We start from the raw sequence: 69,977 nt of genomic DNA, 5'->3' as shown, positions 1-69,977 counted from the left end.
TGGAACTTTGTTGTCTAACTTGTAAACATTTGAGGTTTTCCAAATATTAGGGACTAAATGTTTATGTCCACCCAAAGTTCATATGTTGAAGCTCTAACCCCCAGTATAACTATATTTGAAGATGGGGGCTCTAAGGAAGTAATTAAGGTTAAATAAGGTACCAAGAGTGAGGCCCTGATCCAATAAGATTAATGTCCTTATAAGAAGAGACACCAGAGATCTCTCTTTTTTTTGCTCCCTCACTCTTGCTCTCCTCATGCACCCAGTGAGGAAAGACCACATGAGAACAGAGGAGAAAGATGGCTCTCTGCAAACCAGGAATAAAATACTCAACAGAAACCAAAGGTGCTACTGGCACCTTAATCTTAAACTTCCAGCCTCCAGAACTTGGAGAAAATACATTTCTGTTGTTTAATCCACCTAGTCTGTGATATTTTGTTGTAGCAGCCAGAGTAGCCTAATACACGAAGATATTCTGTTTGTGATTTCTATCTTAGTTCTGTTGTAGTCAAATAACATGTGTATTTTTTTATTAGATGTTTTCTAATGAGTCAACATCTTTGAGTCAACATTAACTTGAAAAGAAATTTGAAAATTTGAATGATGCAATTAAAGAGAACAACTCTGCAATTGTTAGGTGTAGTGCTCTGCCAATATCAGATACAGGTAGTTTAGTTCATATCAACTATAGTGACAAATACTTTTAAGAGGTTTCTAATATTTTTAGATAATGGCAACTAGTATTTGATTTTGTGCCAGCTACTTCATTTCTACATTGTTAGAACTCACTTAATCAGTTTCATATCGATTGGTGATTGTTTGGTTTACATTTTAGACTGAATCCAAGTCATGGACATTAGAAAATCAGGTCCTCTCTCACATCACATGTCTGAGCCCATTTTCTCCTCCTAGACAAGCATTTAGAAATTCATGTGCTAGCCTTTCTTTCTGCTGACACTGCAAATATAGGTTTTGTCTGAGATCAACTTAAAGTAAACATGAATAATGGCAATATTTAAGAACATAAAATTTAAATAGAAGTTATGCTATAGCAATAAAATGACAGGAGCTAGGGTTCTTATTTTCGGGAAAAACACTTTCACAGCACTTCCTATTACCTATTTTAAGGGTCAATACTGACAGCGCCTGGGTAGAAAATTAAGACAATTGTTTGGATAATTTAGTTCTTTCTCCATCCACTTTCCTACCGATCCCATAGTTTCCAAAAGGAAGCAAACAAAATTTAAAAAAAAGAGCAACCAATTTAGTCATAGTTATTTGGGTAGTTCAGACCAAAGGGGGTCATTTGGTTTGAATTATATGGTTTGCTTTCCCCAGTTAATCATTCTACCTTGCCTATGTATAGATACTGCCTTAAGGTTGCTGGCACGGAAAAGCAAATGAATACATTTTCCAGAAGGTAAGATGACTCATCTTACTCATTTAAACTCACCCTGGACTTTAACTGAAGTCGCATTTAAAGCCGTGTTTATATAAAAAAAAAAAAAAAACACCGAAGGGCACAAAAGTGTTAACAGTATCTGTGATCTAGAGTTGGCTTTGGGTATTTATTTGCTTTTGTTTGCAGATTATGGTTTACATGTTCCAGCAATGCTTTAGATATTATCAGAAGACAGAATCCCTGATATACTCTTCCTCTTTCACATCTCCAGCAAGTCCCTTAATCTACATTTGAGTAAATTCTCTAATTTTTTTAATGAAATTCTTTCATTTTAGTAACCAAACATTATTATTTTTACATTTGCCTATTGGTTTGAAATTCAGAAACAGTAAGAAGTATAATTTCTAAAAAGGTTTAGGATCTAAAATTATTTCCTGATATTTCAAAATATATGCTAATGTTAAAACAAACAAACAAACAAACAAACAAACAAACAAACATGTGCTTAATTATTAGAACTCCAAGTAGAAATCCTTGAATAATGATAGCTGGCACTTACAGGATATTTACCAAAGGTATTCTACATGTATTAGTTCACTGAAAATTCAGAAGAATTCTAAGAAGTGTGCCCTATTATTATATCCACTTCACAACTGAGGAGACCAAGTCACAGAGAAATTAATTAATTCACCCACAAAGTCCAATGTAGCAAGTGGTCGCATCAGAATTTAAACTCTGACAGTCATGCTCTGACTCCATAGTTTTTTCTATTATATGCTATGTGCCTTCTTTTGCCATGACTCTACAATGCTATAACTTATATTTTGACCTTCTCATCTATAAATACTTTTTAAATAGGTCAGAATCAAATTCTTAATATTATATTTGAGAAACAATAGAATTGGCATTTTTTGAGAAAGCTCACAAGGTATAAAGAATATTAATTTGAAAAATATTATTCAATATTTCTGCTTTAGTTTGAAGAGTCACTGGCACATGTTCTAAAATGATATGAACATAAGGCTTATTAGAATAAACCAGAATAGACTTATAAAATGCATCATGGGCCTACCATTCATGTATTTTTGAGCAATCACATCAATTTCTTGATCAAATTTCCATCTGAGCAATATTATGCACCACGAAACTAACTCTAACCTTCCAAACTACACAGTAGGCCAGAATGTAAATTATGGGACGTGATCTTTGTATTAGTTACTACAAAAGTAAAATGAGAGATCATCACTGATACCACTAAATTCACTGGCCTTACAAAAACATTTGATACCTTGAATTTGACAGCCAAGTTTGAGATCCAAAAATTTCAAGAACATTTTAAAGTTTTTACATTGTTATATTTGGTCCCACAAAATGTGGAGAACTTTGAAAAATACAGTATTGAAATATAAAGTAATGTTTTTTATCATCATCCGTACCTACAGACTTCGCTATTCTTCCACAGCAATGGATTGAAATCTGAGAGTATATAATTCTCCTTTCATCTACGAAAGTGCCCTTCCAGAAAGGAAAGGAGACTCTTATTCTTCGCAGTCTCCTTGCATGCATCTGTGCATGATCTCAACCACTCCGCTGACTGCAGTAACCACTGCTTGCAGTGGCATTGCCAGTTCCTCCTCTCTCCTTCTGGGGAACTCAGCCCTCCTATCATATATTTCCCTCTTCCCTCTCCATGCATTCATTGGCTCTGTTCCTGTCACCCATGCCCCAATCCCTCACTCAGAGCAATGCATCCACAAGTGATCCTTTATGGAGGTATCCTACCCATATCCAGGACATGACATGTACACACAGGATATGATTTTCATCCTACTTCTGAATGTCAGAGAGCACTTCCTGGGATGATTCTCTGAAAATTGATAACAGGTTTTCTTCCAGAAAATTGCAGGGCAAGTTGAGCTCAATCTATTTTAAGAAAAACTTAAAATTTCAATTTTCAGAAAGCTGAAAGGCTACCTTTCTGGCTCTGCAAGCTATTCATATCCTAAAATTATGTCCTTGAGAACATAACATGGGATATTTTATACTACTTATGCTTGGAAATATACATCAGAAATATGAATGAGATCAGGTACAACTTTGCAGTCAGTTTAGAGCTGTGAGGAACATCATTCCAAAGAAGACTTCGGTTCTATATTAAACTATACTAGCTAAAGATTTTAAATGGATTGTAGAATTGTACAATGTGGCCTAATTTTTCATCAAGTTCTGGGTTTCACATTGACCAAAGGGCAAAAGAGGACTTAAACTCTAATACGCAAAATTTAAGTAAAAGCTACAATATTCTAGCCAAGTGGTAGCCTAGCCTCTGTTTGGTTACCTTTGATGATCAGATACCAAAGCAAAGATAATCTATCTACACATTGGGTTGAGCTGAATCATGCCCCCTCACACCTTCAACCTTTTGTCTGAGTTTTGCTTTCCAGAGCAATACATAATAAGAATGATACCTCCTTTTACGTATTTGAAGAAGCTCACTAGCTATTGTGTGCCCTTATAATCTACTCTTCTCTGGTCTAAAAATATACATCCTCTTTTGCAGTTTTTGTTTTATATGATTTTAAGTTCCCTCTCCATTTCCCCTCACTTCTCTGAAAATACTTTCATTTGTCTGTGTTCCTCTAAAAATGCAGTGCTTAGAATTGAACACAGTGTTCCAGATGTGATCTGACCAGTACGAAGTACAATGCAACTATTATCTTCCATCATCTGAAGAGTATATTTTTTTAAGGTCACTTAACAAATAGAAATTTTAAAAAAAGGAAAAACAAGTTTTACAATAACTGCCATGTATGTAGCAGGCACTCCAAAAGTATGCCTGGATGTTATTAAATGAAAAGCCAGCATGTTTTGTTTGTTTAGGTGTGTGTATGTGTGTGTGAGCACACATGCACGCGTGTACCCACACATGTGTATTTTTAAGACAACTTGCCGAATACACCATTAAAGGCTTATGGGACATTTAATTTTGTATCCATATTCTCAATGTATTTGATATTTAGGCTTATCTTGGGTATTCCACCCTTTTAAGGAATAATTGCATTAGCCTCAGCAACCACTTTCATTTAACTCAATTTTAAAGCAGTCTATCGGCAGCTCAGAAGTGATTCTTGCCTGAAAAGAATTCCACCAGAAAGGACTTATTCAGAGCATGAATTTAGCATAGACCTTGGCCAGCTATTGTTATAGGGGGGCAGCCCTAATCGATATCATGATTCTTCTCCAAGGGAGAAGGGGGGTGTTATTTGTGGAAGCATCCCAAACAGGAAGCTGACATTATCTATTTTCTAATGTAAATATGAGTCACATATTTATTTTTTGAGCACAGTAGATGTTTCTGTGAAATGAAGAAATGTTTTATGTACTATTGATAGTGATCAAGTAAAAGACTGACTTTTCAAAATGCTCTTGGGCTGAGATCAGAGTTAGGAATCACCATTTTGTCCAAGCAGGTGATTGCTGAGAACAGGATATATATTTATTTGTTCACCATCATCTCCTCAGCAGTTGATACAATGCTTGGCAAATAGCAGACCCTCAAAAAACTTGGAAAATAAATCGAGAAAGGAGGAAGGGAGGAAAAATTGGAGGAAAACCATTTCATCATTACTTTAAAATCAAGAACGCCAATCTTAGGAAAATTTTCAGTTAAACAGATTTCTTCGCTGCAAGACTTTATAGGACTTTTAACATACTAATATGAGTTTTGAATCTACAAAAGGCAAATTGGTTTTCAGACTTTGCTGAACTTATTTGACCGTTGTTAAATTTATTAAACAAGGAGCCATCAGATGGGGCTCAAATGCTGTGGGGGCCTACTAAGCAAACCAAATCTAAGGTTGTAAATGCCTCAAAGTTAAGAAATCAAAACCAATTACAAACAGCTACCTAGGCTTTATGCTATTGCCAATTAAATAATTTCCTTTCTTTGCTTGCACACTTTCTCTATGTAAGTTTTTCCCCTGGCTGCTGATTGCTGAGCATTCTTAACCACTTCTGGTGCTTCCCTGTTCCAATCAATTTCTGCTCAAGTAAACTATTCAACATTTCAATATGTTTCAATTATCTTTTAACGCCGTAAACCTTCTACATTTTCTTAAGATTTAAAGGACTTATTTTTCCAAAGAATACACTTGGGGACAATGTCTTTTAAACTTATTTTTGCCGTGACTTCAGTTAGGGATAGATTTCTTATCAGAAATCAGTACACACACACATGTAAATGTAAAACCGAAATAAATGTTTCATAAAACAATGCTTATCTTTTCTATATGTGCTGTACATATTTTCAAGTCTACTTTCTTTTCTTTCTAATGTATGCTAGATTTTTAAATCCACTGAATTGACTGCACAATCTATCCATGTGTCACAACCTGCAGTTAAAAAACACTGCTTAGCAAATACTGGTGTATGATTTAGCAGTTTCTCCTCCTCTGTATCCCTTTAGTCTTCCTTTTACTTGTGAACTGTTCAATATTATTGACTGAACCTAAGTTCTACCTAGGATGAACTCAAATAATAGAGTGGGGTTAAACAATCCTCAGCTATTTCATTGCAGTTATATTGGAGCATACCTTAAAGGAAACGTAGTTCAGAAAGCCTGGAAACAGAGTGATTACAGTAATCAAAGAGATCTCAGTATCCTGGCAAGACATCTTTTGACTCACGAAGTGGAATTGGGGAACTACAACTACATTATATTCTAATGTATTAGTTATGCTGTTATCAAGAATGAAGTATTAATTTGTGGCAATCTATAAGATCTATTGTTCAATGAATAAATGAAGGTGTACAATGTTGTATAAGTATGCTCCCACTTGTGTACAAAATGGGGATTACATATACATTTATATGCTTGGTATGGGTAGAGTATCTCTGGATAAATTGGCCACAGTGGTGTGTCATTGGGTGGGGCTACTATGGGAGGGACACTTAGTTTTCATTGTGTATCTTTTTATATTATTTTATTTTTTCACCATAAACATATATTACTATTTCAAAAATATTATACTACTGGATCGATAAATAAGCATATTTTATGAGAGGTGAGAAATCTGAAAAACCAAGAGACTTCCAACATTTGGTTTTGTAAGTCACGGCTAGCGATGAAATGTGCAAGACATAACAGGAAGCTCTAGATTGAAATCTCGAAGACATATATATATGTGCCATAGTGATTGTTAAACATTCTTTTTCTTTCATTGGACTTGACCATATTAACCAAAATTGTCTCCACCTAAAGTATGTGTTCTCAGTTTTACCTCTTCCTTAATCTATGGCTTTATAAAAAAAAATACAAGAAGAGGGCTTCAATATGCTTTCATTTCTCAGCATGATGCAGATTTTCCATTTTACCTGCAACAGAGTAGAAGAATCAGTGGCAGAGAAAAAAAGGAGAAACCGAACAAGAAGAATAACCCCAAAGGGGCAGGGCTTCAAAAGGAGAAAGCAAAAGGAAAGATGGGCCACCAGTACTTTAGGTGATTCAAGAGGGATAGCAGCAGTGGTTTTCAAACTTAAATATCCCCAAGATCACCAGTGGCGCTGTTTAAAAATTTAGCCTCCTGGGCCCTGCCCCCAGAGATTCTGATGCAATGGATCTTAAGAGTCTTAGAATAGATACATTTTCTTTTCTTAAACTTCTGGGATTAGGCTCAAGTAAAGTGTTTCTCAATCCTCTTGAGAAACACACACACAAATAAAGACAAAACAAAACAAAAGATCATTTCTGCTATGCATATCATTGACACAGGATTGTTTATATAAGAAAAAAGGTCTGTTCTTCTTAAGTTTTCACCTCTAAAGCAGATTTTCTTGAGTTAATACATGTAAAGAACAATACCTCACACAGAATATGGGTTTAGTAAATGTAAACTATTATTGCAAAATTTTTTTAGGATATATACAAGAACAGTTGTTAAATAGATAAACAGACTGTAAATGATACAGGAATGGGTTGCAACGTCTCATATATGAGAAATATTTCTTATAACTCAGAGTTCTGGGTCGGAGAATACTAGTTTTCCAGACAATGAGCCAAGTAAATGCTTGAGAAGCTATACAGTATCCAAACAGTTTTTAGAATTAATGATACAATCCTGTTTAAAGCACTTGCGAAGAAAATGTCCAATTGATTTCAAATTGGCGTCTAAATTGTCATCAATAGCACATTACAAGAAACATTATTAAAAATACATCTTCGTAAACATCTAAATATACCTATGGCTCTTTTCCATACTTCCTCACACCAGGTTGTTTTCAATTTTACTTTGTTTTCATTTGCAAAGTTGTACCAGTTTGGGTTTAAACTTTGTTCTAAATGCTTGAATAATGTCCCAGATTCTGTCTCTTTTTTAAAGCAACAGCGTTTCAGCCTAAAGTGAATTACTCCTCAAACAGATGTGAGTTTCTAAATTGGCAAAACTTGCAGACCCAATTATCAGTCTTAGGGTTAAGTACCTCCTTGAGAGTTTCCAAACCTGGGTAACTGCACAAGTAACAAACTGTTTTATCAAGTTCCCTCCACTCCCAAGAGAAAGAAGTTAATTCAATAAATATTCCATACTCAATATGTTAGAGGACAGCAAAAAGGGAGATCTTTAAAAGATTCAGTTGGGGTCAGACTGCCCCAGCATCTTTCAGGGCGCCCCCCTTCATTGCATGTAGACCTTATGCCATTTAAGAAGTACACAGGTATCTCCATCTTTATAGCACCCCTTTGAAGAGGTTGTCTAGCTTTGGCTTTGTTTAAAGCCAGTGAAGAATTCACTACCTGTCAAGGCAGCTCATTCCATATTTAGGAAACTTAGTAATTTGAAAGCTTTTGCTTCTGTTTCTTCTAAATGTGCCCATTGGTGCTTATCCAGACTCATGTGCCCCTTTGAAGAAAAGCAGAATGAGTGCATCTCTCATGAAGGTGGCAGCTTTTCAGCTTTCTGAAGACAGCGGTGATACTTTATACTACTCTCTTTGTCTTTTCACTGGCTCCTGAAAGAGGTGGGAGGGAATTATGCATTGGGATTTACTACAACTGTGAATCTAGTTGTATTTAAGCTACTTTATTACAAATTGGCGACTCAATGACCAAATAATCTTTAAAAGACACAGAGAATTAGAATGCACTTACAAGCTATTGAGACATTTTCCTTGAAGACACATGTATAATTTATTCTTTTACGGTAGGTATACTTGGGTGGTGGGTCACACTTTTTGTGTGATTCTTCTGCTTTTCTAATACTGTGTGTGTGTGTGTAATTTTTAAATAAAATAAAAACAATGTGTGGGGCTGAAATTTTGACTAAATGGGGGCAGATAACAAGTTCTGTGGAATACATAGTTCTTTCTTGAGTGCCCACCAGGTTTTGAGTTTCTTGAAGGCCAGGATTATGTCGTATTCTTCTTAGTATCATCAGTACAATGCCACTTACAGAGTTGGCCTCAATAAATGCTTGTCGAACTGAATTTACCTGGATTTCCAGAATTAGAGAGATCACCAAAGAGAGATACAGACCAGGAAAAGGGAATTCAACTGACTTCAAGGAATGCTTTTTAACTGGATACGTCTAATCTTGTCCTCATACTTTACAGAAATACCTTTAAGGAGATGAAATTATATTGATAGCCTTTTAGAAAATGATGTCTGTGGACACACACACTCCCACACCCACCTTAAAAGTTCTGCCTTTTGGAGTACCAGTATTCTGATAACTTGAAGCAATGGCATCCTAGGTGTCATTATTGGTATTCTTTCCCTTCAAGTCAATATGCATTTTTGACATGGCCTTGTAGGGAAAGTGCTTTTAATGAAAGGAGAAATTGTAATGATAGACAGAGATGTCTTGGGAAGTATTTTAGCATGAAGTGGTGCCTCGGACTAGGAGTTGGAGGAGCCCATGTCCATGACTTGGCAGAGGGATCAAGAGACTCCCCAGGAGAAAAGCTAAGGTGAGAAGAAAGCTGTTTGGGGTCACAGCCAAGGTGACAATGTGGTTTACTGGAACTCTGAAAAGCATTCTGACCCAATGACCTACTTTGCTGAGGGCTGGGAGTACTATAGATTACAACACAAATGAAATTGGCAAAGTCCTGTAAGTGCAAAGCACCCTGTATTCATGTTCTCTTTTTTGAGGACTGCTTGTACTTTAACCAGATAATTGGCATAACAACAGCGCTTGCCTTACCTCAGGAAGCTGGACTATATTCTCAGAGTAAAATAGGCACTAGTCTTGGAACTTGGCCAAACTCACTCCCCTCAGAAGAGGGTAGCAGTCTCTCTCAGCTGACAACAGAAGTTCAGCCAGGAGGGCAAAGGACAGTGTCCTCAGGTAAGGGAATCAGTATCCAGGAGATTTGTTGCTTGGTGGTGACCTCCACTCACCAACCAGCCTAGGATTCACAGACAGGCTCTTAGTCCTCAAGGAGAGGACAGACAAATGCAAGGCAAAGCTCTGGTACCAGGAGAAGTATCAATAGTTAGCCTGGAACAATACTGTGTGATCCCGGTTGTCTTGACATAAGTATAAATAGCATTCCCTTTCATTCTCAACAGAGTCCTGCTTAGGACAACAAAATTATGTCATTTTGGGTATGGAATACTTGGGAGGATATGAGGAAAAGAACTTTTGCAACAGGAAGTAAGGCAGAAGCCATCTTTATAAATTGGGGCAAGAGGGGCTTAAAATGGGAACTGAGGCCCAGGACCACCTGGAGGGGCTAAGCAAGCTTTCATTACAGTTACTGGGAATCTCAGAGTCAGTACTAGCCACATACACATCAGAATAGCAATAAGGAAGTGTCTGTGTTCTTATTCACAATAACCTCTGCAGTCCTTCGATATGCAGGGGAGATATAGTCTTTTACATGTATTCATATTGTGAGCCTCATAGTTAAGAATGACTGTTATTTATTTAGCATATTAAAGTAGTGTTAACCATGCCTGAAGAAGAGGAAGTTCTGCACTAGATATTCTTTCCAAATATATGGGCAAGACACTGAGCTACATATGCAGAGTGCAAGTTGCTTACAACTTAATTAGAAAGTTAGTTGTGTGTTTTAAATAGTCTAAGAAAGCAACAGAAGAGTCATCACAACATTGTGCCTAGTTAATAAACCAATTGTGTTAATGATTTCAATGACAGTTCAGAGAAAGAGTAACCATTTCAGGTTGGAAAAGTGAAAAAAAAAATTTATGAAGGAAGTGGGACCTGAAGCACTTTCCACTGAGGAAGTACTTATTACTTGTCAGGCCTTTTCACATATGGTTCACAGAACAACCCTAACAAAATAGGTGTTAGCATGCACAGTCTACAGAGAAGGAAACTGGGGTTCAGAGGGTTTAAGCAAAGAAATAACAGAGAGGGCTTGAACCAGGAAATAACAGAGAGGGCTCAAACCCACCAGGAAATAACAGAGAGGGCTCGAACCCACCACACGTACCTGTAAAGTAAAAAACCACACTCCTCCTTGTGTGTTTCCTCTACTCTCAGTGCTCTGTGACAATACTATCTCATTTCTCCTACCAGATGTGTGGTTCTTCCTCATACCAAGCAATTCTGAGGCACTGGCTGGGTGTCCTACACTTTTACCCAATTCTGATACTCTCTATGTGGAGATACCATCAGAACCTACAGGTTAAGAGCTGTCAAATAACGAAAATAAAACAATTTAGTGATGAATTTGATGTCATTTATTCACGAGAAAACAATCCATGAGTGGGGAGTACAGTGCCCCATGAAGAGTGAAGCACTTCCCAAGGGCAGTTTGGGCAACAGGCGAGTTTTATAGAATGTCAGAAAAGGCAACACAGAAAAACAGTATGACTGGCTAAGAAGTCGAGATTTCCTCATAAGGCCAGCTGGTCAACCAGGAAATAAAGAAAATGTTTTTGGCTTAACCTGATTGACAAGATTGCATATCTCACCTCATTTGGAACAAGGAAATCATTGCAGAGTCTTAGCAGTTGGGAATTGGCTGGATGGATGTACTGTGATTCTGGTCAAGTGGAGCATTTATAGGGACCAGAAAGTTATCTAAGTTTGCTGATCGGCATCCAGGCAGGAGCAGCTCCATCTCGTGCCTAAGACTCAGTCCCACGAAACTGCCCCCTCCCCATACACACACATACACTTCCTATGCCAATTGCAAGTCCAGTTGTCACCTGTGCTTCTGACTGACCACCTATAAATTTGAGGTTCCCACAACTCCCTCCTCAGATTCAACTAATTTGCCAGAGCAGGTCACAGAACTCAGGAAAACAGTTTACTTACTAGATCACCAGTTTATTATAAAAGGATATATAACTCAGGAATAGCCAGATGAAAGAAATGCATAAAGCAAAGTATGGGGAAAGTTTCCATGCCCTCTCTGGGAACACCACTGTCCAGAACTGGTACATATTAAGCAACCCGGAATCTCTCTAAATTCCATCCTTTTGGGGTTTTATGGAGACTTCATTACCTAGACATGATTGGTTAAATCATTGGCCATTGGTAATTGATTCAACTTCCAGCCTCTCTCCCCTTCCTGGAGGTTTAGGGGGGAGGGTCCTGAAAGATCTAGCTCTCTAATTATGGTTGGTTGCCATGGAAACCAGTCCCCATCCTTAGGGGCTTTCTAAAAGTCACCTCAGTAACATAAACTCAGGTGTGGTTGAAAGGGCCTTGTTATGAATAACAAGATGTTCTTTTCACCTTTATGGCTCTGAAGCTATTTCAGGAACCAAGGATAAAAGACCCAACACTATAACAAAAAAAATGTTCCCAGTGCTCTTATCACTTAAAAAATTCCAAGAGTTTTAAGAGCTCTGTGAAACAGAAACTGGAATGAAGACCAAATGTACATTTCTTATTATAAATCATGGTATCACAGTATCTTACTTCAAAGGTTCTGTTTTGCCACTGGGAGGATCACACAATCCATTCAGAGGCCTCCAGTCAGGTTGAATAGTATGAACAGTGCAAGGAGATCTCATAATGGAAAGTATGTTTGGCGTTCTGCAAGCAGCTGGATTTGACAGGAGTGGAGATTTCAGAAAAGTAGAAGAGTGGCATTCCACCAAAGAAGTTAAGTAAGAAGTACTTAAAAGGCCCTTTAAAAGTAAGGACTTTTTTTTAAAGGCCTTAGTAGCCCAAAAAACAGTGGTGAATTACTTATGTTTGGGCCTGGCCCTCCATGTCAGGAGCCCAACATGGGACATGGAGCTCAGGATCTTGGGATGCCCACTCAGGCTGCAAGGGCCAAGGCAAGGTATTGGCTATCAAAAGAGAATACAGCCTAAAACTAGGAAAGACAGATCAATTGCAAATTAGAAAAGTAAACAAGAGACACTAGAGTCATGTAGTACAGGAACAAGGGCTTTAGAATCAATTGTGTTTAAATCTTGGCTCCCCCACTTATATGCATGACTTTGGCTGGTCAATTAACATCTCTCAGATTCAGTTTCCACATTTGTAAAGTGTACCTACTTTACTACAGACTTTGTGGTTTACTCTCCCAAATTCTTTTCACCTCAGCTATTCCATCTAAGCCAATCACAAGAATCCTATTCTCCTTGCTAATGACTGGGCCAGGGGTGGCTAAGGAGATATGAAAAAGGATACTATGGATGGAATTGGGTCCCCACAAAATTCATATGTTGAAGCCTTAATCCTTAATGTTATGGTATTTATATTTAGAGATGGGGCCTATGGAAGGTAATTAGGATATGAAGTCATGAGGGTGGGGGTCTCATGATGAAATTAGTGTTCTTAATAGAAAAAATACCAGAGAGCTTCTGAACTTCTGTCTCTCTCTCTCTGCCTCTCTTCCCTCTCTCTCTCTCTCCTCCCTCCCCCCTCTCCCATGTGAGGACACAGAGAAGATAGGAGTCTACAAGCCAGAGAGAACTCATCAGAACCTGACTACGCTGGCACTTTGATATTGGACTTCCAGCCTCCAGACTGTGAGAAAATACATTTCTTTTGTTTAAGCCACCCAGTTTATGGTATTTATTTATGGCAGCCTGGGCTGACTAATATAAAGGACTTAATGGAGCTCCTGAGAAAGTTTATCCTTGCTCTGCTAGAGAAGCCACAGGACTTTTTCTCACTCCATACATCAAAAAGCACATAAGCAGCCCCAACTGCCTCCAGCACCCATTCCACACCACCAGGGAAATCAGCTTTAGAATAGCTAACATATAGAATAGAACAGCATTGCAGGGAAATGGAGCCAGAATCCTGATCAAATTATGCCTGAAGCTAATACTACTTTTGAACTTCCTGTTATATGAGCCAGTACTATTTCTTATTGTTTAAACAGACTTGAGTCAGGATTCTGTTACTTGCAGATTATAGCAACGTAGGGCTATTGTGTGGATAAAATCAAGTAATGAAAATAATGGCCTTACTTCTGTGCGTGGTATATACAAATGATAGTTATTGTTATATTAGGCAGGCAACTAATTTGTAAGTCACTCAGTACAGTGGTCGTGACTAGGAGATTTATCTGGATATAGAGAAATTTTCTATCAGTGAGTAAGGGTTATGGTGAGCAGAACCAGGCTCTGAAAAACAAAGAATACTGAAATAAGCTGTAGAGAATTGACCTGGGATCTGCCCCTGACAAACCAGATTTAGATTCTGGTGGACAGCAAAGAAACCAGCAGAAGAAACAAAACAGAACTGACATAAATGTTGAGAACAGCAGCCTCCTTCCTAAATTGTTTTTCAGCTGGGAGTTTTTCTATGGTCCTCGCAAATCAAACAGCCAGCTTTGCTCTAGAAACTTCCTTAAGTCTTTTCTTCACTCTCATTAGAGTTCCCATTATTAGTTTCTCTGGAATGTGCTCTTATATAAACCCTACTTCTCTTGTTTAAAATGTTTATACTACTTAACAGGTAAAAAATAGTAAAATTAAAGGAGCTCATTTAGTTCTTATTCATTGTACTTTTATTTAGATTCGGATGAATTAATCACATATTTAAAGCAAAGCAATAAAAACATTTGAAAATTATTCCAAAACCACATTGTTTACTTGATGGTGAGCAGTTTCTAAACAAAACCGGTGTAGCCAGGAAGATTGTCCCTCTAGGCCACGGAACAGCTCTTCCTTGAATTGTTGCAGCTGGTAATTAAGCTGGTATACATGGTATGATTGTTAGTGTTTTCTATTTTTATCTGTCGCTCTTCCAAATTCTAAAAACTATTCAGCCCTTGAACCACTTATGAAATCATTTCCTCGTTTTTAAGAAGCATGTAAAATATTAACTTAGTTTTTAATGATCTTAAAGCAAAAATTAAGGAATGTGTAAGATTTTGCAGCATTATGTTTAATAGCAAAAAACAACCACAAAACCACATAAACCCAGTTAAAATTCAAGAGTTTTATATTAAAAAAGGGATGGTGTCGCGAGCAAGAAAGGTGCTACCTTAGTAACACCCTTGGACTCGTTGGTGTCTTTCCACAATGCCAGGTTTATTGAGTGGAACCTTCTCAGATAAACCAATCAGGTAACCTTGCAGGTTAACACACAACACAGAGAGGGGAAGGAAACAGAGGCTTATGCAACAGAGTGAAAGTCCATGTTTCTGAAGCGAGCTCTTGAACTGGCGGAGCACTCTCGGTCTCAAGCCAGTGGTTACGTCAGATAGAAGGTTCGAGGGGCAGAAGGTTGAGGTCTTCCGCTCTCGCAATACCCGCATGTTGTTTTCTGGTCAGGCTTAAGCATTGTCTGTCTCAACTACTCAGCTTGTATAGCCCTCAATGGGCAGAGTTCTTCAGTTATCAGTCGTGGCAGCTGTGTGGCCCTTTCCCGCCATTCTGCGGTGATGTTTCTGTGGTTTGGGGCATTCCCATCACGTGACTTGGTTGTTTGCCAGTGGGCGTTATTGTCATGGCTCCCATGGAGTCCATTATGTGAAGTCCAAAAAGTCCTCAATTCTTTACGCTCTATGCAGATGGGTACAGATCAGAAAACAACTAGGAATCTATACTTTAATCCACCCCTGAGGCAACTCTTAAAAAAAAAAAAAATAAAGGAAAAAAGAACCAAATGTCCAATAATAGGGAATAGGTTGAATCAATTATGGTATAATGTATAAAATGCCATTAAAATACATAATAAATTTATATAAATGTGTACTGATTTGTACAAAAAAATAACAATGACCCCCCAAATTTTTCTTTAATTATATTTATTAATATGGAAAGATACTCTTATCAGTGGTAGTAACGAACAGAGACAGTGACGCCTGTCAAAATTGTAGAGATACAGGGCAAAAATCTCTGTGTTAGGCAAAGAATGGAGGCAGCTCTGCCAGGGTATGCAGCAGCACCCAGCAAAGTGTGATGGGATCCGATGAAGGAGTTACTGTGAAGCAGTGATAGTGCCCAATGGGAATAGACTTTTGCAAGCGTATGTTAGACACCTCATGATAATCCCCAGAAATGGTCAAACTAAAAGAAAGTTGAAGTCCTGCATCAGTGACTATAGGGCTGAGAATCAGTGAAATTTAAATGACGATTGTTAATATGTTTTCATGTGTTCTATAAACAGATAAAGGTTTGGAAAATTGGCTCATTTTTACTTTTCCATAAACATTTTTCACTACATAAATACAGATGCATATTTATACATCTTAAGCAAATTTTTTTTTTACCAATTTGTATTTCCACCATCAGTTTATGAGAGTATTAGTTATTCCATGTAAGCAAATTTTTTACTACTTTCTAAAAATTTAAAAGACTTTATTTGCTTATAAAATTATGTTAACATTAATATTAATAATTCAATTTCTCAAGAACTCTCTATATTCCTACATTTTACACTAGGCATGTAGATAGATGAGAGAAGTAAAAATTTCATTCCAAGCAGAGTTCATTTAAAAATTACCATGAAATATGAAATAACTTTGAGTGACTAGTTACAAGGAATTTCCTCTTGCCATTTAATGAATTTTCATTATGTTCCTACCACATTTAAGACTTTATGCTAGATGCAAGATCTATAAGGTTCAATGAGATCAAGTCCCTAACTGGGGAGACAGACAAGACAATCAATTACTGCATTTTTAGTTAACCCTTGACATTAGTGATTTCAAAACCAGAACATCTAATGTAAAATAAATAAAATAAAATAAGCCACTATTATAATAGCAATACAAGTAAGGCCAAATAAATTAATTTGCTAATTGTTCTTCTCTGCTGCTGACACAATCCTCTGTTAGGCCTTTATCTCAACTATATTCTAGAACAGATCATCTTCTTTAAGCAGTTCTGTGAGCTGAAAGTACAGTTCAGGATTCTTGAGTGTGATTGGTGGAGGTTAGCCTGAAAATTTTTCAAAATTCATTAGTGCTTTATATATCTTTCTTGTTCAACCAGTTGATCCAGTTGCATTACTAATGGGGCAATGTATGGATCACTATGCAGGATCAATTACTTTATTTTCCATTGCATAGTAGTCAAATGGTTGAGAAACGATTGTTACTTCAAGATCCCAGGCCTAAACTATTTAGACCATTCTTATTTTGAGAACGAATGTGACAATCCAATCTAATAAGAGAAGCTTCTTAAGGATTTTTTGGACATGTCCTCACTTTGAACATCTTATGACTATTCAATCCCCAAGTAATCCCATTACCTGGAAAGCATATCTTTCAGGAAATAGGTTGCTGAATAGATGTAACCTTTAAGAGGAGATTCTGTACTGATGTTCTCATTCCAGATACAGCCATTGAGGACACTGGATAAAAGAAGTCATCCCAGAAGTCAGAACTAGGGCTTAGTTAAGGCAATAAAAGGGTGATCCTCTCAGGGTCACAGCATCAGACACGGCCAACATAGTTGAGCAAGGACCTCTCCCCTCTGCGTGGCAGAGAGCTCTTGCTATTCCTGTCCAACAGGACATGATATGTGTTTGGAACTGTATGTTGTTGCCTGGCCTCCTATTTTCCAACATTTTAATCAGTTATCTAGCTCTTTATATATATTAGGGTGTTGGGGTGATTTCTCATTCAGACATAGCCCCCCGGGAGGAACTATAGCTAGAATTGATAAAGATGAAACACAATGCCCAGATTGCTGAACTTGGTACTGATACCACAATTGGGTATCTTGGGATTGACTCCTGGGTGGATGCAGCTCATATTAGAGGAGTTGTGCATGAAGATATAGGTAGTGGATGCTGCACCACTCAGGTCTCCACTTCATTGCCAAGGCATTCATTCCCACCAGTTGCCAGGAGTGATGTCTGCTAGTGGCTCATGGCTAGATCCCACCCTACAAATTGTCCTACCTCCGAATTACACCTGTCCTCAGGAAAAGCTTGCACCCAAAATTACAGGGAGGCAGGGATATGAAGTACTACACAATAACTTTCCTACACATAAATTCCTAGCTCAGAGACTATTTCCTGGGAATTCAACCTAAGGTAATAAATGATAATGATAATAGTCAAGAAATACTTAGAGAGGTCTTACTATGTACCACCCACTCTTTAAAGTGCTTCACCTATATTAACTCACTTAATTCTCACAACCCTATGTGGTAGGTGCCACTAACCGTGTTTTACAGATGATGCCAATGAAGCACAGAGAGGTTAAGTAAGCTATGCAAGTTCACACAGCTGGTAAGTTCCAAAGCTGGGATCGAAGCCTAGGCATTCTGTTTTGAGAGTTTTGTGCTCTTAATTGTGCTGCCTCTCAACAACTTGTGTAGTACTTACTATGTGGCAATGATCTCTATAACAAGTACTGCTGAGAAATTCGGAGCCAAGAAAAATATCAAGTTGCTATAAGAAGCAGATGCAGCCCAGATAAAGTTTAGCAGTGGGCTCAGCTTGCCCATGGCCAAGAGGATCACCCATTCTAGGAGTTCCCTGGCTTATTCCTGGCCTCCTTGGCTGTCTCAGAAGGGGCAGTCATCAGCCCTATTGAGGTCACTGAGGAGCAAAGGCTCCTCAGTACAAAGACTTTAGTGCCTTCTTTAAGCAAAGAATGTGACAGGGCAGCTGCTGCTGAGGGCAATAAGACTCAGAGGAAAGCCAAGAATCTGAAAATGTTAAAGCTGGTGGAGTATAAATTGTAGATAGAGAAATAAATATTGGGCCACTCAAAAAAAAAAAAAAAATCTCAGGCAGTCTGGCTCCACAGCCAGTGCTGTTCATCTTATGCCCATTGCTTCTTAGCAAGGAGGAAGATGCTACCAAGTTCAAAGCAGGAAATAGAGCAGACTCCAGCATCTGTTCCACCCCTGCCTTAGAGTAGCAACCATGTTCTTCAGGAGAGTGACCTTGGTGAATCTCCATCCTGCTTTCTAGACGTTAGTTTAGGAACTCAGGCGTCACCTCAGCAAGCACCTGACATTTCCCTGACCACAGAATTGTAGAAAGAATTAAGGGCTGTGAAAATATTTTAGGGACACTAAGAAAGTTTCTTTGAACTCAGAGAAAGCAGTTATCTCACCTCTTGCCTAAGAAAGAGATGGGCATGGAGGAGGCAAGATAAAAGGTACTGGTGCTGGCACCCCTGAATGAAGTCAGTCCAAAGTCTGTACTTCTTCTGGATTAATAGCTACATGAGCCAGTAAGTCTCCTTACTGGTTAGGTTAAATTCATGTGAGTTAGATTGTCCTTGCTCACAGCTGATAGCAGGGGCATGTCCAGACTTCACTCACATAGTCTCCCTTCTTATCGGCATTCTTGTGAGACAGACATTATTTTATTTTTATAAAGACTCTTTTGGTTACAAGTGACAAGAGCCAACTTTAGCTATCTTAATTTTGGAAAATCAGGACATTTCATAGAATCCAAGGACAGAGTCCCAGCTGGGCCTCAAGAATAAACCAAAGCCTGAAGCACTGTAGAGAATCCAAGGTCTTCCTCATCTTCCACCTCTCTCCAGTGTTTCTGTCTTTTTCTTACTGCAAACGGCTTTCTCTGATCTGCAGTCTACAATAAAGAACAAGACTATGCATAGGTTCTGAATTTTACATGTTACTACTAATGAAGAGAGAAACTGATTCATTTTCTCTCCCTCCTTCCCTTTCTCCCTCCTTCCCTATCTTTTGAAATCTCTCTGCCTGAATTTCAAAATTCCTAAAAACGGACTTCTCAACCTAGCTTTGGTCCATTGGCTACCCTTGAACTAATAAACAGTGGCTGGTGGCTGGGGGAGGGGTACTGGGTTCAAAGTCACTTCCAGGAGAGTGATTACTCTTGCTGAACTGAAAGAATAGAGTGGGTGAGGAGAACAATAAACAGAAAAGAAGTTCCCAGCAATATTCCTGTGAACAACAGTGAAGAGGAATACTGGAAAACAGAAGCGGTTTTGCCAGGTTTAGGGGGTTATCTACAGTTATTCTTTCCAATTTTGTAATTTTAGAATAGAATACAGAGTGCAGCCATTAGAAACTGAAACTTTGGTGTCATACAGACCTGTCGCTACATTCCATCTCTACCATTTGGAAGCTGCATGGCCTAGTGCCAGTTATTTAACTTCAAAGGGGGGATAATAATGCCAGTCCCAGAGTTAAGGATAAATGAGTTAACATGTAATGCACTTCACACTTTACTAGCACATAGTAAGTGCCCTGTTAAGTAGTAGCTAATGTTATTTTTGAATTTTCTTTAACTGGCTAAAATACCATTTCGACACAAATAAAAAGTGGAAAAGGAGGGGAAATTTCTGCCGCTTTGCCTGAATCAAGTCATAAATCATTAGTACTGTGAGACATGGTCTTTGCTGGGGCCTGTGGGTGAGACTGAGCCGAGTGGCTTTCTCTATTATGGAGGTCAATGGTTCATGAGATATGCTGCATAAGTCTGCAGCATTGCATTGCTGTATTGATTAACTGTGAAGAAATTTCTTCCACAGGAGATTTGACAATAGCAGAACCATTAGCAGTGTCTCTTGGAGAGCCATCTGGCATTGATTTTTCCACTGTTTCCTGAAGGAGAACTCTCCAGAGCTTTAAAGTAAAGGAAGCAATGATTCTTCCCTTACCTCTGCAACTGCTGACCTAGAATTACCTGATTTTTCTATATTCACTTGAATACAGAGACAAGCTAGAAAGAGGGCACCAGTATGTCGTGTAAAAGGCCATTATTTACAAGTCAGGGCTTTTATGTGCCGGGAGCACAGTGGTTCTATTTAAAATTTTTGTTTAGTTTATATTACTGTAAATTTTATGTTTGGGGTAGAATTAACTGATAATCAATGTTAATTTTATATTCCTCTAACATAAAATTATTCAATTTAAAGTTCACTTGTCCTTTATATTACTGCTATTTACAGATCACTATTAATAACATCAGTTTTTGACCAACCTTTTGGCTTTTCATTCTTATTTGGCAATGGAATTCTAGATAATTCTCTGAAACAAATTTAATAAAGTAGTATTGTCATTAAATCTTTTGAGTTTGTTAGTTTGTGTATTAGGGTTAGGAATTATAAATATAAAGAAATCGTTATAATTGTAAATATAAGGAATATTTACAAATATATAATATTTAATTATAAATATAAGAAAATAAAAATAGCAATTGTAAAAAAACAAAGGTTAAATATAAGCTAACTTAGAACCACTTATTTTTCAAATGGAATCATTTATGTTAAAAAAATTAATAACTTTCAAAAAATTAATAATTTCAAATTTGACGAACTGATTTACTGATTTCTAATCACAAAGTTGCTCACCACACCCACATTGGCATGTTAACAGCAACCACTATAACATATTGGAAGGGAAGTTAGTTTTCTATTGGTAGCAATAGAAGAAGAAAATAGACCAACAACTCATTAGAGCTATATACACATACTAAAAAAACAATGTGTTATATTCTTAACATGCTAGAGCCAATTGCCCAGGGCTTTGAAGAAGGATTTATGAATTTAAGTTAATTCTCTTTGTATGATCTTTTATATATCCTTGGATAGTGTGCTTTTAATAAACTTTTATTGCTAGAGATGATATATTGTTTTGGTATACTGCACTGTAGTTGGAGAAATACTATACTTTTAATAATCTCAGTTGAAGTCTTAAAATTAATAAACTTAATTCCACTGTTCACTGATCCATAACATCTCTTCCTTCAACATCTGTTGCCAATTGTAAAGGGTCAGAGAGTGACTCCATCTAGCCATCGCCCTATTTAACCTAGCCAGGTACCAGTTGTGAGAAGGCTTTATATGTCTAGCATGGCATCTGCGGTGTTGCCACATAGCATGTCATCATCCCATCTGGCCCATGAGTGTGCATCTTCTTTTGTCTGTGACCCCTAATTCCTACATGGACCATGTCTTTCCACCCTGTCTCAATTTTTCTATTGCTTATACACAGGACCAAAAGACCAAATATAAATGGGGGACGGGAGGAGAGGAGAAAAACACAAACACTGCACAAAATATATGTTTTCTAATGCTTTCTTGAAGGCAATTGTTTCTTACGTCAGCATCTAAAGACACCACGGCTCTTTCATCTGGTTTAACTGATATGCATTTTGATACACTGTCAAAAAATAACACCCATAACTCTTACCATTATGCTATTTTTTAAGAGAAAAAGTTACTTTCTTAATTTGAGGCACAGAAGAATAGTTCTTAGCACTAATATTTACAGAAATTTCTGCACAAAATCCATATACTAGTTGTTGTTGCCACTCAGATTATTGAAATTTAACTTGCACCGTAATTCTTGTGTGTCCACTTTTCAACTGACCTACATTTCAAACTGTGAGGGCATAGGCTAGAAATTAATGGTGTATTAGACCTATTTATATGCTGAGTTTTCCACTTATAAAATGGGAGTAATAATGTTTACATCTGCTTTATTACAGGGACATCTTATTATTTATATTATTATCTATATTATTTGCTTATAACGACAGCACAGAAAACAATTACATTTTTTAGAATTAAAGCATGAAGTATTGACATTTATCATTTTCTGTGATAAAAGATGGCTAGTATGTAGGACATAGAAGATCAAATGGAAAACTATTTGTATAATTTTTGTTATACAAAATTTCAAAAAGATCTTATATTTGTATATAATTGGTCTTAAACTGCTTTGTTATATTGCGTCTAATTTTGTTTTAAACTACAATTTAAATCACTTATTGTTACCTATCTTTTCAACATTTATGATCTTGTCTACCCAAATAGATTATATCTCTTATCAACAGACCAGTACTTTCCAAGTACTTAATGACTTAATTTTTCTTTCAAACATGTCAATGTGAAATTTGAAGGATGCAACGCAAATGTTTTTACCTCACTGGGAAGCAGTTTACTTGTCTGCAAAATGAGAGAACTGAATCAGATATTCTCTACGATCCTTTTCTATTCTAAGCATGCCAGGATTTCACGTTCATTGAAGCAGAACACCCCAAATGTGGATTTAGTTCAAACATTACCCAGTTCTGCTGCCCACTGAAAGTTACAAGAATATTTCACCAAGTCACGCTGGAGTAAGGCAGCATGCTTTGGGGATATGCTTACCATGACTGTTCACAGCTGCAGTAAACTGCAATGATTAGAATGGCACAGGGATAGCTGCCCCTCACATACTATCTGGGAAACCTAGCAACAAACAGCAGTGGGATTGGTGAACAGGAAAACTGAGGACAGTACTCAAGTTTGAAAACCAAATTATGCTAATATCGGGGCAGAAGGTCCAGGTTCTTTACAAGCTTACTCAGTGAACTTCTTAAGCCTTGCATTCAGCATAACATCATTTGAGGTGATGTCCTTCTCCCTTTAAAGAGAGAACCGTGCCCCATTTTATCATCAAATAACACTTCAGATCGTGGAGGTGTACTAACCACTATGCAAGATCACATCTCGGATGTTTGTGTTTCTGTAGAATACTATGAATTTTTATTATTCTCAATAGGTTTATGATAGCAGCTTTTAAAATTGTCTCTGTAAATTTAGAAATATGAATGGTTTGGTGCCAAGACATCTACAAGTGTAATGTCATCCAGTATTGAGAAGTCATGGTCAATGCTGAGGACAGATGGCATTAGGAATTAAGGTAAATAACTCTCTTTTGGCACGTGACATCAGTGCTGTTTTCAGAGTAACCTTCAGGATCTGCTGCTTGCCGTTATGAGAAACTGTATTTCTCAAAAAATGGTCTGCTGACCCCTGCATCAGAACCACCTAGGGGACTGTTAAAAATGCAGCCATCATCATTCACTCCTGGCTTATTGAATTGAAATATCTTGAAATAAGGCCATTTTAATAAGTTCCTCAGGTGATTCTGATGCTAGATAAAGTTTGAGAACCCTTGACATAAGCAGAGTGACTTATCAAAATTGTAGGTATGGCCATGTCACTCTTCTACCTAAACTATTAGTTGACTCCACAAAGCCACAAAAGCAAGTTGAAAATGTTTCACGTGTCAAATACAGCTTTCATGACCTAGCCTCTGCCTAGTTCCCCAGTTTTTTTCTCTCCTCACCACCCGCTGTGTGCTTAAAATTCCAGCAACAAGGAATCGTTTGTAGACTCTACTACCCGAGCATGCTGCTTCTTGCCTTCTTATCTTCTCTCACCCGGACCCCTCTATCTGGAATGCTCTTTCTTTCCCTTTTTCTTCTTTACATTCCCCCTGGGCTAACTCAGCATCAATGCTTTTTCTCTGTATAGATACCTATCATTGGTCTTATCTGATTGCATTATAAATGCAATGCTATTTTTCTGTCCATCTTACCTACTAGACCATGAAAGCCCTTGAGAACAAAGAATAAATATGTCAATGAGTTTGCTTGTAAGCAATATAACTCAATTCTGAATATATTAATCAAGAAAAGAGGAAGTATTGGTAAATGCTACATAACTAGAAGATAAAAATGATGTGTATCAACTACGCTTAGGAAGGACAGACAGCAGGGAAGCTGCAGATAACATCAACAGGAACTCATATTCACACCAGGGGCAGGCAATAAGGGGTAAAAAGTACACACTATGATTGGCAGGCCCACCAAAGTCAAGTGAGATAATAAAAGGACAATTCCCTAAGGAAGAATGTGCAGTGCTGTTACTGAAGAAGATGAGATGCTACAGCTGTCTACTGTATTGAGTCTTGCTCCTGATTGTGCCTCCAACGTCTAGTGAGAAACGTCTAGAGAGACGTTTGCTAAATGAATGAAGTCAGAGAGAAAACTAATGCTTACTCAACACTATCTGCTAGGCAATAAGCAAGGGTTACAATGTTATTACATTCAGCTTCTGACAACAGTTCTACAAGTCAGCATCATCTGTGTTTTCCAAATGAGGACCCTAAGACCAAAGAAATAACTCACCAAGGTCACTCAGTCAACAAGAGTAAGAGCTAGGATCTTAAACATGTACTGTACATGATGTACCACAATGCTTTTTCTCTATAAGAAGTATACCTTATATTTATTTCTTTGTTTTCTTCAATAACATCCCCTTTTTGTTAACCATGTCTTAGAAATACCTCCATGTTATATCAAATAGATGAAGGCCAGTATTGTGTAGTGGTTCAGTTCACAGACAGTGAGAACCAGATTCCCTGGGTTGGACTCCCAGCTCTGCTTTTCACCATAAATGTAACCTGAGACAAGTTTTTAGCCTATTGATCCTCCTGTTTCTCTGGAAAATCAGGATGACAACATTATTTACCTATATCATAGGGTTATGATGAGGATTAAATTTAGTTAACACATGTAAAGCCCTTAGACCAGTATCTGATATATAGTTTAGCGCTATAAAACTTTGGTTATTCCTTTTAGCTAATGCATTGCCTTCTACAGTGTGTATGTACCATAATATATTTATTTGCTCCTCTACAAATGGAAATTTTGTTGGTTGCAAATTTTTAGTATTATAGACAAAGCTCCAATGAATATTCCTGTTTATGCCTTCTTGTGTACATGTGTATCCATACATTGGTTCAGGATTAGATTTGTTGAGTTAAAGGGTATATGTAAGTTAAAATTATTCATTTTTATCTATTGCAGTCCATACACACAGTACAGGTGTCAAAACATGCAAAAGATCATGCTGTAAAAGTCCTTTCTCACTCCTGTTCTCCAGCAACAAGTTCCTCTCCCGAGAGGCAACCACCTATCTCATTTCTTGTGTATATTTTCAAAGCTTTTAATATGTAAATACCAGTACATATGTGTATTTTTACATATACATATGGACATACATACATGTGTGTACTCATGCGTATGAGTTTTTAAAAATATAACTGATAGTATGCAGTACATGCAGGTCTCCTAATGCTATTTTTAAATTAATTATTTTTTTCAATTACAGTTGACATTTAATATTATTTTATATTGTCCTAGTGCTTTTTTCACTTAATAATATATATTAGAGAGCTTTCTCTGAGGGTAGTTATAGAGTTGTCTTTCTTTTTAATGACTACAGAGTAGTCCATTGTAAAGATGTACCATAATGTATTTAATCAGTCTTTTATTAGTGAACATTTAAAGTGTTTCTAATACTTCGCTATTATAAACAATACTATAATAAATACCCACATGCCATTTTACCTATGTGCATTTCTTAAAATGAAATACTGCAAATGGGACTAAGGATGGCAAGTCACATATTTTTTAAATGTTGTTTTATCTATTTGTTGAGTAAATTTACTACACTTTAAAAAAAACATTTCCCTATTATGAACATTTATGTTTCCCCTAAGTTTTTGGTATTAAAAATAAACTTCAAAGAACATAGAAATACTTTCAACCCTACCTGAAATTGTAAATTCACTTCTTTTCACCATTCCTACAAGGAAATAAAGTATGTATTTTTTCTGGCAATAATTGTGCTCTCATTTTGGTTTACTGAGAGATACATTAGCCTTCTTGATATCAGAGATGTTGATTATAGGGTTTTCAAATTTCCTTTATACTAATCTATACATCTGATGACCTTCAGGGCCTAGAGTCTGGATTGTGAACTTATTCTCTGGCTGACACCATAATCATTATCATCATTATCATCATTATCATCATTATTGCCACCTTTTAAGTTTATTAAGAGCTTTAAAAATAATATTAGATGCTTAATTTTAATCTATCCTTCCAGGTCCCATTTTCTTGCATTATTTTATTTAATTTTATCTTATTCTTTTCTAAGAGTCTTAGTACTTCCCATCTCTTCACAAGTGCCTTCACGAAAAGCACATGGATTTTAAAATAAAAGATCTAGAATTGAAAAATGATTCTGCCATTTATTGGCTGTGTGACCTTTTGCTAAGTTAAATTTTCTGAGGCTATAAAATAGGAACAATGATATCTACCTTGTGAGATTAGTATTGAGTTACATATATAAATATATATATCACTTCCTACATGCCAGGTAGTTTACATGCATATCTCTAACTTTTAGAGTAGCCACAATCAAAGTAAATAGGAAGGCAAATACAGTAGGTTGTGAAAGAATCAAGGAGATAGTATGAGATAGATGTGGTGTAGAAAGTCACCAAACTAAGACGTGAAATTTGAGTTGGAGGAAGTTGAGAGTAGTGGGTGTTGATAGGAAGTGTTCAGACAAAGCAAAAAAAGAGCATTTATAAAGGCACTGAGGACAGAAAGAACTCAGAATACTCAAAGAATTGAAAGAAGTAGAGAAATTTCAAACTGTGCAGAATACTGGAGAGAGTGAGAGTGGACGGGGCCAAAAAATGGTTATTTTGGGAGACCCTATTGTTGGCCTATCTAATTGCATTATCCTCTTCTTTTTGGTAAAAGAACCCCAAATTATATTGTCCAGATAACTGAAGGGCCAAGCCCTGTGGGATAAATTATGAGTTTAAGCCATTCTGGGTACCTTCATGTCTTTTGCTAATGACTTTAAGAATGGTCATGGGGCCCAGCATGGACCAATAAGATATAAAAGGATGTCTGCAGAAGGAGGCCTGTAGGAAACATTTTCCTCCTACTTGAAAGAAGAGACAGCTAGAAGGAGGAAACTCTATCTTTTCTTTTTGTTTATTAGAGATTGTATTGTGTAGATGTGATTATTGGAACAGTTCATGTCATCTTTCTACCATAAAGAAGACACTACTGACACACTGGGAATGGCAAGGGACTGAGGCCTTGAGGACATCACTGAATTTTGCTGAAATAACTCTGGAACTGTTTACCTCTACTAATTTACCACATCAGATAATAAATATCCTTATTGATTAAAGCATTTTCAGTTGAATTTCTGTTCCCTACCACGGAAGTTGTCCTAACTGATTATAGTTATTGAAAGAGTAAGATCTGCAGGGCTTTGTAAATCATGTTAAGCATTTGGAATTTAACCCTAAGGGTTATGGGGAGCCATTAAAGTGTTTTGAGCATAGGAGATATAAGATACTTGCTTTTCAAAAGGTCACTTTAGTTGCAATATCGATGACAGTGGCAAGAGTGGATGTAGATGGAGCAGAAAGAAACTATTACAATAGGTCACACAAGACAACAACTGATTTAAAGTAAGTGATAACTGGCCATGGAAATAACAAAAACAAACAAACAAATAAACAAAAACAATTCAAAAACTACTGAAAGTATTATTGGAGGCAGAACTCTGATTGTGAGTGTGGTTGATTCAATGTGAATGAGGAAGAGGAAAAAATCAAGAATGGCTCCCAGCTGTCTGGGCGGAGCTACCAGGTAGATTGTAGTGCCATTTACTAAGAGAGAGAGAGAAACAACTGGAGGTAAAACAGGTGGAATGTTACTATAATGGTTATGTCAAGTAAGCAGTTGGGCATAGAGTGGCCTAGAGTAGATATAAAGACTTGAAGGTCTTCAGAATCTGGATGGTTAACAGAATCTCTTTGGTTTTTGAGGTTCTTAGGGAAGGAATGAGGAATGAGAAGGGAAAAGGTCCTAAGACAGAATCTTTAGATCTCTGGCACTTAGTTTTTTTAAGGAGAAGAGGTCAGCATAGGAGACTGAGAAAGAACAGCCAGAAAGAAAGGAAAGCCAAAGAGTTTTTCTACAAGGAGGGAGTAGTCAACACTGACAAGTATAATTGAGAGGTCAAGCAAGAAAAGGACTAGAATGAGTCCATTGGATTTATCCACATGAAGGCCACCTATCGGTGACACTGGCAACAAAGCAGTTTTTGGACAGATGGAGGTCCAGTGGTTGGTTCAAAACCCAGGCTGGACTGGATAAAGAGCAGATAATTAAGAAATGGAGACATAAAAGTAGAGAATCAGGTCAAGAAATTTAGCCTTAAAGAGGACATAGGGCAGGAGCCGAGCATCGAGTGGAATCAAAGGAGGATTTTTCTTTTTCTTTTAAAGATTCAATTCATTAGCAAGCTATTTTAGGTCATATATCCCAAATCTGTCCATCTCTCACTTACCCAAATATCTCCACAGTCCTGAATTTTATTGTCCTCACTTGGACTAATTCAGTAGCCTCTTAACTACGTTTCTCTGCTTTCTTACTTTGTTCCTGTCTTTTTAAAACCACACAGCAGTCAGAGTAAATCAAACCATGGCACCTGGAATAAAATACAAATTCTTGGTCCTGGCCTATAACATTGGATGTGAGCAGGCCTGTCTCCTATTCTGTCTCATCCCATCTACCCCCACCCCCACCCTCACCCAACCATCTCACTCTGCCCCTGTGCTCTGGCCCCACATGGCTTCTGGTTTTTATTCTTGCCTTGCTCTCTGACTCCAGTGTTTAGCAAGCTTTTTTCTAAATATTTGAATGGTTGATCCTTTTTCATTATTCATGACTCTGTTCAAATGTCACCTCATCCAAAAGGTCTTCTCTGACCTTCTTATCCTCCTTGTCATCCTCACTCCCTGTTTTATCTTCTTCATGGCTCTCATTACCTGAAAAATTCTTTCTCATTTATTTGTTGATTACTCGTTAAAATTTAAGTCTGGGTGAAGTTTATGGGATTATGTATTATTGTATTGTGTAGTATTGTATGTATTATGTATTATTATGTATTATTTCATAATAAGCATGTGAAACTATAATTAGCTCAAAATAAATGTATTTTTTTTTAAGTAAGTTCTTGTGAGAACTGGGATTTTGTTGGATTGTTGAGAACTGGGTTCCCATCACCAGAACGGAGTCTGGCATGCAGACTTAAGATTTAATAAGTCTTATTAAATGCATACGTTAATAAATGACATATGGTTATGTTTAAATGGTTATGCTTACAAGCGAATGGAGTAGAGAATACAAACAACGGCAGGAGATCCTGAGCAGAGGAAACGGGATCATAGAATTTAGCACTAGAATATCCGTCCTAGTGTTGGCATTCGAATGCAGGTATTCAGAACTCTTTCCGCGAGCCCATGCTACCTCTCCGTTAATGGAGTATTGATTAGATCACTGAAGTAGAGGTTAGCACTGTCTTAGAAGACGCTCAGTCATCGATCATCTTTGCGGCCTATTACGATTACGACGGTCCAGGACTGCTGGGACCACCCACCACCTTACAAGCGGGTGTTCTCTGATTCCCACAAAGCATGACCAGGCCCGCGCTTTCCTTAACTTGCGACCGTGGGGGAGGAGGATGTGCGCTCCAAACTGGAAAGTTCACTGCCGAACCAGGTCCTCTGCTCTGCAGTTGAGGTTTCAGGTTTCAATCCTCTCAGGACCACGAGACGTTGCAGCGTACACCGTGTGGTTGCCGCCTCCGCGCCTCAACCCAGGCAGCAAGCGAAAGGCAATTTCAGACGCGCGGCCGTGCACTCGGCCTGCCCTAGAACCGGGGTTCGGCTCTGCGACGGAGGCTGCTTCTAGGCTGCTTTTGCTGCGCGCTCTGGGAGGCGGCGATCACAGCTGGGCCGGGACTTCCTTCCTCCACCGCAGGACAACAAAACAACCCGGCAGCAGGCAGTGAGCTCTTGGCAGCTGTCTCGGTGAGAGGAGCAGCGATGGGATCCGTGCTGAGCAGCGATAGCGGCAAATCCGCGCCGGCTTCGGCCACCCCCCGGGCCCTGGAGCGCAGGAGGGAGCCGGAGCTGCCCGTCACGTCCTTCGACTGCTCCGTGTGCCTCGAGGTGTTGCACCAGCCTGTCCGGACTCGCTGTGGCCACATGTAAGTGCCAGGGGAGCTCGTTTTGCACACCTACCCTTGGGGGCGGGCGATGCTGTGGGAGCCGAGGGCATGGGGCGGGGGTGTTCAAAAGCCCGCGCTTGAAAGAAACTGCTGCAGGGAGAAACCTGGACCGTCGAGTGCGGGCCACGGGAAAAGTGCCCAGTCGGAAGGATTTCAGGAGGAGAAAACAGCAAGAACTGCCACCTTATGAAGCCCTGATGGGAGCTCCAGGGATGGGGATCGGAGGCGCAGGACCTGCAGAGAACCAGGGCTGGCCAGCTGGCTGGGGAGGGTGATCTTGACAGGAGACCAGCACCCGCCTGGGCACTAAGCAGTAGGCTCCCGTAGAACACAGTTATCTCGCTGAACTCGGTTAATCGGGCAGTGCTTCCCTCCGCTCCCGGTTGGGTTTTGTTTTGCTGGCCGTGTGCACGTGTTCCAGAACACCCGCCGAGGCTCGTCTGTTGGGCAAACAGGAATCTGTGCAACTGTCCTCCCCGCCAGCTCGCCTCCCTACAGACACACAGACCGCCCTCCAAGATGGTCTAGTCGGACTGGAATGTCCAAGTGACTTTCAGCAGTCGTTAGAGTTCAACGACCTGTCAGGGTGGGATCCGGGGCTGCACCAAGCCCGTGAATGCAGCTATTTAAAACTCAGCTACCGAGAGACATGTGGTTGCAGATAACCTGCTTTACCCACCGGCTCCCCACATCGATAGAAAGTATAGATAAAAAATAACTGTCTTAAAAATCATGTGCTATTTAAAACTCGCCGTTAGCGCACAGCCGTGCTGGTTTCCAAGAGTTTAAAAACAAAATCTATAAAATTGGCACGTTCTTAATTTGTACTTGAGTAGTAGCAGGAGCTGGATCTGCGAATTTGTGTTTGTTTACTTAGAAGCTTTCCTTTTGTAGAGGCATAGGTGTATGACTGAGTGTGGGGGTGGGTGGGGTGGAGACGGCATAGAGCAAAAGCGGAAGCCTACTTAAAGTCTTCTTTGGATGACCCACTAATCATAGTTTGGTGAAAGGCCAGGGGGATACCACAGTGGCTAGTATGTGCTTTTGGCTTGGGGGTGGGGGAAGTACCATATTTTAAATTTAAAATGCTTTTTAAAAGGACTTAACTTAGTTGGTCCTTGACACCTGTAGCCTATTACCTGAGAAATGGTTTTCACCACTGAAAAGCCTAGCAGTGAGCCAAGGGAGAAAAATCTGCAGCCCACACAATGTTGGAATACAGAGTGCCCTGGACATTATTCTGTGGTTGTATTCAGGGCCTGTTCTTTCAGCTTTGTACTTCAAACTCAAGGCTAATTTACCTCCTGGCTGATTACTGATGTTGTTTCCCAGCTGTCCAGATGTAACTCATGACATGCTATCCCAAGGCCAAATGGAAGCCAAGATGTTTTTGTGTAACCATATAAAGAACATTGATTAGTTCAGGGTGAGAATAACCTGTATATAGTTTGTATTTGCATTAAAGCTTTAAAGTTGCACCAGAGATGCACAGTTGTCATCAAATCTTGAAGAACTGAAATGGGCAGTTTTGCTGTTGGATGTTGGAGATTGTTTTCTGATTGAGGATTGTTTTCCCTGGTTTAACTTTCTGTTTGTAGTGGTTTTAATTCTGCTAAAGGATAATACAAATTTACAAAATGTTGTCTTGTTTAAAATCTTTTTCTTTGTTAGAATGAATAGGAAACCAGCAACTGGAAAAATAGTCATGAAGTATAATAAAGGCTGGATGGAATGACCTTCCCTCACTTTACTGTTCTTTGTTTTGACAAATCTATGTCCATTGTTCTGGCAGTAGGCAGAATTTCCATAGTCCTCTTTTTGGCAAATTTACTTAGGCTCCTTCTACTTTATAAATGTTAATTAGAGTCCCTTCAACACTGGAAATAGTGAATTCTGTTAATACCATTTGTACTTCCTAAATCAATTACTCTCTTCCATTGAACTTAGATTGGAAAATGATGCAATGCAAATGAAGCCTCTCTATGTTATACTGAACCGGATTCCCAATTTTGTTGAACTAGGTCATTTATGCTAATTTCTGTTTATAAACCTATTTCAGGTTAAGTACAATAATGGCAACAGTACCTTGAATGAATATATATATAGCACTTTATAAATTGTATTGTGATTTAGTAGAAACAATGGGCTCAATAGAGAGCAGGATTTGAAATTCAACTGTGCCACTTATCAGCTCTGTGACCAACCTGATGCTTAATCTCAAGTTGAATCTGTTGCTTCATTTATAAAATAGGGTAATATAATTTTTTACGAGTATTTAAAATGTAAAAGTAGCTCATAATAAAGGTTCAAAACATAGTTTCCATTTCCTTGAAAGCTATTACACAAAGTGAAAACTCATGAACAGGTATTATTTATGTCTATATTTCTTTTAGAATAAAATTGGGCCACATTTCCAAGCTGCCTCAGATGGCCTTATTTTTAGCTTAATTCTCTTTCCTTTGGTGAAGTTTAAGCAGTTCCATTTTAAAATTTTGTGATTTCAAATTGACTTTACTCATATCACTCTATCAGTTGTAAAAATACACTTGGGGGGGAAAAGGCTTTTCTTATGTTGTATTATCATCGATTTTTATATAATTGTTTAAAATGAAACTGAAAGGGAATCTGATTTACATTTAAAAGAAATAGTTAATGAAATTTGTTATCCAATTGGATATGGTAGATACGGGGTGCAGTACTCCCGAATAGGTGGCAGAGATAAAGGAAGCAGGGTTTAGCTCAGGAAGAAGTTAAGGAACTCATGATTGGGCTTGTTGAAAGTACAGTAGTCCATTAGGGAGATAGCCAAGTGGAAATACCCCAGAGGCACTTGGGAGAGTAGGTTTAGAGAAAGAGGTCAAAGCTAAAGATAAGGGAGTTACCTAAAAAGGGCTAAGAGGTTGAGAACAGACCTAAAAGAACTTACTAACTGGAGTGTGATAGAAGGTGCAAGGAGCCACTTCTCCACTCAACTGAGTAGATTAAATGGCTCACAGAATTTGCCTATTTTTTATTTTTTTTTAAATGAAATGGTTGAGAATAATTCTGAAGTGCTCTCAGGTAAATGTTTCATTTGTGGTCAAGTATGAGCAGTAAAACCTGCACCAAATTAGTGGTTCTTTAGAATCTGAGAATCGACTGATGAGTTTTAAACTCTTCCAGAAATATACATCAGTGCTTTCATTCACAGATGCAGATAGTTGAATTGAGGTAGTGAGAGTTTATGGAAGATCCCATATAATTGCAAATTATCACTAACATAGTAGTTGACCTGTGATTTTACTTTAGATGAAACTTTGCAGTTTAAATATGAACCATCCCGGCTCCTGATACTAAAACAAATGTATATAGAATGACTCCTCCCAAGCTACTTGGGTGTCACTTAAAATGGGATGAGTGGAGTCTTTTGTACCATCAAGGTCCAAAAACTATTGAGAGCCATTGCTCTAATAAAGGAATACTACCTTCCATTTTGCCACTCCTTTAAGGTTTAGCTGACACTTATTAGGTGTTAGATATTGGGTGAATTAATGAGTGACTAAACCAAAATGCAGTTTGGGTAATTTGGTGAACACTCCTCAATTGGGGACAACCACTCTATAGTGCCAGCCCACTGAGTCTATGTAGTCTGAGTCCCATGATAGTTTTGAACTGTTCCTTTATAGGGTTACTTATCTGTGCCTTGTTACTGAGAATTTCAGAAGGATGTAATTAAGCTGACCTGAAATTTGCCTCTTCCGGTGGTTAGGCTGCTCTGTGTTTACTTAGCGACAGTAGTGTTGTCATAGGCAAATTAAATATTAGTGATCTATTAAATTATGTATTCTCTAGCAAACAGAACCTATATAATGTAGCAGATTGGGTTTTATGCTGAGATTCTACTTAGAACCTGGCTACTGGCTCGTGGATCAGCAGCATTACGGAATGTTGGGCCTTACCTCACATCTAATCAATCAGAATCTGCATTTTAACAAGATACCCAGGTGATTTATATCCACGTTAAAGTTTGAGAAGCACAGCCTTAGATAATCCTTTTTAATTGACAGTAAGATACAGTAAGTTGCGGACAATGTTTGAGGGGTATAGAGAAGTACCCCTCTAAAGGAAATAGAGTTAGGTTAAAGGAAATAAAATTTTCCTTCAGGGGTTAAATTTAAAATCAACCCATAATGGAATGTAGAGATACGCAGAGCCCATTTTTGGAGGCTAAATGATTTCCAGGATGGACTTTGTAACCTAATTGAATTCATAAGCAAATCAAAGGAAATCTTGAGGGACATTGCATAGTTGGAGGGCCTGTGTTCTAAGGATAACTGCACTTGAATCTGTCCAGGTTGATCCATCACTGGTGAAGAGGGAGTCGTGTGTGTGTGTGTGTGTGCGCGCACGCGTGTGTGTGTGCGTATTGCCCTATATTGCGATATTTTAGACTGAGACTTTTATGGTCGCCTTGAATAACAATAGCAACTCTCCTTATTCTATTCACATTTTCAAGCCAACTCAGGATTTTCTTCAGCTTCATATTGGCATACCCTCAGTGAGGCAGCCTAGTGCTGAGAACATAAATAAAATCTTAGACTGGCCACATGTTGCCAATGGCTTCTTCCAGAATCACATTTGGGAACTGCCTCTTTGTAACTCATTTTGCCTGTCTAGCCTTAAGCCCCATGGAGTCCCATGCATGTCTTTCCTCTTTAAATCTACTATACTTAGGGTTTGTTTTACCTCTTAAGATTGGTACATAATTTTACCCAATGTCCTCAGCAACCCTTTCCCCCATTTTCCTCCAATATTGTGCTCACCTCTTCATTTAAAGGTTTTATTGCTAATCACTAAATTTAGGGAAACAGAAAGGAGTTAATAAGATAACCAATGAGAGTGAGGCAATTAAGTTTCCAGCTGGTTTCAGAGTTCTTAGAGTCATTATCTAGTTCCTAATTTCTTCAGGAGCTGTAAACACAACAGGGGTGAACTGCAAGTGATGCAAATGATTGTGGAGGGTTAGTGCTCCACAGGAAGGGGTGCCAACCCATATGGCCATGTGGGAATTGAGTCCAGTGTTGCAGAAGGTTAGCTTTTCAAGAGAAGCCAAAAATTGGGGTTTGTGTGTGAAATCTAATTTTAAAGCAATAGCAACTCATTCAGAATTTTTGAAAACATTGAACTGGTCTTTAAAAAGTGCAATTGACTTCTATCTTCAGCTTTTATCTTTCACCTAAATTCTCCTCATTCTGATTACGCCCTTTATGGTTCATCATTTTCAACCACCTTATGGAGCAGACAAGTAGGAATCTCTTACCTACTTAGGTTCGTGTTCATTTCCATCCCTTGGGTTCTTCCAGAAGGATACAACACCCTAATTCTCCTTTGGACAATTCTTCACAACTGACTTAATTAGTTGAGTTTACTGAGTAGCTGCTACATGTCTGGAGCTGTATAGGAGGGAGGCCTACAAGATTCTGAATGGTTCTGTGCTGTATATGATCTTCTCCGTGCAGTGTTGTTGTTACTGACCTGTTTGGAGAATTTTTGTTTTGTTGTGTTGTGTTTTTCAGCTTTATTGGAATGATACAGTACAATTTACTCAAAGAATACAGGTTGATGAATTTTGGTAATTATATACAGCCCTATAACCATCACCACATACAAGATCTAGAACAGTTAGTTTCATTACCCTAAAAAGTTCCCATTGAATCCTTTGCAGTTAATCCCCTCCCCAAACTCCTGGTCCCAGGTAACCCCATCTGCTTTCTGTCACTAAGTTTTGGAATCATACTATAAGTAGTTTTTTGCATTCGACTTATTTCACTTAGCATAATGGGACATATATTTATTATCATTTGGTATGTTGTAAATCCTTTAGCCTCTACTTCCAAAATAAATCCTAAATCTGTTCACTTGTACTGTGTAGTGCTACCTTGCTTGTCTAAGCCACCATCTTATCTTGAACTGACTCTTACAATGGACTTAAAAATGGTCTCCTCACTGTGGCTCTTGTACCTTTGTTTTCCATTTTTGACACAGCAGCTAGTGATCTGTATAATTTAAACCAAGTCATGTTACCTTCCTACTTAAAACCCTCCAATGTATTCCCATCACTCTTAGCTATGGCTTTATAGCTTGTTTCCTACCTACTTTCCCACACACCTCTGATTACTTGGCTTTTAATATCTCAGCAAGATGGTGCCTATCTTTTGTACCTTTTGTTTTCAGCTTGGGAAACCATTCCCAGATCTTCCCAAGACTGGTGCCTTCAAATATCTTGGGGACCCCCATCTAACTGCTCCCTCTGCCCCATACAGTGTATTTTATTTATAATTATTTTATTCTTTTTAGAGCATTTATCATTTGCCAGTCTTCTTTGCTTACCTGCTTATTGCCTCTCTCCCCATGCTAGAATTCTGAGAACAAGGACCTTAGACACTGCCACAGTTTCATCCCTGTTGTGTCAATACGGCCAGGCAGTAGTAAGATATTACTAACAGTTTTGCCAGGGAGTAGATGCTTATATGGTTGGATCTAGGGACTTGTACAGATTTATGCATTTTCTCATAAAGTCTGCAATATAACCATGGAATAACTGTTCTTGCTAAAACCCACTCAAATTCATTTTTCTAAAGTTTTGCATTTTCTCTCGTCAGCCTTTTATTATATTTCAAATTGTTTGATGTTCTTTAAATTTATTTAAATACTCATAAATGCAATGTAAATGTTTTTCTTCAAATCACATTCCAGTAAAGATATCAGGTCTCTCATCCTCCAAACATTTCCCTTCCTAATTTTCCAACTAAATTTTTCTCAGGACTAAGTAAAGAAATTTTAAGTCATTGTGAGGTGGTTCATCTTCTCCAACATTTTATTATGAAAAATTTCAAATATACAGCTAAGTTGAAAAAGCTGTACAGTAAACACCTATATATCTACTACTTAGATTCTACAATTGTTAATTTTACTCTATTTGCTTTTATCTCTCACTTTATCACATACCTATCTATCCATCAATTCATCTTATTTTTGATGCATTTCAAAGTAGTTACAAATATCAGCACACTTTATCCTTTCTCATATCAGCTTTTGTAATATTAACCAGAGTACAATATTTATTTATGGTTTGTTTTTTCTTATGGTAAATTACACATATATTGAAATGCATACATCCTAGGTATAATGTTGGCCAAGTTTTGACAAATGTTGAACCCAAACCCCTGTCAATATAGAATATTTTCATTACCCCCAGATAGTCCCTCTTGCCCCTTCCCATCCAATCTCTGCCCATATACCCCCATAGGTAACCATCATTGTAATTTTTTTTCTACCATGGATAGACGTTCTATTCAAGAACTTCACATAAGTGGAGTTATACAGGATGTACTCTGTTGTGTCTGGCTTCTTTCACTCAGTCTGTCTTTGAGATTCATTCATATTGTTGCTTGTGCAGTAATTTGTTCTTTCTTTTTTATTGCCATGTAGTATTCCATTGTAGGAATATGCCATGTTTGTTTATTTTCCTGTTAATGGACACCTGGCTTATTTTCAGTTTGGGGCTATTATGAAAACATTCCTTATGAATATTCTTGTACAAATGGACATATTTTTCATTTCTTTTAAGTAAATACACAGGCTTGGTCTTGTAGGGCCAAAGGGTATCTGTATATTTTGTTTTATAAGATAGTACCAGACCATTTATCTCAAGTAGTTGTAGGTGATTAACTTTTTTAAAGAATTGTTTATAATTCAGGTAATATGGTCATATGGTTCAAACTTCAAATGTGGCAATGAAAATGCCCTCCTTCTACTACCATACCCCTTCTTTCCAGTTTCTCACTTCTCTAACAAGTAGATAAATGTCCTTATCTTCTTTATTCTAGATGTTTTATACATCTACAAACCTGCAGGTAGCTTATACTATATGTACACTTCTATACTTTGCTTTCTAAGAAATTTTAGTTTGCAGCTATCTTGTCTGTGGACCTTATTATAAGACCCATAGCCCTTAACTTTAATAGCCCTGTGTGGATTCTAATTAGAAAATTTATAAAATGTTTGATCACTCCTATACTTTTTATGCTAGTGTATTAGGATAGGGATGTTAAATTCTCCAGCTGTCATGATTTGAATTTGATAACTATGCCTTTAAGGAAAGAATTTTAACCTCATATCTTTTGAACTAAGCAGGTCTGCAATCTTGTTTCTGCACCCAGAAAGTAAGACTGGAGCTGCAGTAGCTTCCAATTCCTTTCCACAGTAACACTTTTAAAAGTTGTGGTTTTTATGTACTCATAATCAGTAAATTCAATTCTATTCCAAAACACCTTGGTCTTGATATGTTTCCTTCATTTAATAATCAGTTTTATCAAAATGAGTAATTAACCTACCAGATTTGCAACTAATATCTCATATAATGCAATAACATCTATTTAATGCTCATTTGAGAGTTTCATGCCACATATAACATCACTGTACAGACATAGGGGGTTATAGTGAGGGAGTTGATTTTAAAAATGATTTAAGTGTTCTACTTTTTGTGAATATCTGCTAGGCATTTTCATTGTTACAGTTACCTAACATAGTTACAAAAACATGTGCAAAACATTTACAAAATGACAACAGGAATGTACTCTCTGTAAAGCCCTCTGGTTTATACAGGTACATCAGTGATACAGTTTTGCTGCTTCTGCTTCTCAAAGGGAAGAATTAAAGTGTCTTTAAAAAGACTGCAGACTTTGAACCTCTCCCAAAATTAAGGAGAAAAGCACCACTCTCTTCTGATTGTATGTCCTTGGCAAGTTGTTACACCTCTTTGAACCTCAGTTTGCCATCAGCCAAGGAGGAGAGAGCAGAGCAGCATTTTAGGATTACTGTAAGGGCTACATGAGATAAGGTATGTATATCAGCACCCACCGGAGACCTTAACACAAATATTAGTCTTCTGCTTGTATTGGCATAAACTCAAATAAGTCGTGGGAAGAAGAGAAAGAGTTTTGATTGACAAAAAACAAAGTGTTATCTGCTTGCTCCTAAATTATATAAACCAAATAATTCATATTAGAACCATAGGTGTTGTATTAGATATGTGAATTATGAGTTGAGCATTTGAATCATTTGTAAGCAATACCCTTCAACACCCATCCTTTGAGAACCAATTCTTAGGCACTCAAAGAAATACAAGGACAGATTGTGCCTTAGAATTTAAAATTAATCACCTGAGACAGAAAGAAGTAAAATGGAGTAGAGGACTTAGGTGTCTTGATTCCAAAAGTATTGCTCTTTCCAACTGGGCCAGCTGTGGTGGTGGAAAGAAAAGATACCGAATTTGGGGTCAGAAAACCCCAGCTTAAGACCAGCCAAGTTCAGGTACTTTATATAGATGTGACCTGGCAGAAATAACTTACCCTCAAAGTACCTCAGTTTCCTTATCTATAAATGGAAATAATGAGCTTTCTTAGGGGTTTGTTAAGGTTAAATGAATTAAGGTGTTTTAAAAATTTGTAAAAAAAAGTAAATCAAGCTTGAAATTATATCAAAATAAAGAGTTACCAAACAACAATAATAACAAAAACACCTAGGAAAAAAGGGGTAGAAACCTAGGCAGATCTGGGGTTCTAAATAAAGAGCAGGACAGCCCCATTGAGTTGTTGCTGAATCAGTCTTTATGTCACTCTGTTTAGTATTTATCTTCCACAGAGAGGGTTCACTTCATATGGCCTACTTCAGATTCTCTCGCCTTCAGCAGGGGATGTTGGGCACCTCAGTTGAGGTCCCACCAGATTGTATCTAAGAAGTGTAGTTCCTGCAGGGCAAAATCAGGATGCTATTGCAAGAAAAAGAGGAAATGGATGCTGGATAGGCATAAACATCCATCAAGTGCCTCAGAAACTATGCCAACATCAGCATCCTCTGTGTGCCCATAAGAATTTTATAACAGATGTAGAAAGAGAGTACTTTAAAGAATCATTAATGGCTAATATCATTAAGAATTCAGTTTGCAAAATTTCATTGAACTGTGTACCTATGATATGTGAACTTTTCAGTATGTATAGTATACTTAAATTTTTAATAATTTTTACCATGTTTAATACTCCTACATAGATATTATATGCTGAATACTTTAAGAGCTATCAGATCATGCTAATGTGTATAACCTCCCTAAATGCTCCTTTTTTTACTTCTGTGTGCACTTAGCCTTCAACAGCTAATAGGTCAAAGTATTGTGCGAATTATATTGATTATATTAAGATTTTATTATGATCATTTTTAAACAAACTAGAGAATATATTTCTTGAATTGGAGGACATTCCTCAGAGCTGTAAATCTGATTAGATAATTTTCCCAATCTAGGGATGACTTTAAAATTATTTTATAAAGACTTCTAAAATAGGTGGTATATTTACCTCCTCAACTTGCTGCTATTTTCTTATCTAACCCACAAAGTTCTACAGAGCAAAGACCTATTTTCCCAAAAAAATTTTAGGTAAAATGATATTAAAGAAAAGAAAGAACACAGTGAGTATCTTTTGGATTATAGTTTTAACTCCATTTATAAAAATGCATTCCACTACTTTGTGTTCTTTTGTTTAAGTGCGTGCAGTGCATGTAGTGAGAACATGTGGCCTGAGAGAAGCGTTCCTGGGAAGGTAAGAGACTGGCCAGCGTAGGATGCAAATAGACCTTTAATTTGGTGTACAAGATGTCATTAAAATACAGCTTATACAAATGAACAGATAGATAGTGGTGGCTCCTTTATACCTTTTAAGGAAAGTGATGTATTCTTGGTTTGTTTTGGGTAGATTCTGCCGTTCCTGTATTGCTACCAGTCTAAAGAACAATAAGTGGACCTGTCCTTATTGTCGAGCATATCTTCCTTCAGAAGGAGTTCCAGCAACGGATGTAGCCAAAAGAATGAAATCAGAGTACCAGAAATGCACTGAGTGTGATACCCCGGTAAGCGACCATGCCTGTTGTGCTCACAGTTACCAGCTTAGACCGCTGAGAAAATTGTTATGCAACTAATCATTTCGCCTATGCCTTTGACCTCATCTTACCCCGACTTCCTAAAGTTTATCGTCTCAGCCTATGTCCAATTTCATATGTGTAGGCTGTTGAAAAATGGTCACCTGACTCCTACCATCATCTAGTTTTTCAAATAAATGCTTTCGTCAGCCACCTCTATTTCGTCTCTTCCTATGACTCTCATGACCCTCTGTTATGTGGCTTCCATTCTTGCTACTCTATTGCACCTTAGCTATAAATAACTTTATTACCAAATCCAGTGGCATAACTGCACCCATGTTCTACTGGACTTTGCAGTATTTATCTCTCTTCCTGTAGTATTTTGATCACTTCTTCATTGCAGTTTTTATCCTTTGATACTATGCTAGCCCAATTAGATCATTTGAGGTCTTGGAGGCCATGCAAAAGATTCTAGATTTTATCCTAAATGTAATATCGAGTCATAGGAAAAGTGTGAACTTTTGCTTGGGTTTAGATTTTCATGATATCTCTCTAAGATGTACATGGGCAGTGGTTTGGAGGGGGCAAAAGCAGGATTGGTGAAGCCAATTAGGTGGCTATTTGGATGGATCAAGTAAGGAAGGTGGGTTAGGGTGATAGCATTATATATGGAATAAGAGAGTTTTTTAAGGTATATTTAGGAGAAAGAATCAAAGGAAATTGGTAATTGACTGGATGTGGGGGTGAGTGAGAATGAGGTGTCAATAATGCCTGGGAGGTTTCTGACATGAGTAGGTGAAGGTATTAATGTGGAGGACAGGTTTGGAGAAGAATCCACGGAGTTAAATTTTAGGTATGTTAGATTTGAACTGCTAAGGGGGTATATTTAGATATACCATTGTGGAAATCAAGAGAGATCATATACTGAAGACCTAAATTTCTTTAGAAAACCTTTCTTGATTGTTAATCTAAATTATAGCCTGTTATACTTTCTCTTAGCACTCTGTATTCCCTTTATAGCCCTTCTCACCACTTCTAATTTTGCTTTTATGATTTTTTAATTTAATGTCAATTATCCCCACCAGATTTAAGTTCCGTAAGGGTAAGGACTATGTCTGTTTTATTGGCAACTGTGCACTCAGCACTTTGAAAAGTGACTGGCACATAGTAAATGCTTAATGTACGTGTTTTTAAAATGTATATTTATGTAAGACTCAATGAGTCTCAATAAATAGCTGCCCAACTACAAGATTTATGCCTGGTCTTTCGAGTTAGACATCATAGGATCACACACTAATTCTCTCACTTATTCTTTGTGGTTTTCGGCAAGTTATTTATTTAAATTTTTGTTTACCTCTTTGGAAAATAAGGAGAATTATAGTATTTGTGTCATGTGATAGTTTTAAAGGTGAATGAGAAACCATGGCTTTTAGCATGGTCTGAAACATAGGAAATGCTCAAAATCAATAGATTTTTACATTCATCTTAATAAATTATTGCTTATTTTTGTCATCATATAAAATTTAACATGCACAAAATCAAACTCGGGATTTTATTTTATCATCCAGTTCTTTATTCCACCTTTGATGTTTACCACAAAAAACATTCTCTTAATTATCCCAGATGGAAATGCCCTTCTTTTTTTTAATCCCTTTCCTTTTTTCATCCCCACCCCATTTCTGATTATTCACAAGTATTTTGCTCTTTCCTTTGAGGTATTTCTTGGATCTGTCTCTTCCTTTTTATGTTATCCCTCATGCCAGGAGTACTGCCGTTCCTCCCGTAGCCATTGTGGACTCTGCTTACTCTTCAGAGTCCAGGCCAGACCTCCATTTCATGAGGACTGGCCTTCGTATTCCAGTCCCCAATACATAATGGTTTCCCATCTGCTTGCCTACACATCTTTTATTCTTCCTCCATTAGATTGTAAGCACCTTTAGATGGTAAGCACAGTGGCTTATGCTTCTTCTGTCATGTCTTACAATGTCTTACAGAGTTTTGTCTCCAGAGTAGATATTGTATAAATTTATTAATTCATTTGTCAGTATGTAGTCCCTAAATTGCTAATTTATGTGAAGAATGCTTCTCTTTGTTGATCAAGGGATACAAAGAGGAAGAAACATTTAACAAAAGTAATAGAGAGATGAGAGAGCACTAATGTGTAAAGTTGGGTGTTAAAGTTTGTACAGCGGCTTGTTTTAAGACAGCTGACTGGATCAGTCCTATTTTTTACATCTTTTACATGGATATTTGTAAAGCAAGGATTTGCTTTTACTGTTCCACTTCGTTTATATTTTTGGTCTTTTGTTAAGCAGTTATAACTGTTTCCTTGACATGGTAGATTTCGTGTTTGAGGTTTAACTTTCGTAGCTTGGGCAAAATGAAGCTCAGCCACCTTACCACAACTGTAAAAGCTTCCTTTAGTACAAGATCTTATCAAGGTTTCTAATGAAACGTTGAGTAGAATATGTGTTATTTAGCAACAGATCCCTCATGGTTAGGCTCTCTGAATGTATATCTGGAGGAACAAGGGCTCTTTATTTGGCCTTGATAAAAATGGACTGCAAGAGCTGTCTTTTATGTGTGCTCTTAATGGAGCTATTAAGTATACTGTGTATTGTGAATTCATGTGATACTGCTAGATATATTATGAAATCATGGTATTTATATCTTTCCCTGAGGCACAAGGTTTCTTTTTACTTACTATGGACATTTCTAAAATCTGTCCACTTATTCTTCTAACCTCTCTTTGTTTTCCTTTCTTTCTCTTTCTTTTTACTTTTTTCCCTTTCCTTCCTCTTCCTCTTTTTCCTCTCTTTTTTTTCTTTCCCACTTCCTTTTTTCCAACACCAATTTAGGTAATGGCATCTCCAAAAAGTAAATTTGAGTTAATGTATGCTTTTCCACTTTAAAAAATATGTGCTTTCTAGAAGAATCAAATTCAAGAACTCACCATTGGATCTTCAATGTATTAGAGAAATTTAAAAATTGTGTTAATTTTTGATAATGCCTTAACTTTGTTACGCTGTCGTCATGAATGCATCCTTTTAAAATCAACTGACGTCACACTATGAACTTTTTTGAAATAATGAAAGTGATAAAGCTGGATCACATAAAACTTTATTGATCCCCTTTTAAACAGTGAGTTTATTTTGAATTTGCTTTTATATAGGTTTGCCTCAGTGAAATGAGGGCACACATAAGAACTTGTGAGAAGTATATAGATAAGTATGGACCACTACAAGAACTCGAGGAAACAGCAACAAGGTTTGTTTCAACACAGTATAGTTTAGTGCTGAATTTGATACGTTAATACAGAATTTAATGAGCTGGAAAGTTTAACATTTTTATTGCAAAAATATGCACGTATTTATGTTTAGGCTCTTAACCATAATACCTGTTGTTGGTAATCTTTTATTAATAGCAATAATTTAGAAAGAATTTTGCTCTCTCTACTTTAAAAACTTTGCATGGAGGAAATCAGCCAAACATTGGAGAAATGAGGGAAATGAACTCAGACAAGTTTGTATTAAGGAAGATCCAAAAATAGAATGCAGAACTGTTCATTTCTGCTAGTCTCCACTTTCTGACTAATAGATTTTTGAAGTAGATCATGATTAAGAGGTTATTCATCTTTAGTTTTCCATCACCACTGCTCAGTTCCCTAGCTCGTTCCTTCTCATTTTGCTGGTTTTCCACTTAGAAGACAGGAAGCAGCATCTTGGTATATATTCTAATAAGAAAGTACCCTGTCCCCCTGAGGATACACACTTACATTTCTCATGAGAAAAAAATGTAGGCACCAAGACCATTATCAAGACAGGAAAAATAATATCAAATCAGAAAGAATAGAGACTGGAAACGAGATCTATCCACATTTTATTTTTTACCTCTGGTTAAGTAACTACTGTCTAATTGCCAACAATTTTAGTAATACTTGTATTCTATGCAATTTCCAGGTGTGTATGTCCATTTTGTCAGAGGGAATTGGATGAAGAGAGCTTGCTCGATCATTGTATTACTCATCACAGATCGGAAAGGAGACCTGTGGTAAAGATTTTTGTTCTATATATTTTTGCAATGTCTAAATTCAATATACATTAGAAAATCCATTTGATAGGTTTTTATTATAGATATAAAGGATAATTTATGTCAAGGTTATGAGAATTCTATGACATTAACCATATGTGAAAGTGTTGAATTGAAACTGGTAAGAATTACTAATGTGCAATCACTCATTCATTTATGAAATTAGACAACATTATCTTTTACAGATAACCATGGGCATAATCAACTAAGAAGATTCAAAATGCACAGTTAAGATCTACCATTACTATACTAACTGTGGTCACATCCTAAGTTAAAAACATTTTTTAATGATGCAAATAGAATTTTCATGAAAATACACTAGAAATGACAGTCACAGTCATTCATCTTCATTAATCAGTCTATTATTTTATTTCTTAATCTGAATATTTATCCATATGCTTGCATATTAAATATACATATTGCTCACCATTTCCCAGATCCATAGTGAATACCTTTTTTCTTTTCAACCTGGCATTATAGTTCTACTTTGCGGTGTGGTTTTCATAATTTTCATTCCTGTATAGTTGTGAGGTAAAGCTGGATGATGATGGATATATCATCATTTACTTAGCCATTTTACTATTTTTGAACACTTGGGATTATTGCCGGTTTTTAGGATTTGAATTCATGTTCTTATACATTTAAACTTCTTATTTTATTGGGTTTTTTCCTAGGAGGAAATTTCTTAGATTGATATTTCTGGAAATGAGGGTGCAAACCTTTTAATAACTCTTGAAATATACTTATAAAACATATTCCAAAAAGTTTAAGTCAATTTATATGTATGTCAGCAATTTATGAATAAACCACTTTCACCTGTCTAAGATTCTATACATATATTTTAAAATTACTCAAGCTTAACAGATATAAAGTTATATCTTGAAGACTGTTTTAAATAGTAGTTTAGTTTTATATTATAATTGTATATAATTATATGTCTATGTGCATGTAAGTATGTGTGTCATTTAGATATATATGTTTGTTTTAATTTGTTGTTTTTTTCCTTCATAAAACCTTTTTGGGAAGTAGATGAGATTGAAACATAAGTACATATTAGGTAGCTAAATGATAGGTGGATACAGAAATAGATAGATATAGACAGATAGTCTTCACAATCCTATGAGATAGGTGTGATTATTATTCCCACTTTATAAATCATAAGCTGAGGCTCAAAGAAGTTAAGTCTTACAAGGTCACACAGCTGGTAAACCACAGTTTGAGCACAATAGTCTAGCTCTAGGACCTGCATGATGAACTCCTGTGCTCTACCAGCAAGTTCATGAGAAAAGCCACACAATGCAATCAAAGGTATTTGTTATTGATCCTAATGGCCTACAGGTTTGGTTCTTGGAATGGCTGGCTAGGAGCTTGATACATGTTCGGCCAGTAGGGATCGTCATGGGCTTTTCCTGCTCCATTTGCTCTGCGGGAGGAAGTGGCCTAAAGAGTTGTCTTATGATAGATCCCTAGAGAGCTTAGGAAGTTAGAAGAAAGCATCAGGATGGCATAATAATGGCTACCATTTACTGAGTTCTAAGTGTGTCCTTTTCTGCTCCTAGCAACCCTATGAAGAAGGTATTATCGACACAGCCTTAGTCCTGACCAGTAGTGCTAGGGATACTGCTCTGGCTGGAGGAACATCAGGTACTCTGGACCATGGGCTGCATTATATAGCAATCTAGGGCAAGCCATATGCTGGAATGTCCACTGGTACTGTGTACCTACTCCAGCAGAAATCCTGTCCATCTGCTTGCTGCTCAGTTTGGCCATCAGATTGAAAGTGGTCCATTCCAGCTAAGTCTTCCATAATTAGGTCATTGAAGAAAGTCAACCAAAGGACAGAAATAAACCAGAAATGGTGGGATCAGATTGCTCCTGGAATTTAGTAGTTAAAAGCCCAGGCTTTGGAGGAGAAAAGCTTTGGTGCAAATCCCAGCAAATCTCATTAACCTCTCTGCTTCTGATTCATCATTTGTAAAATGGAAATGATGATGATGATGCCTTTTTTACAATATCTTTGCTCACAGGATAATAGTCAAATATTTAAAGTAAGCATGTAAATATCTTTGCTCACAGGATAATAGTCAAACATATAAAGTAAGCACTCTTTGTCACATGGTGTTTACCTCATAAACAAAAGAGGGCGGTGGTGATATGGTAGGTTACTACTACTTTTGCACCTATATATAAAATCAAGGCCAGAGGAGATTTCTCAAAGAAAGCCATGTACTCTCACAGTTGGGGAACCTAAGTTGGGAGAAGTGAGGGAGGTCAATTGGTAAAATTTCACCACAAGACCAGGATATTATTATAGCCTTGAGGCAGGAGCAGATTATTCAGAAGATTCATGGTTCTTTAACATGCTAGGGTCATCTAGAGATGGTCACTGGAACAGAAGACCTTCTGGTTTCCTAAGTTAGTGTTTCATTTTTGAGTAAAAGCTCAAGGCACATGTCAGTCTAAAGGATCTAGAGCCAGTAGAAGTCACATGTACGCTGTGGTTATGAAGAGGCTGGAGGTGGACACTGTGGCATGGCTGGGGTTCATGTGCTTAGGGATCCCCAGTGGGGACGCATAGGTGAAACACACTGGTAGAAGTGCTGGGCAAGGAGGGCTGAGTCTGAGGCTGATCCTGGGTTGGAGTAGAAGTTAGCAAGGATATTGCTTCAAAGGAATGGATTGCTTGTTTTGCCTGCAGATAATGAGGTCAGTGATGCCATCTGACTTCCTTGGAGTAATAAGTTTCATGGCAGTTAGAAACTTGGACAAATTTGATTCTGCCTTCCACAAATAATTAGATAATTCAGAGCTCAAACTATAAGTAACTAATCTTCTCTTTCTGATTTGCTCAAAATTGGGTAGTAGGTTAACAACATTGAAGAATTTTGACTTTTCTCATATGCAGCCATAAACAGCTCTGTTTTGTCACATAGTATGTATATTGTCATGTTTAATATTCTGAAAAATTATATCAGTGGTATATTAGACTCAAAGAAGCAAATGACACAAACAACGTGCTTGAGACTGAATTATGAGGCTAACTTGAGAGAAAATTGATATTTTATCTTGTAAAGGGAAAACATTTTAGCCGGAACCATACTTTTGGGCTATTCTCTCTGGCCAGAGTGCTCTTTCTTTTCCTGATTCTTATTTATCTTTCAGAGCTCAGCTTAAGTTTCACTTCCTCAGGAAGCCCTCTCTGACACCCAAATTAATTTCAGCTCTTGCTTTTCTCCTTTTTTTCTTATTTACCACCATTTATAGTTATATATTCATTTCATGTCTGTCTCTTCCTCTAAGTTATTAGGTTCACAAAGTCATGGGACTTAACTTCTTTGTTTAAAACTCCATGTCCAGTTCTTGGCAGAGAACCTGGCACATAGTAGGATATATATGAAAAAATCATCCACCCAGGTTCAAAGGTTCTAGTAGTCCTTTATTTTCTGGGACAGGACTTCTGTTGGTTTGGAACGTAAACTATGGTGTCTGAGCCACTTGTCTCTACACCAGTTTATTTCCATGGGTATGTAGACTATCTGCAACTTAACTGAGCAGTGTGTGCATAAGTGTTTTAGAAAGGAGAAAAATCTTCATTCAATTTGCTTTCAAACTCCTGCTAAATTATATATGCAATCTGGTACCTTGATTCTGGTTACGTATTTGCCTGTAATTATTTTCAGTACTTATCTCTTTTCTTTTGGAGATGGATTCAGTGATCTTTAATTTCTTCCCACAAATGGCATTTACCATCATAAGGAAAGTATTATATAATTGGCTGAGTTGCTATGAAGATTAATTTAAACCAGAGATATAGCTGAATGTCCATTGTTACAGAAGTTCCAAAGCATCAGATCCTTTGCATCTTGAGATGTTTGTAACATAAGTGCACTGTCTTCCAACTCGTTTATACTTGTACTCTTAGAATTCATCTTTGGATTTCAAGTCTTGTCAGAATATGCCCTTCATTGCTCTTAGATGACATATATAGACAGTACTTGGCAACTGAAAGGCCCTGACAGTAAAAAATAATGTTGTATGACATCTGTGTTTTTAGAACCTAAGAAGAAGGTACCAGAAAGAGGTAAAGTTCTTTCATTCAGTTTTCCTATTTTTGATTAAATCAGTTGTGCACAAACTTTAGAATCAGAATTCAAGTTTTATAATATAAAATATACCTCATTCACAACGAGGGGTTTCAAGGACCTGTACTGAGAGAGATATTCTTTATGAGATCCCCTGTAACAGCACAAAAATGGGGAAAAGCAAGGTTTGGTGAACTGGAAGGTTGACTATCCCTGTTAGTTGTGTTCTCTCAGCTATATTACCCTTTTTCTTAATGGTATAAGGGAGAGGTGTCATTTTGAGGAACCTAATAAGTTCAGAAAGACTGGGATAGGGACAGGATGGCATAGCTCCATGGAGCAGCATCAAATCCATTCTATGTCTTTGGTAATTGGTGGGAAGGGTTTTGGGAAATGTGCCTGATGTACCCATATTAGATGTTCGCATCTAGGACACGGATGGTCAAAGGTCGTATGTTCCTATACAGATTTTTATACATTTTATGGATTCTCAGAAGCCCTTACCTTGCAATTCTCAACCTTTTCTCAATGACAGCACACCTAAAGAATGATGCTAAGCTGGACATTTTTCTAGAGTGTAGCGGTCAGCACGTCTGCTTCACATGCAGAAGATCCTGGGTTCACGCCCCAGTGGAGCCACAGTCCATGGTCTATGGCCATGCCCTAAACAAGCCCGATGTCTGATCTTGGAAGCTAAACAGGGTTGGGTCTGGTTAGTACTTGGATGGGAGACCACCTAGGAAGACCAGGTGCTGTGGGCATAAATAATAATAATAATAATAATAATAATAATAATAATAATAATAAAGAATGATGCTAAGCTAAATCATTCTTACTTTCCTGTTAGTAACAGTAATTCCTGAAGGTGGCTGAGAATTCTTCTGGGGAGAGAAAGTGGTTGTATCAGAATCGAAGAAAGAAAGAGAGGTATATAGTTGAAAAAGGACTCTCATCTGATTCTGTGTATCGACTCAGTATCCCTAGTTCTTCCCCTATCCCAACTGGCCCATGTACTCTGTTATAGCAACAGATATGAAGCAGAAGATTTTTCTTTCTTTTCAGAATTTCCCAGCTTTTTCCCACATTGATTCCTCTGCCTGTGATGTTCCTCCCTGGCATGACTGGATCATTCTTTAAGACCCACTTCTGTTACCAGCAACTCAGCTGAATCTTTTCCTGATTTCTTGGGCAAAATTAATGATTCCCTTTTCAGGTCTTGAACAGTCGTCTGTTCATATCTTGAATATGGCACTTGCTGTGTTGTATTGAGAGTATCTGCTTAAGTGATAATAATAGTAGCCTTTATTATTTGTGCCAAGGATTGAGCTAATATAATGACTGAGCTTCATAATGTTAAATCACGTATTATTTTAAATCCACCAGCGGCCTTGCAAAACAGAGATAATTCTCATTTTTACAGATTGAGATTAATTACTTGCCAAGGTTAAGTCAGTGAAAGGCTAAGATGAAATTGGAAACTATTTTCCAGGTACTGGGAGTGCAAGGATGTATAGGACAAATGTAGTTTCTTCCCTTAGGGAACCCTAGCTACTCAAGGACAGGGATCAAGTAGTAGTAAATATAAGGCACTTATTAATGCCTAATATGCACCTGGCACATTAAGGACATTATCTTTAAACATAATAACTACTCTGCAGGTAGATGGCGGTATCTCCATTTCGTATAAGAGGGGACTTAAGTGCTGAAGGTCAGACAGCTAGTAAGAGCTGGTGCTGGGATTTGAACCCAAGGCTCTCTAACTTAAAAGGCCATGCAACAAAACCTTATCTAATTGGATTCTATATTCCATGTGCCTAGCACATAATAGAGGCACAAGAAAGTGTTGAATGAACACATTTCTATAACTAGTGTTCCTTCTCCCATGCCACAAAAAAATTAATGTTGCTTTTCTATTAAAATATTTCTTGGACTCAGTTCTGTTCCCCTTACTACATAGGCGTTTAAGGGTAGATTAAGTGCTTTTTTGGAATAACGAGTATTGCCACTTAACCAAGATAACTAGAGCATTAGAAAATCATTAAAGATTATAAAGCAATAGTAATTTAAATGTTGTAACTTTATTAAAAATAAAATTTAAAGATGAATGGAGTAAATTCAGAAAATGGACCTTATTTATAGAAATTGAGCATATTGAAACGGGGACACCCATATAGCAATAAAAAAGTAAAAAATTATATAAAGATCTTATTTAAATTTAAAGAAAAACATCATCCAAGCTGATAAATTAGACACTGTTACAGTATGAAAAAAACATTGAATTGTCTATTAGCAGCCTAGATTCCAGTTCTGATACTTATAGTAGTATAAATTGTTTTAAAAATTTTATTTATTTTAATTAGTTTCAAGTATACAGTACATTGGTTAAACATCTATAGTTTATGAAATGATCCCCCAATTGCTCCCTCCCTCCTCTGATCCTCGACCTAGCCAACATATTAATGCTAACTGCATTCCCTATGCCATGCTCCCCAACCCCATGACCATCCATCCCCTACTAATTTGTACTTTTTTAACCTTTTACCCCATTCTCTCAGTCCCCCAAACCCCCCTCCCCTCTGTCTGTCACCAAATTGTACACTATATTAGTGAGTCTGTTTTTGATTAGTTTGTTCTTTTTATTCCTTAGGTTCCGCATACTAGTGAAAACATGTAGTATTTATTTTTCTCTGTCTGACTTAAATACCTTTTAGGTCCATTAAAGCAATATCTTTTTCCATCCCTTTCCTTTTAGTCTGTGTGTGTCTTTTCATCTGAAGTGAGTCTCATGTAGGCAGCATATATAGGGATCTTCTTTTCTTATCCTTTCAGCCATTTTATCTTTTGGTTGGAGCACTTAATTCTTTTCTATTTAAGGTACCTATTGATAGGAATGTAGTTGTTACCATTCTTTATTCTTGTTTTTGATACCTGTTTTTTCTCCTTAGAGAAGTTCCTCCAACATTTCCTGTAATACTGGCTTGGTACTGATAAAACCCTTTAGCTTATTTTTTGTCTAAGAAGCTCTTTATCTGTCCTTCAACTCTAAATGATATAGCTTTGCAGGATAAAGTATTCTTGGTTGCCAAGCCCTTCCGTCCTGCATAGTTTCTTTTGAGAAATCAGCTGCCAGTCTTATGAGTATTCCCTTATAGGTAAATATCTGTTTTTCCCTTGCTGCTTTTAATATTCTTTCTTTGTATTTAAACTTTGGCATTTTAATTATGATGTGTCTTGGTGCAGGCCTCTTCAGATCCTTGATTTTTGGAATTCTCTGAGCTTCCTGGGGTTTTATGTCCATTTCCTTCACCAGATCAAGGAAGTTTTCCATCATTATTTCTTCAAACAACTGTTCAACATCTTGATTTTCTTCAGTTATGCCAATCAGATGGATATTTGGACCCTTAATAGTGTCCCATACGCTTCTTAAATTATTTTTATAGTCTTGGCTTCTCATCTCTTGCCATTCTGATTGTGTCCCTCTCTTTCCTGTCCTCTAGATAGGGCATTAATCCTTTCCTTTATTCACTTTGCTTATTCCTTTGTTTACTCCATTTAATATACTTCTCATCTCAGATAAAATGTTCTTCATTTCAGACTGGTTCCCTTTTATAATTTCCATTTCCATTTTTATGTTTTTTATCTCTTTGTTGAAGGTCCCACTAAATTTTTCTACCCTTCCCAAAAGTTCATTGAGCATCTTTATAACCAGTGTTTTGAACTCTGCATTTGTTAGATTATTTGACTCTGGATCTCTGTCCTGTTCTCCCATATGGTTTCTGCTTCTTTGTCTTCCCATTTTGGCTGCCTTTCCGTGTCTGTTTCATGAACTAAGCAAAACTCCTAAATCTCCCGGTCTGATTAGTGTGGATTTGTGAAGTAGGTGTCCAGTGGCACAGTCCTGAGAGGGGTTCAGCTGCAGGCCAAATTTAGCTCAAGCCTCTGCCCCTCCAGGGCCACCTGTTAAAATTCAGCAAGCAATCCACAGATGCTGTGCTCATAGTTGCCTTAGAAGGCCACACCAGAAACCAAGACCAGCTGCCTCCAGTGTGAGTCTAGGTGCTGCTCAGCAAGGAGCACCTGACTCGCTGAGGATACAGTTGGATGTGGCTTAGGTGGGGATGCGAGTTGGGGGAGACGGGGTTTCAAGGAATCCTCTGGGCTGAGCAACCTCTGTTATCCAGTTTGATGATGTCACGATTAAGGCACTGGCGATGTCCGTGCACTGGGAGGGGGATGTCTCAACAGGAAACAATGGATACCGCCGGCACTTCTGTACAGAGTGAGTCTCACCTCAGCCCTCACTCCGACAATGTCTCCCTGTAAGTCCTTGGTGCCCCCTGTGCACAGCCGAATCAGCACTGGTGCTCAGAGAGAGCAGATCCATCACTGTGAAAATTTGCTCAGGGACTCGGCCCCTTGAAGAGGCTTCTGCCTCTGCCGCAGCCTCCGTCTCATTCAGCCGTTTGTGACTGGGCAGCCCCGCATCCTCGCCCCGTCCTACCTTCTGCCATTGCAGGGTGATTTCTTGGATTTCTCCCTAGTTGTATGGCTTGTTCATCTTGATCCCAGGCAATTTTTCCTTGCTGCTTGCTCCTTGTTTCTGTCATAGCTTTGATTTGGTTGCCAGAGGGGTGAACAGAGCCTCTATCATCTATGCCATTTTTTTTTTCCTCCCTATAGTAATATCAATTTAAGTTAATTTTTTCCACCCTGGAATTGGATTCATCAACAAATAAGGGTAATAATTCATTATGTTGTTGTGAGGATCGGATGAGGATACCACCTAATTTAATGCCTTGTACACACTTGACACTCAGTAATGATTCCGCATCTCATATTTCTAAAAAAGAATTCATGAAAAGATGGAATTAAAAAAACCTAGGTTAAAATGTAATAAAATAGTATATGTTAAAAGAGACATTTATATTAACCATTAGGGAAGTGCAAATTAAAACCATGATGAGATATCACTACACATCTATCAAAATGACTAAAATAAAAAAATATTGACAGTACCAAATGCTGGTGAGAATGAGAAAAACTGGGTAATTTACACATTTCAGTGGGAATATAAAATTGTATAGCCACTTTGGAAAATAGTGTGGTATATTTTTACAAAGTTTACCATAACACTCTCCATATGACCAGCAATCATACTCCTGGAAATTTATCCTAGAGAAATGAAAATGTGTTTATATAAATATCTATACACAAATGTTCATTGCAGCTTTATTTGTAGCAGCGCCAAACTGTAAACAAGTGTCCTTCAGAAAATAAATGGATAAACTGTGGTACATCCATACCATGGAACACCACTAGCAATAAAAAGGAAGGGGCTCTTTTTTTTTAAAGCTTAGTCTAACTTTTAATTATGTCTTCTACATCATGCAACAAATGAGAACTAATAGAGTTCATTCTTGTTAATTTATAAAGGCTCTTTGGGTATTTAGGATAGTATGTCTTATGAATTTTCCTAGCTAGTACGTCTTCTAAATTTTCTTTCTTGACAATTATATACAGAAGTTTTAAATTTTGTATGTAATTAAACATACCAATCTTTCCCTTTATGATGTATATCTTTTATATTATGCTTAAAATTCTTCCTCAAGGTGACTTTAGAAATTTATAAAAAGGCAGGAACTCTTGATGCACACAACTTGGATGAATCTCAGGGTCCTTACTCTTAGTGAAAAAAGCCACTCTCACAAGATTAAAAACTGTGAAATTTGATTTATATAACATTCTCTAAATGATGAAATTATAGAGGTGGAAAACAGATCAGTGGATGCCAGGGTTAGGGAGAGAAGAGGAGGTAGAGGAGCAGAATAAGGGAATCCATTTGTAATGACAGAACTGTTCTGTATCATGATTGGTGGTTATATGAATGTGTACAAGTAATAAAATTTCATAGAATGATACACACACACCTAAAAAATGAATTTATGCAAAAAGTTGTGAAATCTAAGATCTATAGTCTAGTTAATTGCCAGTTTCCTGGTTTTGATAATGTACTACAGTTATGTAAGATAGTACCTGGGTTATAGGACATGGAACCTCTCTGCATTGTTTTTGCAGTTTCTTGTGAGTTTATAAATATTTTGGAATGAAAGTGTAAATATTAATAACTGATGCTGATGTGGTATAATCTATTGCTGGTGGCAATACAAAACTGTGGAGCAATAGATATTTTGAACCTTAAATGTTTATAAACTTTGATCTACTAATCTCCATTTCTGGTTATCCTAAGAAAATAATTCCCCAAAAGATAAACACTATAGATAATGTCATTTGTAATAACAAAATATCCACATACAAAAAATCTTAAGTATTTCAAGAGGTAGGCAACTAATTAAGTAAATTACAGTACATCTACTAACTGCAATATTGTTTAATCAATTGATAAAAATAAAATAAATAGCAATGCTGTTATATACAAGAAATGTGTATGAAGAACAAATGCAATTTTATTTGTTTATGTTGCTTTAATGTGTATGTAATTTTAAAACAGTACTGAGGTATGGCCAACAGATTCAAAAAGTTACAATACACTTTGTTCAGGGGTTATAATTTTTAAATTAACACTAATAATTATTTTAAATTCTTTCTTGAACTCCTGGTCTTATTTATTTCCAGTTCTGTCCACTTTGCCGTTTAATACCTAATGAGAATCCAAACAGTTTCAATGGCAGTTTAATAAGACATTTGCAAGTCAGTCACACTCTGTTTTATGACGATTTCATAGTAAGTATATTTTTTTACTTTTATAATTTCTGTATGCTGTCTGTGTTAAGCTTACCTTTTTAATCCAAGTGAATAAAATTAAAGAGGAAAAATATGTATACAGCTGAAGTGTTAGGTATTAGAATCAAGAAATCATAAAAATGTAGTGTTTCATAAATTTGACTATTAAGTAGCTATCTGCTTTAGACAAAATTACATTCTTTTTGATCTATATAATTATCCTTTGTATAAGGAGCCAGATTTCACTTTTAAATTATTTTAGTTTCTACTCTACTATCTTCCTATGTATAGTTATAATTTTTGTGAACTTGGAAACTTATAAAGCTCAGATGAAATCACATCAGTAATAAAATAAGTCAGAGCTTGTGTTGCATCTAGTTGCTTTTATAGTACATTGAATGCTTGTTAACAGGTATGTCATTATCAGTATAGTAGGACACATAGGCATTATTTTTAACTTAAATTCCATTAAACACAAAACTCTTATTAAACTTTTCAAACTTAAAAAAATATTACAAAAGATTTTAAACAAATTCAAAAGTATAATAGTATAATGAACCCCCATCACCCACCCATCAATAACTACTAACTCATGACCAATCTCATTATATTGACTTTTTTTTAAGAGTCAAGAAAAGTTAGGTATAGAATAAATAGTCCTAAAACTTATGACTGTATCCCCATGATCAGAAATGAGAACAAGCAAAAGGTTAATGTAGCCTTTGTTGTACTTTGGTTCATGCCTTGCCATGTGAGGGTAATGTATTGTCCTCTGAGTCTCTTTCAACCTATTATGGGGGGCAAATCACTGAGAGCTATGTTCTGAAATAGAATATTTTATTGTTACTTTTATCTAAATACATGAAATGTTAAGGGCTAAATTTTAATTTACATATTTCATATGACTTTTTAAAAATGCTATTTCAAGATAGACTTTAATAACTGTTAAAGATTGTCATTTGAAAACTTTCTCCTTGCTTTTTGATCTGCACATTATGACTATCCAGATTTAACTCAAGGAGCTTGGGTCCTGACGTGGATATAAATAACAGCTCTGTTATAACTGTGTGACCTTGGGCAAGATAGTTAACCTCTGAGCTTCTGTTCATTTAAGTGAAAAGAGGATAAAAGTACCTACTCCTAAAAGCTTTTGAGAGGATTAAATGAGATAATGCACATAAAGTGATTTACACAGTTTGGGCCCTGATGTTAGGCAGGTTGAAAATGAGAATGAATGGGAATGTAAGGACCACTTAAAGCATTGAACAAGCTACACCACAGAGGCTTCATAGTCTCTGCTTCATTTCTCAAATATATTTTCTGGCCTCTAAATTACACAAAGCCTCAACAGAGCCTGGTTCTGGTCTATGTGTCTCATTTTTCACAGCACACAGGGCTTCCTCTTTAATATGTTCTAAAACCCAGGTTGATTCCATACCTGTTCTGGCTGCTCATATCAGTCCATTCTTCTCAAGATCTTTTGGACAAAGTAGAAATCCAGGGCTGGACAGGATAAAGCCACTTTGATGAGAATACCTTTCACCCTTCTCAAAACCATATTTTTGGGTATGGAAGTGAGGTTGAAGCAGTGTTATTTGTTTTTGTTTGTTTTTGTTTTGTTTTCTAAGCTACCAAATACTATGATAGGCACTTTTTAAAATTATCTCATTTTATTCCTTTCAGCTACTTCTGCAAAGGGAGTACTGTATTATTATCCTCACTTAGGTATGAAATATCTGATGCTCGAAGATTAATAAATTGTCTAGGAAACAACCACAACTGAGTGCCAAATCTTGTGTTCTTCCTATGTCTGTATTTGGATTTTATTTGTTTACCTTTATGCTTTTATGTTTCAGAATGGACTTCCAACAAAGCTTTTACTTTTATTTTCTTTTTTTAGTTTATCGAGGAAGAGGAGATGGGTTGCAGAGGATAGGCACTTAGTAGTTTTTGTTTTGTTTATAGAATGTGCTGACTTAAAGTTTTCAATGTCATTTTGACATTTCAATGTCATAGGAAGGCAAAGAGAAGAGAATTTTGCTTTCAGTAGTTTTTTTTCAGAAATAAATATTCAGCAGTACTGTTGGGATTGGTAAAACCTATAGGAATGTCTTAACTTTACTTTGTATTATGTTTATGTGGAACATAGTTCTCTGACCAATATTTGTAATGCTGACTTAAAATTACTGGTTAGATCAGATAAAAACTTAAATTCCAAATCAATACTATTTTATTGTGACAATAACTAGTTAATTGATAGGCAGTAAAAGGCCCAAAGCAAAAGTCGTAGGTTTCCTGAGAGCTTTTGTGGAAATTTGGACAGGTTGCTAAATTCAGGGCTTTAATTTCCTGCAAAATGAGGCATTTTGCCTCAGTTTCTAAAAACTGTCTCTGATTGTGTATTTCTAATTATTTTTCTTTATTGTAGGATTTTAATATAATTGAGGAAGCTCTTATCCGAAGAGTCTTAGACCGGTCACTTCTGGAATATGTGAATCACTCAAACACCACATAATGCTATTAAAAGGAAAGGAAAGAAGACCACGCAATTGAACCATTTGTTAAGATGCTGCTTGAACAGTTGAAGGGAAATTGTCAATTTTGGATGCGCAGAAATGTACAACAGAGTCATATGTTTGTCCATGTTTGTTGTTATTTTGCATTTTAAAATCGCTTTCATTTTGATGGTTTAAATCTGTTTTACGTTCTTGAGTTTCTTAGACACTTAAAAAATAGTCTCCGTCAGCCATTAATATATGAAAGAGAACATAAGGCTGGGTATGTGGGTGAAGGATCTTAATTTGAAAATTGGATGACACTGTGTAATGCTACATATTAATAACTACCATCATGGTTGGGCAAGATAACTAATCTTTGTCCTGTGTAAAAAGATGGAAAGTGAAACAAATTGTGGACATTCAAGGAAATATGAAATCTGTTTCAATGCTCATGCTCTAATCTCTACTAGAATAACACGAATAACTTTGTATGGGAGTAGGAAAGTAAAATTTTGGATGTCAACAAAGTCCATTTAACCAAATCATATCACGTAATACTGTAACAAAATAAATTTTATGTTAGGAAAATATACTTCTTTTACTTTTTGTAACTATACACATAAAAGTTTAATATTATATTTTTCAAATATTTGTAGCTTATTTAGAAATATTTCTATAATGTAGGCAATTTCTTAAGGACCATCAGTTGATATTTACAGAAGTTTTCACATCCATAATTTTAGTGGAAAACTCTAAGGGCTTTGACATTATTTTTATTTTAATCTTTAGAAAAATTATAAAATAAAACATAAATACTGAAAACCAAACAGAAAATGTATAGCTCATTGCATTATTATAGGAAAACACTCCTTTAGAACTCTGTCAGCCATACTGGATGTCCTCTGTGTGTCCTGTCACAGTTCACAACCCTCTCCCCCAACAGGACAAAAGTAACCACTACGTTGATCGTAATAGTAATCACTTCCTTACATTTCTTTATTATTTTACTACCCAACTTTATTACCCACATACTTTTAAAAAAATCTTATCTATTTAAAATTATTTATATTAGATATATCTTTTACATCCCTTTTTAATCTATACCTTTCCTCTTCTTTCTTTTCCTTAAAATTTACCTATTGAAGAACCCGTTTCCCACACTTTGTATTTTACTAATTGCAGACTCATGGTGCAATTGCATGTTCCTTCATCCTCTGAATATCGACAGATGGATCCAGAGGTTTGAGCAGGTACAATCCTTTTGGCAAGACTATAGGTCATGTGTATTCTTACATCAGAGGGGTATATAATGTCTGGTTTTCTCTTTTTGTGAGGTCAGTTGAAATTGATATTCAGTGCCCAGATTCATTGATTTATTGTGGGTTTGAGAATATTCTATCACTTCTTTTTCATTTATTACTTGGAACATTTTTATAAAGAGATGTTTCTCCACATGTATGACTTGGTTCATATAGGAAAAGAAAAACAAATGTTTGAAATTTTCCCTTTATTTGCCAATTTTCAAGATAATAAACTTGTTTCCTATCATCTTCCAGGGATCACTTTTAAGTATTATAAACTCCTAGATTCAAACATATTTGGGAGGCTTTAATTCATTTTAAATATTACATTATTAAAGCTCATATTACCCCATCTTTGTTCACTGGGTGCTTCATCAAGTTATCTCTGAGTCCTTTTGATACTACTCTAGCAATCTTTAATAGCTTACTTGCTGTCTCGTATGACAAAATATTCCAGGCTCAACATGTATGTTTCCTGTCCCAGACCTGGAATCTGCCATTTCTCCAAGAAGTCTGGCTAATTTCAGTGAATAATGGTATTTCAAAACCATAATCAGGGCTGTTATGCTCAATGCTACTAGATTTGTGACTGTTTCTAGGAGAGAGCTAGGATTTGTCTGTTTTTTTTAAAGTTAAAACACTTCATAAGTTTATTTTGATACTTCCAAATCAAATTGAGTACTACAGGGTTTTTACTTAATCTTTTCTATTTCAGCTGCATCTCCAGTTTTCTATACTGAGAACCCTGGTTTTCAAAGACACAGGGCATAATAGAATTAGAATATCCCACAATTATTCATTTCCTCTATCTTACACATGCAATAGTTTCAGAATAATAGTACTCATACAACCAGTATGATAATTGAAACAAACATTTTTTTCATTTGCTCTCCCCATTCTCCCACTATTTTTTCAGGTCGTACTTTATCAACATTTTCAGAACATATTGGTACGGTATATAACATACTATGCTCTCTCCCTCTATCCTCTATTTAGTCTTAGTTGTCAAGTCGCTCCATCCAGTGCTTGCCACCAATCCTTATTTGATAGCTCTATTTTTCATATCTGGCTCTCTTTAGTGATGAATCCAGGACACAGAATAATGTTTTCATCTTGAAAGCAAGCAAAGAAGCTATGAAGACTAGTTAGAATGTTTGGCTGCAGTTAGCTTTTTAATTGTAATCATTTATAAACTTTTTTGTTCCTTACACATAAATGTAGTTGTGACCGTGGTGCCCAAAATGTTCTATAATAAACTATCCATTACTTCTTGAAAATCTTTCTTACTATTCTGCCATCCACTACAAGGTAATTAGAAAAACATAAAGCCAATGGAGTTTAGAGGGCTTTATTTCCTCTTTTTCAGATATTGATTTCAAGCTTGATTTCACAGCTGTGAACAAGTAACAAAGATTTTTAGTTTAACAACCTCACTTTCTCAAATTTGGATGGATCATCCAATAAAGCAAAACCTGTTGGACAAGTACAAAAGGAGAGGAACTTTTGAGAGGTAATCGAAAGACTGAAAATGTAGTCCCTGAAAAGTAAAAGAATATGTTTCTGACCATTAGTATTGAGGGCCCGGAAAATAAATCAGAGCACTACAAAAGGCATCTTTAAATTTGTAAAATTTGAAAAACTTGAAAAACTATATTTTAAGTAAAGCTTTAAGTCACCTACCACTATTAACCTCAATACAGCAATTCTGCATCCTGTCCCTGGGTTCCTCTTATGATAATTTTGCCACCTACAGGACAAATTAGGTGCTGGCCGCCTGAATTATTTTGCCATTTGAATTGTTTTGAGTTCTAAAATGGTCGAGTACAAATATTTATTGTTTCGTGGTGCCTTTTAACATTTTATAAAAAGAAACCTATAATTCATTGTTTAAAAAAACGAAAACCAATATTTGAAGCTGTTTGTTGACTACTGACAAAAAAGTTTCACCATCTTTGTAGTGCCTCAAGATGCAATTTTTTCAAGGCCACATAAGGGAAATCTGATTCACATGTTATTCTTCAAAGGCTAAATTCTTCTAACCCTACAAACACCTAAAGTTTCTAAAACGTTGGTTGAAAAATTAGATTGTGAATCTGTGGAAAACATGGTTTCAGGTCAAATCGCCTAAGATATCCTGGCTGCAGTGATGTTGCTTCATGACTTACTGGGTGCTAAGTGTCTTCCATTTTGAAATGAGCTTACTCCAGTTATTGAATGTTTATCATATAATTTGTACCTTTAAGTATTGAAGTTATTTTAAAAAGTCATTAAGAGATTCATTCTTTTATCATTCAACTGAAAAAAAATCTGTATAATGATCAGAATTGAAAATGTACAGTTCTTTTTTTCATCTGTAAATATGTATTGCAAGAAATAAAGAATGGCAGGACCATTGCTTTCAATAAAATACTATGTCTATTATTTATCTATTTATTTATTTTTTATGGTGACATTGGTTAATGAAATCCAATAAGTTTCAGTTGTACACTTTAACACTAAGGCATATATGTTTACACTTTGTGTTCATCCCCCATAGTTAGATTTTTTTTCTGTCACCACATATTTGACCCCTTTAACCCTGTCTATTTTTAAATATTGATAATTTTTTATATAAACCTACTATGCTTTTAAATTTGTCATCATTCAGCAATATCTATCACAAAAATATACCTCCATTTAAGCCAGTAGTTCTCAACTGCAAGTAGTTTTACCTCTTGGGGGACATTTGGCAATGTCTAGTGACAATTTTGGCCAGAGAAGTGGGTAGAAGCCAAGGAAGCTGCTTAACATTCTACAATGACAGGACAGCCCCCTCACAACAAAGAACTACCCTGCCCCAAATGTCAATAGTGCTAAGGTTTAGAAACATTGATTTAGCCCAAGGTAATGCCGAGTACCATGGAGTTATTGGTTCTGCTTCCATTGGGCTTCAACGAAATTTAAAAGGTAAAACGTACAAAAACTCTGTATATCCTACTCTCTGCTAAATACATACCAAGTTTTGGGTGGCTGTAGCTCTCATGTATACCCCAGTTCAAAATATGCTCAAACATATGAAAGCCTTTTAGGTTTTTCACAAGTGGTACAGGCCAGAACACAAGTGTTTCTGACATGACTTCTGATGACTTTCTTTACTGAGTGACATCCTGAAAGATAGAAAGAACTCAGGATGAGTTGGGAGGACTTAGCTTTGTCATCTAGGCTATCTTTATTGAAGTAAATGAGACAAAATATTACAGAGGGTCACCTATGTCTGAGATCTTTGAAGCTAAGAAATATTTTATCTTATTACCAGAAAATCATCTGGTATTTTAATCCTGCAGATTTCAGAGAAGGCAATGCATGGGTCTTGATTAAGACTAATCATTGCCCCAAAGCAGCTATATAAGAGGCCCAGTGAAGGCAAACCACATGGAGAGATTGGTTTAGATAGATCAGGTCATGGTACGATTATAAACCCCCAAATCCCAGCACTCAACTAAGTTCTACTGTGAATCCTGGCTATTTTCCAGGTAGCTATTCTCCAGCCTCAGAATTACAGATTACTTTGACCTCATAGCATTTGTTTATAACCACATACTTCCCCAAGCATCCCTCACCACAACAGGATGGAAAGGTGGTTACAGAGGTAATGCAGGCCCTACCTCCAAATACCATCATATTGGGGATCAGGGTTTCAACATATGAACTTTAAAGGGATACAGGAGATCCTTAACAATATGTTTGTTGAATGAAAAAAATGAATAGATGACAAATGGATCAGAATACTCATGTTAGCTCCTCTGCATATTCTTTTCTCACTAGCAAAGTCTACATGAGGAACAAAATTATAATAAAAAGAGCAACCTATGTCTGAATTTACTAATTATTGTTTCCCCAGAACCTAGCACAGTGCTATGCACCTATAAGCACTGAATAAATACCTGATGAATGAATTAGCGAACAAATTGTAGTTGGGAACCATAACCAAGATATTCTTACTGAATAAATTCTTCAAGCCAGATGGATCACTACTCTTTAAAGATACACCTGCCAAGTGAGCCAAACTATTAGACAACTCTCCTAGACAGAGTTCTAAAGTAGTGATTCAGTCCACTGGTACAGCTCTTAGTACAAGAAGTGGTATTAGTTTTCCTTCATTCAGTAATATTAGAAGTATGGTGCTAATTCTGAAGGACAACTGTATATTATATATTATAGTTGCTGAGTTTAATTTGCTCCAGATTATACAATGTAGTAATTTGCTACAGAGTTAACCTAGGTAGCCAAATAAAATTAGCTATCTCACCTATCAGATTAAATGAAGGAAAGGTGTAGTTCTTATAGCCACTATATTTTGATATATCTCTACCTGTATTTCACTTTGTCTCTTTGACGTGTAATAATGTATGTAAGAAAGTCACAGTCTTACATGTAAAACTATACTGTCTTTTGACAGTATTTCAAGTGTGTTCTACAGAAATGTCAACATTGAGGCATGCTGATTTTAAAATTACGTTAAAGACAGAAGCAATAATTTTCTAATTAAAAAAAATTAAAGTAGTCAAACTCTTAAAAACATAAAATAGGGGATGGCTCCCTAGTGTAGTGGTTAGCACGTCTGCTTTACATGCAGAAGGTCCTGCGTTCGCACCCCAGGTGGAGCCACAGACCATACCCCGGGGGCGAGTATGGGAGGAAACGCTCTGCCTTCAGAGATCCAGTTCTTAAGGGGAGACAGCAACATCTGTAGGTCAGGGGTGGAAGTAGTGGGGGTGGGGGAGGTGAGGGGGAGGAATTAAAGAGGTGAGAAAAGAAAACATAAAAGAGAATGGTTGTTGCCAGGGGCCAAGGGGAGGGAGGAAAGGAGAGTTGTTTAATAGACAAAGTTTCAGTTCTGCAAGATGACAAAGTTCTAGAGATGTTGCATAACAAGGTTTATAGTTAACACTACTGCACTGTACTTTACTCTTTAAAATGGTTAAAGTGTTAAGCTTTAAGTTGTATGTTTTGTTTTGTTTTTTACCACAATAAACAAACAAAATTGGTATGTGGGTAAACCAAATACCATGGTGTATATATATTTCTATGCCACCTAGTCCGGGAAATTATAATTGTCAGTAAAATTTAAGAAAGAAGTATTATCTCACTGGCAAGCACTTTAGGTTTCAAAAATACAGTTCTTAAATATAGAAACCAAATAACTCCTTCTTGTTGCTATTTTTTCTGCCCACTGGTCTCTCTCGAGACTTCTGATGAAGTTTAAAACACACACGGCTTTGTTTCATTCTTTCTTCCCCCTTATGCAGTGGTTGTACATTCTTAAATATTTATTGATGAGTCACCAATCTAGGTTAGTATCACTTAATTAAAGGATTTTTGAAGAAACTCTTAGGAAAAGAAGGCAGTTCTTAGTGGTGATGCTATTGTTTTTCACACTGCACATCCTGTGCTCAAATAACAGCATGTGGAAACCACCAATGAGGAAGAGTTTGCCTGAGGCTAAAGTCAACCCATGCGAAGCAGAGCCAAGATAAAGTGAGAAACTAAATCCTGGTATCTTTTGTTCCTTTGGTTTCGAACAGTCATTATCTAAGTGTTACTAGTGGAATGATGTGAGCTGGAGAATTCTATTTATTGCTTAAGCCATTTTAACTTGTATTTCTATCACTAGCAACCAAAAGAAATTTGACTAATGCAGGTTCCATGCAATAATTCTCAATCCTTAAAATTCATTTATCCCCTTACCTAGTTGAAGTTGGGTTCTGTAATTCAAACTTAAGAGTCTTAAGTGATATAAAAATCAGTACCAGAAGGGGGATCATTATTTTAGATCATAAGAGAAAGTGGAGAACTAGCTGAGCTGTGGCTAGGTGGGGAGTGTGGGGCAGGAAATATTCCTGTATTATGGGGTAAGAACTTAAGATTTTGTACGTAGATTTAAAACAATTACCTAAGCTATTTTCTTTATTTCTCTTGGGCTTAAGGTGTATGGCTATGGAAAAACTTTAGAGGACTTAGTAGTAAAATGTCAACGAGTCAGTATCAATATGCCAGTTTTTAATCCATCCTCAGCTCAAAATTTACTCCTTTTACGCCTGCTGTATGAAAATGAATCTGGGCCCTTTAAGTATTTTTCCTTTGCCCCGTGGCACAATAGCAAGTTTTGCCAATAGAGAGCACTAGAGAGAAATGCAGAAGGAAAAGGGTTTTGTTTCCTGGTTCTGGTGTGCTTGCTTCCTGTAGCTCACAGGGCCAGCCTCAACTCCTACAGGGCACTGTGACCAGTAGCACCCTGCACACAGAAGCTTCCTGCAACATCCCTCTGGATGGTATTGTAGCAGAATACCTCCTGTGAGAAACAAATAGTTTCTTTGACATCCTAAAGGACAGATTTCCAGCAAGTTCTGACAGCATGGCACCACAGTGACTTCTCTGCCATCCAGTGAGCTACAGCTGGGACTTCTCCAGTGAGGTCTGGATCTCAGCCCTAGTGGTGGTAGTGGCAGAGGCCTTCCTTGGGTACTCTATCTCAACCCTACATTCCTTAAAATTTTTTTTTTAATCTGAAACACTTCACGAATTTGTGTATCACCCTTGCATAGGGACCATACTAATTTTCTCTATATTGTTTCAATTTTAGTACAAAGAGTGAGTACTCAACCCTATATTCTTTAAAGATCTCTACTTCTTATGACAATCCCCTATTTGAATTAAAAATTCCTTATATTAAATGTTCTCAGTTCAAATTACTGTGTCTGTTCAAACTTTTCTTTTGTGATTGGACCCACACTGATAAATCAGATTATATTGATTTTTCCTGAGTAACAACAAGAAATCTGCATGCTCCCATCAAGATTTACCTGGATATGGATAGTGAAAAAGAAGAGTTGGGAATTGAAGATGCTTAGGTCTAAATCAAGTAAGTAAGACTGAAGTACAGAAGTCTAATTCTCTGCTTTATTTCCCTTTTCTGGGTATAAGGTTGAAATGCTGACTGAGAAAGTATAAGATCCTGGCAACTAGAATGGGAAGGAATTAATGAAGGGTTTGAAGTACCCTGACTCTGAGCCACACCACAGTACCTCACATTGGCTCTCCTCCTGTCAAAACAGGATGGCACTGCCATTGCAATGTACACTGAACTGGAATTCAGTTTGGAGGTTGATGATATTCTAGAACAGCGGTCTCCAACTTTTTTGGCATCAAGGACCAGTGCTCCTATGAGAATTTACCACCTGATGATCTGAGGTGAAGCTCAGGTGGTGATGCTATGATGCTAGCGCTGGGGAGCGGCTGCAAATACAGATGAAGCTTCACTCGCACGCCTGCCATTCATCTCCTGCTGTGTGGCTCGGTTCCTAACAGGCCTTGGACCGGTACTGGCCAGCGACCTGTAGAAGACAAAGAAATACTCTGCCAGCCCAGCCAGCTTACTTTATTCACACTGTCCAGTCCTGAGACAAAGTCTGTCAAACAGAGTAAACTGGTATGTGTTACCCCTCAGAGTTGCTGCTAAAAAACATAAATCTGTGAGTGTAGCCCATGCTTTAACGGCCTAGCTGACCTGACAAAGTTTTTGGTGTTTACTTTTAGGAAGTTCCCTGGAGGTCTAGGGGTGGGACATAAAGTTCCAACCCTTAAATCACACGGTTGCTTTTCTGGTGACCAGCCCCCATCCTCAAGTGACTTAGGGGCTTTCCAAAAGCCACCTCATTAACATAACAAAAGACAGCTTTCATCTCTTAGGAAATTACAAAGGTATTAGTAGCTCTTTGCCAGAAATAGGGAAAAGACCAAATATATATTTCTTATTATAAATCATAGTATCAGAGAGGGAGAAATACCTTGGCTTCTTCCTTCTGGTTCTTTGTCAGTACCTCCCATTGTCTGAACACAGCCAGAAGTCCGTTGGCAAGGAGAAATGGGAAATAGTTTGCAAGGGTGAGCTCCAGCACCATGCAGCAGAACAGGGGACTGGTGGGGAAATGGATCAGAGTCAAGAAGGAGATGCTCAGCTCAGATACTTGAGCAACAAATAAGAGCCAACTGAGAATGGCTTATACTAGAAAGGTTTAACAGATAGGATATTGGACAGTTCCAGTGTTGATTAGATTAATTGAATGGCTCAACTACATCAAGAACCTACATTCTTTCCATCTTTCAGCTCTGCCATCTTCAGTATATTGGCATATTATTTTCATGGTTTCATGATGGTTGCAGAGTTCCAGGCAGCACAGATAGACGGGAAAATATCCGGATGTAGCATGGAATTGCGTATTCCTATTTGTTTGGTTTTTGATCAGCAAAGCACATGCTAAAGCCCTTCAGAAGAATTTCCTTTACACCTCTTCGGTTATAATTGAGTTACATACCTATGCCTAAATCACTGGCAAGAAAGAAATGGAAATGGCCCATCTAGAATGGCCCAACTCAGTCAAAATTTTTCACCTTGAGCTGGGAATGAGTGTTGCCTCCTGAACCACGTAGGTGGGAAAAAGAGAGAAGATAACTGAACAATGATCATGATTTGTTTGAGTGGGGGATGGGAGTGGGTTTTATGAATGTTTGTTAATAGGAACATGGTGCTTGCTGTTTCCCTTTCATTCTTATTCACTTGACCTCCTTCCTACTCAGCCTGAGGCATCAATCTGCATGTTTGTGTTGGGGCAGGTGGGGAAAAGAAGAAATTCTAATTAATTCAACAGGAATGAAAAGAATGTAGCGCTTTTTTTTTTTTTAAAGAACATTTCTAAAACAAGCTTGAACAATTAAATTATATGCCTTCAGTAAATATGTTATTTATGTACATGATCAGTAGTGATGTTGAAAATATTTGACAACTGGAATCAAATTTACAACTGGCCATTCAGGACAGATCAGAAAGGACAAGGCTGGAAAAGGACTAGGAGAGCTGTACTGGTGTGAACCAGCTGAACATTAACACTATGCATGGTACCAATTTTAAAAGATACCGAAAGGTAGACAGTAAAAACAAAAGCCTCCCTCTCATTCCATCCCCCAGCTTCCCAGTTCACTTCTTTAAAGGCAACCACTTTCCCAGCTAAACAGGCTTTTCAGGCTCTTTAGTAAGACAAAGCCGGGCTTCATCAAGGAAGAAATTGACTTTCTAAATTCATTTATTTATGCCTTTAGGGTATTAATTACCTGGCCTAGTTTAATTACCTGGACTTGATTAGAGAGTTTTGCATATGTGAGTGCCCAATCAACAGTAAATGGCAAGAGGAAAAGTCCATTCTTTCCAGTCCAAAAGAATGTGGTTGGAAAAGAGACAGAATAGGAGAAAGAAAGGTATGTTAGATAGGTTGAGGGGACTGCTGAGGGTTGGAGAACTGGAACACGTGGCCTTATAGGCTGTTCAGAACCAACACAGGGGTCAGCACTTCAAGTAAATCCAGTGACATAGAATGTTTAGGCAGAATGAGTTTCCTTCCCAGAGTGGCAGAGGCAAGGACCCCAAAGGATGCCATGGACAACAGATGCGTTCAGAGTATGAGGGCCAGCTAAGGTGCCTCCATGTTGAGGGGCAAGGAACTAAATGATCATTGTGGTAGAGATTCAGAGGGTTCTACAGTGTTGGTGAGGCTGAATTAACCAGGGCACATCACAAACTCTTGGCCTCGCTAAGATAGGCCAGAGCAGTCCGCAGGCACCAGCACCAGGATTCACTGAATCTCAAGGAGCAGCCAAAATTAGCCACTGCAGATAAGTCTATAAAGAATTTCAAGGAGACCTTGCAGATATCCTTGCAGTACCCAAATTCCCCAGTAGTGTCTCAAGTTCATGTTAGCTACCCGCTTCTCTTCCCTCCTATATTCCAGGATGCCATTTGGTCAGAACAGAC

The 69,977-nt window shown here is 37.1% G+C and overlaps 1 protein-coding gene, 1 long non-coding RNA gene and 1 other non-coding gene across 3 annotated transcripts; 1 reads left to right on the top strand and 2 right to left on the bottom strand.

Moving 5' to 3' along the window:
- Positions 1-14,809: 14,809 nt before the first annotated feature.
- LOC120587167 (uncharacterized) lies at positions 14,810-30,018 on the bottom strand. Its single transcript, XR_005648884.1, has 3 exons — positions 29,566-30,018; positions 28,748-28,888; positions 14,810-15,414 (listed from the first exon to the last, which is right to left on the bottom strand). It is a non-coding gene; the product is annotated as an uncharacterized LOC120587167 (long non-coding RNA).
- Positions 30,019-30,248: 230 nt separating this feature from the next.
- On the top strand, positions 30,249-63,821 carry RNF125 (ring finger protein 125). The gene is made up of 6 exons (XM_039843849.1): positions 30,249-30,451; positions 41,260-41,413; positions 44,595-44,689; positions 45,382-45,472; positions 56,227-56,334; positions 58,763-63,821. The coding sequence occupies exons 1-6, from the start codon at positions 30,288-30,290 to the stop codon at positions 58,847-58,849; spliced, it is 699 nt and encodes a 232-aa protein (XP_039699783.1). The 5' UTR covers positions 30,249-30,287; the 3' UTR covers positions 58,850-63,821.
- A 2,851-nt stretch (positions 63,822-66,672) lies between these two features.
- LOC120591460 (U6 spliceosomal RNA) lies at positions 66,673-66,779 on the bottom strand. The gene has a single exon (XR_005649898.1). It is a non-coding gene; the product is annotated as a U6 spliceosomal RNA (small nuclear RNA).
- Between the last annotated feature and the right edge of the window lie 3,198 nt (positions 66,780-69,977).

The sequence above is a fragment of the Pteropus medius genome, unplaced genomic scaffold (assembly GCF_902729225.1).
Source record: "Pteropus medius unplaced genomic scaffold, Ma_sr-lr_union100, whole genome shotgun sequence".
Lineage (NCBI taxonomy): Eukaryota > Metazoa > Chordata > Mammalia > Chiroptera > Pteropodidae > Pteropus > Pteropus medius.
Note: the sequence above shows the minus strand (reverse complement) of the source record. Positions and strands in the feature narration are given on the sequence as shown.

Coding starts and splice junctions, on each gene's coding strand:
- RNF125 (XM_039843849.1), top strand. CDS start 30,288: ATGGGATCCGTGCTGAGCAGCGATAGCGGCAAATCCGCGCCGGCTTCG. Junction 30,452..41,259: donor CGGACTCGCTGTGGCCACAT/GTAAGTGCCAGG, acceptor TGTTTTGGGTAG/ATTCTGCCGTTCCTGTATTG. Junction 45,473..56,226: donor GATCGGAAAGGAGACCTGTG/GTAAAGATTTTT, acceptor ATTTATTTCCAG/TTCTGTCCACTTTGCCGTTT.